The 56,369-nt window shown below is 35.2% G+C and overlaps 2 protein-coding genes across 2 annotated transcripts; one reads left to right on the forward strand and one right to left on the reverse strand.

The window, feature by feature from the left end:
- Positions 1-20,304: 20,304 nt before the first annotated feature.
- LOC149083084 (protein jagunal-like) lies at positions 20,305-23,869 on the reverse strand. The gene is made up of 2 exons (XM_089236220.1): positions 23,706-23,869; positions 20,305-21,122 (listed from the first exon to the last, which is right to left on the reverse strand). The coding sequence occupies exons 1-2, from the start codon at positions 23,792-23,794 to the stop codon at positions 20,636-20,638; spliced, it is 576 nt and encodes a 191-aa protein (XP_089092346.1). The 5' UTR covers positions 23,795-23,869; the 3' UTR covers positions 20,305-20,635.
- A 434-nt stretch (positions 23,870-24,303) lies between these two features.
- On the forward strand, positions 24,304-53,033 carry ABCB7 (ATP binding cassette subfamily B member 7). The gene is made up of 15 exons (XM_089236219.1): positions 24,304-24,510; positions 25,867-25,926; positions 26,624-26,830; positions 31,094-31,226; positions 34,156-34,342; positions 34,575-34,656; positions 38,666-38,754; positions 39,923-40,010; positions 42,132-42,306; positions 43,746-43,903; positions 44,252-44,415; positions 46,612-46,741; positions 48,501-48,672; positions 50,284-50,387; positions 50,561-53,033. The coding sequence occupies exons 1-15, from the start codon at positions 24,331-24,333 to the stop codon at positions 50,816-50,818; spliced, it is 2,187 nt and encodes a 728-aa protein (XP_089092345.1). The 5' UTR covers positions 24,304-24,330; the 3' UTR covers positions 50,819-53,033.
- Positions 53,034-56,369: the final 3,336 nt, after the last annotated feature.

Here is a 56,369-nt window from a genome sequence, read left to right on the forward strand (position 1 = left end):
CACGTGAAAACTCCATTGTAATAGAAACTTGTATTTCATGGAAGAACAAGAGGAAAAAAAGCAATATTCCCTGTCAATACATCAATATTCTCAATATGATAACATCGAAACACGTCGGTGAATTTCGTGACGTATGACACCCACAACACTGTGGCGCCGTCGTCTGGTCATTCATTTTCTTGTGAAATACTTTACCCATAAGGTTGAAAAGAAAACATTGCCCTTATACTGATAACACGTTTTGATAGGCTTCTATCATACCCTTTTGTCCCTCGAGATGAAAGCCATTTTTGCGTGAGATCTTGTTATAAGAATTGATTGACACATATATATCATTATTTTCCGTAATGTAACCCAATTTTGAATATGTGAGCACATGTAAAATGTGCAACAAATGTGTTTTTATGATCGTAAACACCCTATGAGATATTTTTTCTTATCCCTTCTCTCTTCTTTATTATTTCTCCTATTACTTTGATATAGTTATGTTACAGTAAATGTTATAAATCGGTAATTATGCACAACTTTCTGATCGTCTCGGTGAATTTGATCGACTTCGCAACATTTATTACTTTTATCAGATTATGCATCCCAAATGAAGTTGGTAAATTTGACAAAAGAATCGTACGGCCGCTTTGCCGTCGTATCGTCATAGTGACGGACTCGCATCGCGAGGATCAGGGTTCGAATCCCACCGACGCCGACGCAAGGAAATCGGAGGCGCGAATACGAGCCGATCTTTCCGATAAAAAGTCTCACATCACCACAGAGAGCAACAGGCCTACAACGGTGAAAAATATTCAATCATTACACTTCACTCACAGTTTGAAAAACAGATGGCATTACACTAAACATTCAGGCACACCACTAGATACGCACTCAGAGTGTTAGGTGCACGTGTACTTGGTAGTAAATTGTTTATGGCGATAGTCTGGAGTTGCACTCGGTTTGAAAAAAAAAAAAACAGCAAGAAAATCATACGGAAATATATATTATAAGGCATAAATATAACTGTTCGAAGTTGGTTTCGCACTGTAACAAGTTATGACACGAACGATTTTTCAAAAATTAAAACGTAAATAAAGATAACAAAGCAATTTCGTCACTACTACAACAAAAACCACACATGTACCTCGTTCATATTCCTCTGTGGAATTTCTAACGAATTGGTGCATGTTGGAATGTGTGTGTATGTGTGTAGTGAACCTGACGTGAAGTTTGTTTCTGTGTAATGCTTGTTATGCGTAATGTTTCCATCTGCCATGAATTTTTCTAACAATGAGTGAAGTGTAATGGTGCAATGATTAAATAATTATAGTATTGTAGGCATGTTGGTGAGACTTTTTTAACGGGGAAATCGGCTCTCATTCGTGCCTCGAAGTTGACAATCACAGAAAACAAACTTCAGCAGATCACCACTGGGGCGGTTGTAGCTTCATCACCGCAAGTAGTCAACTGAATGGTTCTGAAGAGCTTCCTGACACTATTGCAAGGTATCGCAAAGGATTTCGGACACTTTCTCTTATGTTTGAAATACTGTATTTCAGTTTCCGTTAGTTTTTAGTTTTTTTTTTCCAAAATTTTTTCTTTGAGCATATTCATTGTAAAAAAAATTGCGCATGCGTCTTATTCAAAGAATCACGTGAAATTTATCTCAGAGCATGGAGCAGAAATTTCGTGAAATCAACATTTTAGCATGATGGTAAAAAAGAATAATAATAAATATAGGTTTTTCGTTCTTCCGGTACCCTGTTGTCTTGAAGCCTAATTTAATAAATATAAAAAAAATCCATAGATTACGGTATCTCATGTTGTGCGGGGAAAACACGAGAAAATGCATAAATAATGATTACGCGTGCGAAATCCATAATCTCTTGCAGTGTTTTTACTGTAAGAGAAAATATAATATGAGCGCGTTATATGAAATTATATCTCACGAATGTTCGACTTCGAAATGCCCCCGCCCTGGTAACCGGAGAAGAAGGTGAACTTGAAATTTGCTCCCCCATGATGTCTCGTGTTTTGAAGAAAGCAACAACAACAACATCAAATCACGATAATTCAGATCATCTCGGCAAAGAGGAAGAACACATCGCGTTGTTCATCTCTTTTGTTCTTTTTATTTTCCTCAACTCGCGTGTTTTGACTCGAGAGCTGTCTGGAATCGTCAAAAACGAATGAGCATGAAGTCTGGCCCTAAACTCCGTGCCCTATCTTGCTCGGTTCTTGATAGGATTGAAGATATTATTACGACCTCCGTGTAGCAACGAAAGTACCTGTAACAGGTATTTAGGAGGAGAAAACAAAAAAAAATTACGTTTATCCTCTCCAATTTATGATAAATATAGTTGAATTAGTGCCGTCACAGTGTGTTATTTGTTGCACTCGGAACAAAGACGTTATTGAAAATACACAGGTCACTTTGGTAATTTTTGGTCGAATCTACAATTTTGTTTTAATTCAAGGATACCATTACATAATTCGCAAATATTTTTATAACCAGAATTTCTGTTATATTCCAACAGCATTCGCACACCTGTTATAGAAAATTTCAAGAAAAAAACGTAGTTTTTCGCAAAAAATTTATAACTTAGATTCAAATTTAGTAAAATTTTACGTTATTGTTAATCGTTGATCGAAGTGCCGAAACTGTGGACGGTACAAAATTTGTATAGTTGAACAAATATTTTTCATAATATAATATTTAATTAGCGACTTAAATAAACAATAAAAATACTTTTTCTCTGAGTGTAATAAATTTCCTAAAAAATAGGAAAACTATCTATGCGATACTTTTATACAAAATTTCATGAAAAAGTTTCAGGCGCGCGCGCGTTTCAAGTTCTGAGAAATAACTAAATAAGTTATAATAAAATTCTGATAATAACTTAATATAAATATATAACTTCAATTTTACAAAAGTTACTCATTCTTTATTCCAATTTGAAAAATAGATGCAGCGCTTAAAACTTATACCAATTCGCATATTCAAATATACAGGAAATTGCATTACACATTCAAAAATCTGCTACTGAATCACACATGCACCTCGAAAGACTCCTCTGGGCATTTATGACGAATTGCTGCATGCAGGAGCGTGCTATGTGTGTGTTCCTAACGTTGTCAAAGTTATGCTTGTTTTTCGTGTTATACTGGTGCTGCCATCTGGCTTCCATACTTTCAAGTGAAAATGACAAATGTCTGGAAGGTTCAAAAATACTGTAAAATTATGGAAAAAATATTCATACAGTACAAAACTTTCCTAAGTACAATCAATTAAATTGGAATTCTTCAAAGGGATTTTTTCCGAGGTGACTAGTCGAAAATTTACAATCTGAAATTTAAGTTTTCGTGGTCGTCCCCCCCCCCCCCCCGCCGCTTTTTCCTCGAGCATATTCGAAGTGAAAATTTGTGCATGAAACGGATTTGATGAGAAATCCGTAAATATTGAGTCGGACTCGCTTATAATCAACCCGGATATTACAAATTTCACTCATAACAAAAAGTTGTTCATTTCCAGTTAATTTAATATTGCGTTATTGCGTATGTATGGTTATCAAGTCGGTACGGATGCAATGAAATTCGCGTATAATGAATATTTTCGCTGTTCCCCTCCCCCCCCCCCAACTTTGTTTTAAAGCTAGTCGGTCCAGCTGTATTGTCTACGAAAAAACGTTTTTTGTAGATGAATTTTTTTATGCAAATGCACATCCACTTTTTTGAACAATTGTTATAGCTCTTTTCTCTAGTTATGCTTGTGAACCTACAATCCCAGCATCACGGATATAAAAAAAATGAAGAATATTTGTACAATAGACAATATGGCAAACACGATCGATACAAGATCTAAAAATGTTTTAAGGTATCCGACTACTCTTTTTCAGTACTTTTCTATAAAATTGTAGTAGAGAGGACTCTAATATCATTTTCTGAAAATGGTAAAACAATAATAAGTTCTGGGCTACCTATGACATTTTATATTTAAAAGTCGTTTTTATGCATTATTTTAAGCAAAATTCATGCAATGTTCTATAGCAAAAAATTCTATGAATAAAATGTTTTGTTATTTTCACAGTGCATTCAGCTGGTGATGAAGAACGTTATCAACCAAACTTTAGAGGATTTTATGGTATGCTCATAAGTTACAACCAGATTTGTTGATGTACGTGTGAATTTTTTGAAATTTCATTTTACGTATCGCGTGTGTAAAACACTTTAATGAGACAAATATATGTGACAAACCAGATAATGGTACAATACAGATTTTTGGTTCATCACTTTAACAGTATACGTCAGAATATAATATAAGTTCGAGTAAAATGTCAAAAATAGTATTACAGTAGAATACGGACTATCCGGCCTAATGTGGCGGAAAAGCGGGTCGGATAACAGAAAAGTGGTGGATAGGCTAGAGTTCTATAAATTATCACTTCCTACTTCCACCATTTTAATACCAAAACCGCTCCTTTTCATATTTTGTGACCTCTTGGTACAGGTCAGTACTTTATACATAAATGTATATATAATGTAAATGTTTGTTATGTACAGTACTGTACGTTTTAAAAATTTATTACAGAAAAAGGAAGTTCAAGAATGCAAACATTGTTACGAAAATTACGTAAATAGGTCTTATTTATCATTTATGGTGTCATTTTTCGCCTGTAGATAGTCATTTTCTTATGTCAAAATGAAAATTAATGCATTCTTCTGTAAATATTGTCAAACTGGCAACAAATTAAGCGAAGTTTGGAGACAGCTCTGATGATTTCGTGACGTCATGGCGCCAAGAGACTAGGCCAGATTATAGCCACTGTAAATACGCGCCTTATCAAGGCGCCTTAGGCCGGATAGTCACGAGTCGGATAGACGAGATTCTACTGTATTTATAAAAAAATCGCGTTTTAATTTTCTCAGATTACTTGATGTGAAAACGCAACACTAAAGTGGCTGTAACTCCGGTTCTAAGCGTCATATAAGCAAAACAAGTCCTGTTTCGGAATCACAAGAAATGAGGCTTTCGTCAGAAATGAAAATAAAAACCAATCTATATGTATTTTTTTTAATTACGTTTTAAACGTGGTCGGATACCTTAAGCAAGATCAGATTTACCAATAAGGCTAGAAAAACTGATTTTGAAACGTTCAGTTGGAATTTAAAGTTAGCGATACTTCAATGGTATCTCTGTGGCATCGATTACCATTGAAGAGAAGCGACACAGATTAAATTAAATTTTTAAAAAAATCCTTATCACCATTTTTAATGCTGTCTTTTTTTGTCTTTTCCTTTTTTTTTATTTACAGTCTATCGTATCGGAAAGAATCATTGATTTTTATTTAAGATTTGATTCGTGACCTTCTTTAAGATATGTTGACCGGACATTTGATGGCCAAAAAAAACCCGTTCCCAAGAACATCATTTGCTGACCATTGACGAGATCTATAATTACTCTTCTTCAAGCTGGTACTTTTATTACTAGAAGAATATATGTTACCCGTGAAGAGATTACAGACTTTTAACATATTCTCGGAATTTCTAATTTCTTCCTGCCGGCTGATTTGCATGTTTGGAAAGACACACATATTTTTATTATTATTATTACTAAAAACTCTCGATTCATGAGAAAAATCATCTTGAGAATCGAACCTATAATCTAATGTTTTATACCGGTTGCATGACCTCATGGAAGTGAGGAAAGGGTTGGTAGATATCCATCCACCCGTCACTGTAGAGAAGAAGAAAAAATAAACTTCATTTCGTTATATATGTTATCCGTCTGATAATAGCCAACGGGACGAGTGTTGCAAAGCGCACCAGGAAACAGGTTAAAATAAGAGAGAGCTGCACCCAATTCGACGAATTTGGAGAGTAGATAGCGTTGGAACGTTTTGGAAAAATATGACTGCTGTATATGGTTCGGAAATAGGGAAACGATCGAGAATTTCACTGGGTGTGTATATATATGGAGGGGGCAAGGCGAATAAAAATGAGACCGTTGACTCTTATCAAAGTTACAGCAACGATCACAGAAACAGCACCACATAAAAATTTTCCTTTCCCAAAGTCCATCAAATCTCAGCATGGGATCGTAAACATTTACAGCGCCGCAGCGCCTCCTAGCGACACCGTACCTGTCAAATTTATTTCCGAAGAAAACTGACAAGGCTGTTAAAAATTCATCTTTACGAGAATGACAACAACAACGGAGTGATTTTTAAAGCGAAATGTAAGAAGAGAGAGGTGGTGGTGGAAAACATTCCTCAATAAAAGATAAATATGATGGTTGTGTTGTTGGTGCTGCTGCTCACAGAGAGAGGAATCTGTGGAAAAATTCATTTTTATGTCAAATGTTGTTCGCCGTCGAGAAATACCGCGGTTTACAATCGTTCTTTCCAGACCTCTAATATTTTCGTGTTTATAGACTTCGGTAGTTGTTTGGGAAATTCCACAGAAGATGAAGATGTCGAGGTGTAGAATACAGTGGAGCCAGCTCCTTGTGTGAGCCGTGTAGTTATTTTGAAAACATAGTCAGTGTACCAAAATGAGGCTGAATAGTTTCACATCGTGCATTTCGTGTCTGTAGTTTTTGGATTCGCGTCAAAAACAGTATTTTTCGGCTTTTCCGTGGCTTAGTTTGTCCGGGTCGTAAGATATCGTACTGGTTCGAACCCCACTAGCGGCATAGCAGTGGTCGGCTGAAGTTGATTTTACGTCGTTCCTAACATCGAAGAGTGATTGAAAGCCGATCCCCTCATTAAAATGTCTCGCGGTTGGCCGGAGTCGTGCTCAGTATAAAAAAAAGGAAAGTATGCCGTAATGTGTTTTGGAGACTATATCTTCAGAAAGACATGGACTTGGTCGAAGGGGTGCAACGAAGAGCTACGTGCACTCTTGTTTCTACAGGACTGGCTGAAGTTGGTTTCCTGTGGCAGGGCCGTCTCAAGACCATCATGGGCCCCCAGGCCAAGTGATTTTTGCGAGGTCCTACCTATTAAATTCTTGAAAAATTCAACCAGATCTTATTTTGAGAGGGCCCCTTCTTCGCTTGATGCCCCCGGGGCCGTGCCCGGGTGGGCCCATGCGTTAAGACGGCACTGTCCCGTGGTTCACAAATTTGAGGTGCCAGTGCGAGCCATTATCCCTGTTGAAAAATCTCGCCAAAGAGAGCAACAAACCAACAACGATACAAATAATCAATCCTTACGCTTCACTCATAATTTTAAAACTAGATGGCAGCACATTCAACAGGATTCAGTGGTTCAGTGGTATAAAATGAAAATTCAAGCACCTATCATCTTCACTTCAACATATGGAAGACAGATAGCCGCACCAGCAAGAACGTGAATACAACTCCGATCACATAAATACGTTAGGGCAGGTCCAGTTTCTCGCATGGGCCAACTTGCCTAGGGCTCACAAATTTTCAGGAATCATTCGGACGCCAAAACTAGCATCGTCTTTCGATATCTTTATTTTTTACCAAAATGTAAACAAATGTTTTTCACTTTGGGTGGGTGGAGTGCACGCACCCTCCATGCCCCTCTACCTGGCGTACGTCTCAGCCTCAAAGAATGTTATGCATAAAGGGCATGAATGAATGAATGAATGAATGAATGAATGAATGAATGTTATGCATAAAGGGCTGGTGGGTGCATAAAGGGCCTGAATGAATGAATGAATGAATGAATGAATGAATGAATGAATGAATGAATGAATGTTATGCATAAAGGGCTGGTGGGTGCATAAAGGGCCTGAATGAATGAATGAATGAATGAATGAATGTTATGCATAAAGGGCTGGTGGGTGCATAAAGGGCCTCAAAATTCATGTTTTTCCCCAGTGTCCTGCGTTAGAGCAGCGTTTCTTAACCTTTTTTTGCCTGTGGCCCCCTTTGAAGCATATTTTTTTTCTCGTGGCTCCCCTGTCTTACCCAGAGTCTTCGACCCTCATCAGGAAGCACCTTTAAACGTATTGAATAGATTTTTTTCAGTGAATTTATACCGAATGAAAATTTTGCAAATAAGGTTGGCCTCCAGACCACTGGCCTAGAATTTATTGAGCTCCCCGCTAATCGGAGTTCTATTTAGGACCGTCTCAACATCATGGGCCCCCCCCCCCAGGAAAAGTGATGCTATGGTAGTCCCATACTTAGCCAGAAATAAACAGCCTACATATTTCCTACTTATTTTCAAAATTTATTATAATATACAAAATATCATGAGGGGGTGGGGTCACTTATGGACATGAGACCCCGGGCATGACCTCTCACAAGAGTGGGACTGACAGAGCTGCAGCCCGGGGCCTGATATGGGTTTTCATCATTTTTTGTTTTTTCACTCAAAATTTTATATGGGGGTTTCTGTGAAAAACTAGTTCCCTAACTTCTGTCCTAGGGAACCTGCTGTAAAATGTAGGAGGTGAGGCCCGGGTAGATCCATGTCCTAAGACGGCCCTGGTTTTATGTTGGATTCTGTAAGTGTATAGTCACTAAAATATAAAAGCTTTATTACTTCACACCTTAATTTTTCTTCTCAGCTCTCTGCAGCCCTCCAAACCACCTATCATGGCCCCTTTCTCCATTTTCTTCCGTGGCCCCCTTGAAGTATCCCGGTACCACTAGGGGGCCATATGGCTCCCGGGTGAGAACCACTGCGTTAGAGTATATACATACACCCGGAACACACATTTTGGCATGTATCGATGCGTTGGAAATTCCTCAGAATAATGTATACGAGGTACATGAACAGTTAAGTACTAGTAGCACTAAAATTTACGCACAACCGTAGATACGCACTCAGAGTGTTAGGTACGCATGCAACACTTCCGGCACAGCTCATTCGGTAGTGAATTGCCCATGGCGATAGACTGGAGTTGTGGTCGGTAGGAAAGAATGAAAAAATAGAGGGGGGGGGGGGCTACGAAGAATCCTCGATAAGGAGCCTCACTCAAGGATCTGAGTTCCGCGGTCGCTGCAACAATTCAGTAGATTCAAGTTAAATATTTGTTCACATCCGGAGGAAGAAAGAGAAATGCATTACATTGACTTTGCGTGTGTGAATCCCATTTCCGAATCGAAAATGTCACATCACTCAACTCTGTACCGGGTATGTACAGTGAAAACATGACACGAGTGAGTAAAGAAAAACCAACGGTCGAGGAATAAAGAAAAGAACGAATTTCACGCCAAAAAAAGTAGCAAATGTTTCGACAAACAGCGATCTTTTCATTGACAGTGACCTCCCGACGGAAAATATATTCTCCTTTCTTTCTTGTCATTTTGATCCAACAGAGACGAGACGCAAACGTATACCGCATGTGGAGAAGACATACATTTTCTGTATATGTATACATTTATGCGGTATGTACAAGTGACTTCTGCCCCCCCCCCCTCCATGATAATTTTTTTTTTAACCTATAGCGACGGTAACAAACTACCACCTGGAACTTTCCAAAAGTCCCAGCACGACACCACTTCCATCAGAAATTTTCCATGATATTACCGAAGCCACATGTGAAGAATGCAAAATATACAGAATACATGGTGAGAAGATAGTTCTTTTTCTTTTTACTTCGCTGAGGTCCCTATTTCTCCTCATTTGAAGACACTCCTTCTTATTATGTCTTTTCTTTTCTTCGAAGTAAAATACGGAAAAAAAAAACTCATGAAAATAAAGGACCTATTTGTCTCACAGGCTTCCGTAAAAATTTATTCCCTGTGTGTTTCTTTGGGTAATACTCTAACCCCTGAAAAGAGTCTCAGTCGTTACTGTCTCTTCATAAGTATTTATAGACAAGTACAGCACTGTGTATTTATGTATAAAAATATTTTATTATTATTATTATTATTATTATTGGCTCCAGCTGCCGTGACAGGTTGGGCAAGTTGTAATTTGAAGTTTAAGAAGTGGGCTACCAAATTTATGGGACCTGCAATCGCTATGGGGTCGACCGAAAATGCGTAACGTGCCACGGGAAAATGTGCTTATATCACTCGTGTGTGTATGTGATTCATTTTATGTTTTACCTTTTTATTTTCATGCTTATATCCTTGAAGTGGTTTGTTTTTCCCTTTAGAATGATTCGTTGAGGGTTGTGCGAGTCTCAGCACGTGTTAAGTTCACACGATGAGAATGGAAACAAAAGATTTGGGACCAATCTGTATTCATAACCATGTAGCAAAAGCAATATGACGAGGCCGTTTTCTTTTTATTTCTTCTTTTTTTGGGAAGTAACAATGATGATATTCATCATTTTTTCTCACTCAAACATTACTTGAAACCCAACTTATATATTACTGTATAATATTGTTATGCTTAAAAAGACATCCATCACTAGTGCAGATTATTGACTTCATCTTATTATCTGTAGTTTTTCTTTTTATCAGAGAGATTGAAATAAAAATTATTATTTTCAAAATAATGCTTAAAAAAATAATTTTTGTACTACCTATAATGGTTCACCTCTATCAAAACGAATATAGGCTACGTATTAAACTTTTTTTTTTTAATAAAATGAATATAAATTGGTGCTATTAGCGTATTTTCGATCGATGCAATACATCAAAACCTCAATTTGATTAATTAGAGTAGATTTTTTGTTTAGTTGCAATGGACAATTAAGGGCAGAATACAGGACATCCCATAATTTCGTAAATTGTTTAAAAATTCATAAAAAATTGAAGGAATAGGTACATCCGGTTGCAAGTCATTCTCACGAAAGGGATTTATTATTTTTATTTTTTTATTTATTTTTCTTTACAGGAAAAAATTTTTTATTCAAATTTTTGTCGATAGAGAGTGCTGCACCATGGGGGTGGGGGGGGGGGGGGCCGTGGGGTTGGATTGACCCCAACGTCAAAGGCGGAGCCGACTGATCTAATTTATATGCGTATGTATGAACTGACATCGTTATCATCTTGCCCTCCCCCCAACAATCATCATCGTCGTCGCCCCCAGACTTTCAAGTCTATCACCGCCTGTGTGCTGCACTAAAGCAAATCACTAGATATATACAGAGATCAGAGTCCTATAAAATGCGGGGTGTACAATTAATAGCTCATATCTGAATTTTTCTGTTACTGTCGCTTACATTAGGTTTTAATGGTGGATAAAGTACTATTGGTGAAGTTGTTATAGCTCAGCCATGAATCGCCGGCTCAAGCTTTAAAAACGTTTCAGACACAGAAACGATTGAAGAAAGGGATTTATGTCCAATCACTCTCTTGCTGGACATTCGTGTTGCGCCCTCTGTCGACAGAAATTTAAACTTTTCTTTTTCTATACCAAAAAATTATAGTTTTGTTCTTTTATAGCAGTATTTTGTATGGAAATGACACTATCGTGTATTTCAGGGACGGAACTAGAGGGGGGGCAATTGCCCCGGGCGACAAAAATACGTCGTCCCTTCACAAAAATACTAGTTACACGCGCGCGCGCGTTTCACTGACTTTCTAACATACCAAGAAAATCGGAAAAAGAGATTGGCATAATGGCTTTGTGTGTGTCGACCATGTACTGTATTTGCCGTGTATATTCAAATATACACCTGTTCGTGAGTACTAGAGTGGCTGTAGTTATGCATCACATTTGTGAAAAATTTACATCATGTACCGCTATCAATTTTATTTCCATATCTACCGAATTTCTATTCATCTCTATGTTTTGGGATAGTATATTAAGCCACAAAGAGACGACAAATTCGAAACACTCAAATAATAACCACAAACTTTTCAATTCAAGAATTTCAAACACGGCATTACAAGCAGCAGATCTAACGCGGCTCATTACTTACATGCGGATTATTCCCACAACGGATACATCATTTCGAGTAGTATAATATGTCAGCCATTTCCCCTGACTGTACAGCGGATGTGTCAATGAGAACAGAGATTTTCCAAAACATCTGTCCCCTGCTGTCTAATTAGAGATACTGGGCAAGCAGGGAATAGTGACGACTACCGCTAATTGGTTACGATATAGTATCGACCAGGGCTAACATTCGAAATCAAAGCCACAAACGTAAAGCCGTCAAGTCAAGAGAACGATAACAAGTACCTACGCGACATCATCACATTATTTAAGAAATTCGAACTGATGGGAACTCTGCGAACTGAAGAACGGGCTTGAAAAAGTGCAATTGACCTAAGTTATTTATAAAACAATTTAAAAACTAGGTCATTTTATTAGGAATTCATACTGGTAGGCCACAAATGGAAATTTAGAAATTTGGAAATTTTAAAATTTCTTGCCGCACAATCAATCGCCTTATGCCGAGAAATAGGTGACACCCTAAAGTGCTATGATATAGTTTCTAGAAGTATATAAAATTTTGTTCGCAAGATATTTCACGGCACACGCTACGGAAATCACTGCTCCAAAGCATTGTCGAACATTTATGCTCGTGGCACCCTTGGGAAATGAGACTGGTAGGTATCTTAGATATCTCTCGCTGCACCTCTGCCCAAGAGACCGACAAACAATCTCATTGCATCCAAGGGCACCGTACACTATTTGCAATCCACTGCTATTAGTTTTTTATTTAGTATTCATCCGAGAACCCTCTTGGTCAAACACCAAAAGTACCAAGAACCCAGTGGTCTGTTCGTCTCAGGGGGTTAATATGCACATGAAGTTATTTCATAAAATTTGTAAAGTGTTATGGAAATTAATCACCGATGGAAAAAACCATACCCCCCCCCCCCAATACCCAGTTTTTCTCTTCACAAGTGAGCCAAGCACGACTCCACACGCCCCCTAAGCTAGATTTTTCACGAGCCGGTAAGTGAATGTGGAAAAACAAAAAATGACAATAATCGTCCCGAGCGAATTTTTGCAGACAACAAGAACACGAAACAAGCACAATTCTGACATCATGAATGCGTTAAGGTCACGTAATAAATATGTTTCTTTATCACAAAAAAATGAGTAACTTTGCCTGGTTTTAATTTACACAAAAATTGCCACGTTTTTAAGACAAATAAATCACACTGGTCGAATGGTCGACGCGTTTCGGCTCTTCAATGGAGAGGTATCTACTTCATCCCATGCAAGAATTGTGAAAATGGATATATTGGCCAAACTAGAAGAAATCTAAATATTCGAGTTCTCGAACACCGAAAGCATGTTGAGAAGGGACGGACGGATAATTCGGCTATTGCCCAACACTGCTGGCAACATTCACATCATTTTGATTTTGACAAAGCATTTGTTTTTAAAAAAGCAACACACAATTCGGAATTGAATTTTCTCGAGGGATACTTCATCAGAACATGCCAGAATTTCCTCGTTAATGATGGAAGAAACACACCACCTATTTCGTCAGCTTGGACAGGCTTTATTAACCTCAGTCGTGAAAAAACTTTCAACACTTTACAACAGATGGCTCCCCAATTCGCATCCAAAGACCACTCGGACGCAGCAAATACAAAGGCGAACTCTTCGGACGACCAGACGTAAACATCACTCTTCATTCGTGTGAGTTCTGACCACGAGGTCCTGATGACGGCTCTCCATTGAAGAGCCGAAACGCGTCGACCATTCGACCAGTGTGATTTATTTGTCTTAAAAACGTGGCAATTTTTGTGTAAAATAAAAAATAAAAAAATATGTTTCTGCCAAAGTCCGAAATGCGGCCGATTCGCGAAGTGACCGAGAGGTTTGGCTGAAGTCCGATTTGCAGAAGTTATTCGGTTTTGGCTGGCCAATTCGCAAAGTGGACGGAGATCACTAGTTAAAGTTGAATGTGCTGATGTAAGACGATCCCATATAGGTACCGAATTCATTCTTTCTTTAATCGCTAACGTGCGATATATATCTATATACAGTATAGTAGCTGTAGTGGATTAGCTCCACGTAACGGGAGAAGAAAAAAATTTGAGGGGGGAAAAACTATTTACAGGCCCGGATTACACTATAAAAGTTTTATGAAAGTTCTTTCGCGTAAAGCTTGAAAAATTCAACCAATAAGCTTATTGATTACTTTCGCTCGAATATTATCGATACGCTTATTAGTTGTTGTATTTTCCAAGTTTTGTATCTTTCATCAAACTTCTATAGTGTTGTCCTAGCCTCAGACATATCGATTTCTGCCACATTTTGAAGAAGAATATGATTGCCGCATCGTGACTGCGGTTTGATGGGTTGCCATTGCTAACGTGAACATAATTACTGTATCACGAAAAAATACGCCAACTTGAAGATGATTCCGAATCATATCTTTTGTCATCGTACTTTAGCCAAGGATCTCCGGCCACTTCATGAACTGGCTGGCCCAATTCCCGAATTGTCCAATGTCGGGCTTTGGCAGTAACACACACAACATTTCGTTAGAAATTCTGTAGAGGAATGTGTTCTAGGTGCACGTGAGATTGGGTAATATTTTCTCATATTGACAATCCTAATATACCATATTTGTCCCGATAAAATATGGCCGCCATATGTATAATGCAGCAGTATATCAAAAAGCAAACCTGGTCGTTACATGCCATGCTTTGAAATTCTTCTGCGATATTTTCTGGCTATGTCTGAGGAAAGAATCAAAGACTAGAAAAAATCGATTTTTATATGATAAGTTTTAAACGGTAGCGAGAAACGACCGGTCATTCACGGAACGTGTCTATATCCGGCCATTACGTGACGGTAGAAACGGAAGCACATTTAAAAACCCCTCTTATTATATACCGGACTTGCCGAAGCTCGTAATAGTCACAATGACGTCATCTCATCCGGTAAAATCTCTCCAAACGATGTCACTTCCGGATTTTTCCTCTGCGTTAACTTCCGAACCGACATCTAATATCAAACTCGAGTACTGTACTTATAATGTATTTTTTTTTTTTTTTTTTTTTCCTGTGCAGCCCTCCAAGAAGACTGGCTGGTTGGATGTCTATCTCTCGGACAGAAAGGATAAGTAGGTAGCAGCAAAGACTTTTCCAAACAAATCAAAAATTCAGTTGCTCTCGTGGTATTTCTCTTGGGAAATACTCCCGTTAAAAACCTATTAAATGCCCTGCATCGAAATCTGGAATTCATATATACAGTGAACGTTTCCTTGATGCGATCGTTTTCAGATGACGGGTATCTTCTTCTTCTTCAATCCAGTCCAGCAGTGAAAAAAGAACGTGTGTTGCTTTTTATTCTACTAGTTTTTTCATTTCCACTAGACCACGGGGGGGTGCGCAACCTCCTGCCCGCCAAGTGGTCCTATCAACACCTTCTAGAGCAAGAAGGTATGCTCTAGAGTCTAGAAGGTATTGGGGTCCTATCCGGCCAGCGAAAGATGTTCCGGTGAAAAGTATGAACACACTCACACACGCACAACACCATAAATACCTGCTCTGACCATATTTCTTCATAAAAAAATACGGGAAACGGGGAGAAATCGGGATCTATACGAGATATTATCAATTATCGCCGAAAAAGTGATCTAATGCGGGCTTCTCAAACTGCGTGCTGCCAACCCTTATCAGGGGCGCCGCTGAGCGCCGGTCCAACAAAGGTTTTTCCCATGAGATTCTTTGTTAAGCTGCTCTGGGGAGCAGCGGATAAGCGATTATTGAGGATAAGAAGGGGATGCGCGGGTGGAAAAAGTTTGAGAACTCCTCGTCTCATGCACGTAAAGATGCCAATTGCAATCAAAAAACTGTCAAATTCCAGTAATGGTGCCAATTACAGCCAAAAAATTTCAAATTTTCGGGGAAAACTCTCAGAAACCAGTAAAATGTTGCAGATTACAGCCAAAGCAAACTGTCAAATACAAGGGAAGTTGCCATTTTCAGCCAGAAACTGTCAAATTCAAGTAAAGTTACCAACTACAGTCAGAAAATTGTCAAAGGCAAGTAAAATAAACAACTATCGCTAAATATGCTAAAACATGGCGGGAAATAGAGGGCTATGTGAGATGAATATATTTATGACTATAATTTAATTATGATATAGAATCATAATTATCATAAAATGTAATTATAAGTTATGAAAATAACGTTATTCTGATTTCAGTAAAGAGGGACTTTTGTGAAAACGTCGGGACGGCCAAAATTACAAGATTGTCTCGCAAAATACAGGTCATATACGGTCACTCACTATAAATATCTCGTCCGCTAGCAGGACACCGCATATCTGGCCCGTGGCCTGTAAAAGTTGTGCGCCCTTGCACTAGAGCAGTGGTTCTCAACCGGGGGCCATATGGTCCCTTAGTGGTACTGGGATACTTCAAGGGGTTCACGGAAGAAAATGGAGAAAGGGACCATGACAGGGGGTTTGTGGGACTGCAGAAGGCTGAGAAGAAAAATTAAGGTGTGAAGAAATGAAGCTTTTATATTAGTGACTATACACTTACAGAATCCAACAAAACCAATCATAAAACCAGGGCCGTTTTAGGGCGTGGACCCAATCGGGCCTCACCGCCTACATTTTGCAGCAGGTTCACTGGGATAGGATTTTTCACAGGCCCCGGCTAGATTTTTGACAGACCCCTCCTCTATATTAAATTAGTGTGAAAAACAAAAAATTATGAAAACCATATCAGGCCCCGGGCTACAGCTCTGTCAGTTCCAGTGTTGTGAGGGATCATGCCCGGGGGGGGGGGGGGTCTCATGTCCATAAGTGACCCCCACCTCATGATATTTTGTATAGTACAATAAATTTTAAAAATAAACAGGAAATATGTAGGCTGTTTATTTCCAGCTAAGTATGGGACTACAATAGCATGACTTTGCCTAGGGGGGCTCATGATGTTGAGACGGCCCTGAATAGAACTCGGCTTAGCGGGGAGCTCAATAAATTCTAGGTCAGTGGTCTGGAGGCCAATATTATTTGCAAAATTTTCGTTCATTATAAATTCACTGAAAAAACAATTCAATACGTATAAAGGATCTTGCTTCTAGATGAGGGTCGAAGACTCTGGGTAAGACAGGGGAGCCACGAGAAATAAATATGGTTCAAAGGGGGCCACGGGCAAAAAAAGGTCAAGAAACACTGCACTAGAGAGTTACTTGCTTGGCCATATCTTTCGGAAATTTTATAGAAAATTCGTCTCTTTCCCCACAAGCCGACCAAAAAGTGAAAAAAGTACAATATTTCCTTAAAAAATTTTAAGTATCGAAAGAAAAATTTGTGTCCCCTCCAAGGGTCGATCCTGCGTACGAACCTGATTAAGAGATGAGGCCCCCTTCTATTTCGCGCTGGGGCAAAGCTTCCTAGAATTAGTATCTAGGAGGCTTTGGCTGAGGCTTATGTTGAGATAGCAGTAGGGACACACTTTCTTTTTTCCTTTTTTTTTTATAAATATTCAGATATTTGTTTTGAGTTCCGTAGAGCATCGTCATTATCATCAAGGGTTGCGCGGAACAGCCTTTTTACCATCAAGAGTTCCGCGAGAAACCAAAGCTTTAAGAAGCTCTTCAATTAATACAGATTTCCGAGAAACTATGTTTTGGAAACCCTCTGTATATTATTTTCAAAACAGATGTTGAATGAGGACATACTGCTGCCATCTGTGAGTAAAAAGCTGAAACTACTCGTAGAGTAATTTTAGGATTAATATGAATACACAGCTTTAAAGTAGAGAATAATTAATAAAGGTTCGTTTTATACAATTATTTTTCCACAATTTCACCGTTGGATCGAATGTATACTTTTAAATTTTTCAACGAATAAAAAGGATACGAAATTCCTCATTTTCAAATAAGACATAAATGGATTGTGCCACAGTTATTTGGAGCATAACCGTCACCATGTCAAATTTCACCACCGCATTGTCTTGTATAGCCTCAGCCAAACAATATTGAATGCAAATAAACAAATTAATCAATTCTTTCCAACCCTAATATATTTTACTAACGGAGAGAGCCACACAGACCCAGCCCCGATCAAATGCAATGAAAAGGCAGCGCATAAAACTGTTACAATTGACGCTGCTTATTATTGGAATCATAACGGATAATGTTATTAATAATGCGGATAATAATATGGATTTAATAATGCGGATAATTTTATCATTCGGGTATTGTTATCTCTCTCGCAAAGAACGGAACAACATGGGAAAAATTCGTTTGCAGTTATTGTGACTTCGGATAGTGTTTTATCAATTTTTTTTCGTCGAAAGGTTTTTTTTTTAATTTTGCGCATTCTGCAGCAGTTATTTTTTCCCCGTAAATTGTCATTATCAGACTGCAAAACTATGTAGGAGGCTAGAAAGTGTTCTTTCGTCCCTCCCTTGGTTGATAAACATTTCCTTACTTAATAATTAAAAGAATTTTAAGCTTAGAATTTTAAGAAATGGAAAACGATTGCACATTTTGCAACCAGTTGCGTGGGAACGAACAACCGAGAGTTGTCCTGTTTTTCCAATAGTCGTTTATCATGCGTCCCGTTTGACCGGACGGGATGTACGGTCACCATACTTGCAAACGGGACTTTTCGGATGTACAGTCAAACCTCGTTAGTTCGTCACCCGGTTAACACGTCACTCCACTTACCGAGTCACTTTTTGAAACTCCCAATTTTCCTCAGGCAGGAATTGGCACAGCTATGACTTACTCCGTTTAACGAGTCACTCCGCTTACTAAGTCATATTTTTGCTCTCCCAAGAGTGACTCATTAACGAGGTTTGACTGTACTTATAATTAGACCGGTGAATACGGGAAACTACTGGTCCACAGACATCATGGGTGGTCCGTTTCCGTTAAACAAAAAAATATCTTCTGAATAACAATAATTCATTTTCCTAAATATACTGTCATTCAGAAGAATGATATAACAACAAGGGGTGCAAAAAGCCATAAAAAAGAATCAGAGCTCTAGCCAAAATTTATAGTGTGTTGATTTTGTGGCTTTATCGATAAACAAGTTTGGAGTTTTAAAGAGGCATTCTTTTTAAATTGCATTTTCAGAAAACATTTTGCAAAAGATAATTGCTACTAAGAAAGTATAATATACTGAATAGTTTTTTGCTAAGATTCAAACAGCAACATTGATTACGAAATAATTGAAACAAAATATCTTAATACATAAATAAAAGGTATGAAACTGACTGGGTAAAGTTTTCGCTACTGGTCCCGCGGACCACCACAATTTTTTTCTCGGTGGTTCGATTGTTTAATCATTGACACCAATGATTTCGAACGCTGGTATGTATAATTATAGCTCAGATTTTGCACACATGAAAACTTTCCGTTTGAAAAACGAATGAAAACTGTTAAAATGTCATATTATTTCTTCTATTTATATTAACATTTAATACCAGGGAGTGTTGTGGAAAATTATCACCCGGAAAAACAAGTTCACGATTATATCATCAAATGTGAACTTACAAAATTTATCTAAAGGTCATCATTCATTACTTATCCTCTTCAATTTACCAAATTTTGATGTGATCATCGTTGTGTACAAATTTGATCTATGAATAAATGCTACATGCATCCACCTTTTGGGAATACCTTGAAATCTGTAAAAGATGTAAGGTGGGATGTACCTAGTCAGCACTTTCTGCTACTAGGGGGAGTATTCGTTTCACAAAACTGGGTCCTTTAATGTTTAAGGCAGAGAAAATGATAAAGACTCATTTACCCTGTGTAGAGTTTTGAGAGATTCCAAGAAAGTGGGGGAAGAAGGATTTCTCAAGGTAAATAACTGACATCAAAACGAGAGGTGGTGTCCCATCTGCCCAACCACCATACCTACAGATAAAAAATTATGCATTTTCCCACCTCCTACATAGATAACAAGGGGATAAGATATATGTGGTCTTACCTATAGGGTAATAGGGTTGGGTTACTGACATGCTCCTTTTGTAAACACTTATGAATAGGGTGAAGAGATTTAAAAAAATGCCTCTCTCATAGGCGGAGATAGACTTGGAAGTCTGGGGGGGGGGGCCACGATGATGATGATGTCAATTCTTATATACATATAATACATTAGATCAGTCGACTCCACCTTTGACGCTGGGGAGGGGGCGCCCCCCCCCCGTATCTCCACCCATGGCCACTCTCTTAGTCTTCTCTCCCTCTCTCTAATTTTATGTATAATTAATTCTTAAAGAAAGGGTAAGAAAAACATGCTTTTTGAGAATTTCCGTTTTCATTATAGCAAATTTGTTCTGATTTTCATTCATGAATAACTTGCTATAAGCAAAAATATATTTTTTGTATCTTTAATATTAGTTCTTTGACAATCACTTGCGAATTACTTGTAATAGTGGGATTCTCATAAGTTGTACTTGTTATAACAAACTTCTACTGTACTTTATGTAGATTTAGCAACTTAAAACTTCAGTGAATATGTCTGTTTCAAGGAGTTTAAACATATATGCAACAGTGAAAAAACAATTTATTTGAAAATTTCTCCAGACTAATTGCACATCCATTCAAATGACTGTAAAATGACGATCTTTACTAGGTTCTGAGAATAATTTCCATACACAAACAATTTTACAATGTGCGCCCTTCACAACAATAGACTAAAAGCTAGGGAAACAGTTTCTGGTACTGATGTGGCACTGCACATAGAATTTGACACAACACGACTCAGAAATTCTTCTGTAAAAAACAACTATAAAAATATCCAAACAGCTAATCATACAATAAATAATTTAGTACATTAAAAATGAAATGGGAATGTGATAAGAATTGGAACAAGTATCAATTGGATTTCTTCCCTATTTTTGGCAACCAAGCTTCGATCAATTTCACAGCAAAGATGATGGATAGCATGTGAACTTGAAATGCAATTCCGATGAAACCATACCATATGACCGCCACGGGAACACCTCTGAACATTTTGATATGTGCATCAGTTCCTGACTGCATGTAAGTTAATAAATCATCGAGGTAATGTAGTGCGGCTGCAATGATTGGGAATAAGCCAAAAAAGAAGATGCCCCAAGCCGAGATCTTCATGGTTGACACTTTGTTCCTGGCAATGCCCGTGTACGAGAAAATAGCAAACACAGTGCTGATCAACCAGATCCATTCCCACAGCAAAGCTTTCGGGAAAATATTCTTATATGGTTTGCTCACAGAAAGACCAGATATTTCCATAATTTCAGTAGATAGCTTTGTGATCATGAAGAGGAAAAGCATGAAATGCAAAAAGATGGCGAATTTCATTCGAGCTTTGTACGTGGAGCTGAAAGGAAAAAAAGACAAAATTTGATTTATTCAAATGTCGCTTTTATATTCAAACAATTTTTTTATCATATGTGCATAACGCAGTGGAACCTTGATAACTCAACATCACAAGGAGATAGAAAACGTGTCGACTTAAGCAGATGTCAAGTTAGCAAAGTTTTATGTACAATTGTAAATACACTGAAGATCAAGAAAAAATATTGTTGCAGAGGAATTATTGTTGTAAATAGAGAGGCAGTGGTGTCTCAAATAAGATACCATAGATACCATCTACAGGATGTTCTGTTAATGGACCAACAAACTCAGAGGGTTGTTAGTAGACATCAAGAGGAACAAAAATTGCAATGGAACTTGGTATTGCAAACCACGTTGAGAGGGTGAAAATCGCAAAATGCATCTAGATTTCGACGTCATGCTGAAACGACAAAAAGTACAATAATAACTACAAAAAGATTTATTTGATTATTATTACCATAAAATAGATGCATATCAGAGTATTCCTCATTCATGTAGTCAGCCATCACGATACTCATTGAAACAGACAACTAACTGCTACATGTGCTTACTACCTCAATAATGCTAATTTACGTCGTCCGCAGCATGTGATCCTATCCCAGCACATGTGTTTTGTGATGCTGCTTATGTCAGATATGGTGAGTGAACCCACAAACGCATTCAGTGATCAACTGACATCCACCTTTTGTTTCCACTGGACACGGAGCCTGCATGTGTTTTTTGCGATTTTCACCCTCTCAATGCAGCTTGCGACACAGTGCTCCATTGCAATTTCCGCTCCTCCCGATACCCACCCACAATCCTCCAAGTTTGTCGGTCCATTAACAGAACATCCTGTATAGCCATGTATCATACTGTCATTTTAAAAAAATAGATGTGGCATCTACCTCACATCAGCATATCAAACATTAGCTAGAGATCTTTTGCCACTTCGCAAATCAACCAGCCACAGCCCGAATTATTTCTGCAAATCAGACTTTGGTCAAACCTCTCAACCGATTCATAAAGTGGCTACACTACGGGCTTTGGCAGTAACATAAATATTTCCAAACAAGACTTGAAAAAATATGTTTGTAGAGAGATTCGTCATTATATCTCAAGTATCATTGTAGCAAGCTTTCCCTGTATACAACAGGGTGTATGGTATTTTATGGGCGAACTATTGATCCCCTAGAGCAGCGGTTGTCAACCTGTTTTGACTCACTGAGCCCGTTTTAGTATATAATTTCTATGGCGGAGCCCCATAGGCCTCTTTTCTATATACAGTTGAACTCGATTATAACAACTTCAGTTGTAACAACAACTCAGTTATAACATCATTAATTGCTGGTTCTGCCCAATTTACACAGAGAATGTTAACAGACCTTGTATCCATGGGCGGAGATACAGGGGGTCCAACGTCAAAGGTGAAGTTGAATGATCTAATGTATAAATGCATATATGAATTGACATCATCATCATCGTGCCCCCCAGAAAAAATGACCATGCTCCCCCAGACTTCCAAGTCTATCTCTGCCTATGCTTGTATCTTGCATATAACATCAATTGAAACGCAGCAGCCTCGGATATAGTGGCACATTTTTTGTTGTTATTCTACATTATTTACCACAATTAAGGTATTATTAAGTATTCTGTTAATAAGAATTATAAGCATTATCGGTCATAAATGTTTGTGAAGTTTGAATTACTTCTAATGTTGAAGCAGTGAAATGCCTGTATAATGATACTCAAGGGACTAGAGAAATGTATCCATATAGGGAATATCTTGAAGGGAATATACAGGGTGATTCAAAACTCAACGTGCAAACCCTCGGGGGAGGCAGAAAACACAAAAACAAAACAGAATCAATCATGAATATATGACCGGAAACCCCCGTCATACATTCCTATGTGATTCTGTTTTGTTTTTGTGTTTTCAGCCTCCCCTAAAAGTCTGTACATTGAGTTTTGAATGACCCTGAGTAATATTGTTTGAGGGGATATATCCACACTGATACTTAACCATACATGCACCTCATACATATTCCTCTGCGTAATTTCTACCAAATTGGTGCATGCCGGAATGTGTGTAGCCCTTAACGTACTCATGCTGTCAGAGCTATGCTTGTTTTGTGTTCTTGCTGGTGCTGTCATCTAATTTCCATATTTTGAAAAGAAAATGGCGCACCCTTGAATTTTCATGTCATGAAAATATCATGTTGAAGATCAGTCTGCTCTCTACGGAGGGAGAGGCTATTTCGGTACATTATCACAAATAAAAGTGCATCATGACCAGACAGAAATGTCGTTACACAAGCGATTATCATTGTAAGGGGGGTATCGTTGTATAAGGTTTTCACTGTATATGTTTCAACATAGAAATGCCTACATGGGAATCAATCATTGATGAATGTTTTTAAGCAGTGAATTATTAACAATTACTAATTGGTAATTAATTCAAAGTTGTTCAAATTTAATCACATATAATTATTGTAGTGCAATAAAGAAATATAAGCTCAATGGGATCAATCAATGTGAGATGAGAGTAAAAGTTTTCTAACATATTTCATCGTATACACGCACACACCTAATTTGATAGTGCGACGCAACTTTCTCCCTGTGGCTAAAATCACTTCCATCGCTTCCTTCGGCACGTGAACCAACCCTAGACGCCATCGGTGATCTAAAATCAAACAAATTTCAAAATCACTCGAAAAAACAGCTTCGCCAAGGAAAACGTCAACAAACATGTGGAAATGGTGTTGCCAGAAATACAGCTATAACTAAAGCTCAGTGGCCAGAAAAGAACTAATGATTATTATGATGACCATATATTTGTTTTTTTTCGGGACAAAATTATTATTTTCGGTTTCATAGAATTTGACTAACTCGTCGTTTTAAGTAAAAATTACCATTTCAGCAAGTATGCTAAAAAATCAAACTTCAACATTTTTAATCGTCAGTTGTGAATCAATGAAATGTCCTATTTTTTTTCAAATTTTTTTGGACACACATCAACCAGTATTTTACGAAAAAAAATTTAATGCACATGAAATTTATTTATAATTATAATAATTTGAGAATAAAATTGATCCAAAAGCTCGTTATTTCATGAAAAAAAATCTATACACATTTTTGAAAATGTCACCTTCATTCTTCTCCTGCTCCGTGAAACTTTGTACTGAATCCGAACTGAAGACCGAATGTAAACAATGATGGCCTCAACATTAAGCTCTCGTAAAGCACCGAAATTATTTTACTCCAACTCATTTTACGTCAAATCATTTTATAGTCAGAGTAAGCGGAAGCTCTGCGCTTTGCCAAATAAGAGCTTCGTTGTCACACCGAAGACTTTTCTTGTCACAAAATACTGGAGTGTCAACGTGTTACAAGTGAGTTACAATGTCCTTTAAAAGAATTAAATATATTTTTTTCTGAATTTTAATATTGAGGTCATTCAAAAATTATAATTCTTCAAACAAATATATTTTGTTTTGCAATATAACCATCTTGAAGGACATTTTATTCTTCATCAGTACGCTGAGCCAGCAGCTTGTAAATACTACCACACACACATAGCCTATATAAGATAATATGGGATGGACGCAAAAGAAATAGTAACTTTAAAAATTTCAATTAGGTGCACCTAATTAATTTATTTTAAAAATAAATTAATTAGGTGCAAAACAATGTAAAGTTTGAAGTGTGTGTTTCCATTTCGGAGTTGGTCTTACATTTGAAAAAGCCTCGCTGCAGAGAGCAGGCAGACCTTCAACGTGATACTTGCATAACATGAAAATTCAAGCATTTATCATCCTCAGCTCAAAATACCTAAGCCAAATAACAGCATGAGGGAGAACACAAAACAAGCGCAGCACTGACAACACACAGAGGTGTATATGTAGTTTTGCCGCCAAGTTTAGTTTCATTGACTCAAATTTGCAGCCATGCAGAATAATCCTCTTCGCTCCTGCCCCCAGCAAATGCATCTTTGTCTCTAGGTCACTCACTCGCCCACACACTGTTTTGGTCACTTACATGCTCACACACACTAGTTTGGACACATGCGTGCATACGTTCTAGGTCGTTCACTGAATTGGTCTCACTCTGTACCATGCTGCAAAACTTCCTGGGTCACTATTTTGGTTGTAGTTTTTTGGTTGTAGGTTGGGGGTTCCTATTTTTTTGTGAAAGTTTTCCTTTTGTTAAAATGCTCATTAATTTTGTGGAAAGCAAAATAGTATAATTAATCAATCGTAAAAGTCATGGTTTCATTAATTTTTATTTTGGCAAGGATCCATTTTTTTTGGAATCAGAATTTTGGTGAAATTTTGGCTTTGAAAAATCTGATTAGGGTTGCTGTAGCTGTAATTCTCAAAAAATTATAGTAGTATGAAAAGTAGCCAAATTTGGCCCAGAATTCGCCAAGGACCCTAATTGCAGAAATTTTGCTAATAGCTACCTTATTTTGCTAAGTTTTCCCTGAAACGCAAATGTGTATCCTTATTGAAACACATGTTAAAAATTATTTTAGGAAAATAACTTCCTTAGATGGATAGAGTAAACATTCAGACACATTGATGGTCAATTCATTGGCTTCTCTTCAGGAACTATTGATTGAAATTAAAAGATGTTTTGTTTCACAACTGGGGTACCAATTTCAATTTACCATAAAAATCTGTTTGAATGTTTTTTTTTTCTCTATGAGAAAAATAATGTTAATTTTATTTGCCGTCTTTTTTTTTCAGATAAGGCACGTATGCAACAAAACCAGTCCAGTTCGCATTAAGGGTTCGCTTTTCAGTAAGGTATATTTCACTTTTATTTTGTTATTAAGCATATCTTCATTGTATAAACCCAGGGGTACATTACCTCCCGCCCGCAAATCAAATACATCCCGCAAAAGTTGTTCCAGTGGAATATTATCAATACACTCAACACAATAAACTCTAAGGCTGACCATATTTCCTTCATAAAAATGGTGGAAATTGGGATCATACAGAATATTGGCAGTTATCACAAAAAAAATCTTCAAATACAAATTTAATCTTCAAATACTTACATACAAATTTTGGCCAAGTACAGCCAAAAAGTAGTCAGGCAGAACTGGACAAATTCTAGGCGCCAGGTCCACCCGGCAAATAAAACATTGGTATTTAACGCTTAAAATTTTCGGTATCTCCATTCGAGTTTGCATCTGTATCGAGGTGCCGATTCGTCACCTTGACAGCAACCAACCCTACATAAGGTAAGAGTGAGATCACCTCTCAACATTACATTTTTTCTTGAATCTCGGTAAATTGCTTCATTTGTTGTACTCCGACTCCACCCAGAGACTGAACTGAACAGTTGTGCACCTGTGGTGTAAACAATTATTTGCATATTTTTATGTTGCTCACGCTCTGTACAGTTCTGCATATTGTTACATTAAGAACTATAAATGTGGATGTATTTTAAATAACTAACCAATTAAAATCATCTTTGTTTACATTTTCTTTGTGTCAGATCAAGTATTGGCAAAAACATCCAGCTGCAAGGCCGTGTTTTCACCCTGGAGCATCGGGTGCTCTCGTTCCTCAAATTGGAGTTCCAGTACAAGAAATAAGTGGATGGATGATTGTGAAGAAGATGCTCGGCTATGTCTGGCCTAAAGAAAAACCTGCCATAAGGAGAAGAGTTGTGATATCTCTAGGCTTGTTGATTGGAGCAAAAGTATGAATTGTATATCTAATGTACTGCTATGTGGAAAATTAGGAATGTAAGTGTTTTAACCCTCTCAGCAGCAATGACAATATATCGCGCTTCACTTGATGTCTGTTTTTCAGCACATACGAGATATCTCACCTTTTTAAAAGCCTCTTATTTTGGCATTGCTGAGCCTAGAGATCTCTGTAAAGCAAGCATTTTTCACATACATTTTTTTTATTCCGCAAACCTATCAGATCAACTGTGAGTGGGTCGAGTTAGGTTTTGTTCAAAAGTTTGATGAGAAAAGGGGAGAGACTGTGTTTTTTCCCTTTGCTGTGGGGTAGCATAGGAATACGTGTTCAGTATAAATAATAGAAAAAATTAGAGTATTTCTCTACATCTGTTGCTTTTTTTTTATTATTCTCAGAGTTGGGGGAGACCCAACTATCACCTGCACAAAATCCGAAAAAAATATTCTTGAAAAAAAGGTGCAACATTTTACAGAGGGTTTAGTGATCTCCACTTTGGCAGCTGTAATGCAGAGCAGTGAAGTTTTAAAAACCATGAAAAGAGTTCATCGTAAATGTTTTGTGACAAAAACCATGGAGATGGGGGTGGGCCATCAAAGTGTTTTAGACCCCTGCCTGTGGGTGCTTGGCTTGAGCTTTGTGTTGGGGGGTTTTTGATCTTGAAATTTTGCGAGTGTCCCCCCTCCCATGTTACAACACTGGGTGCTGAAGCACCACCTTTGTACAGTCTACGCTTGACATAAAGACTCCTTTTGTCCCATCGAAAGTGGATTTTATTTTGGGTAGGTCGCTATGCAGAAAGCAAAACATGTATGATAGTCATTCTATGAAAACATTTTGTTACCAGTCATTGTAATGAAATGGTCCCTATAGTATAATGTAGGGTCATTATAATGAGCATCGACGTACCAGTACCTCCAATGCCACTATCAATGTGTTTGTAAGTAAAGTCTGTTCTTAATCTGACAAAATAAATGTTTGTCCAATTATGTAAGATTTTCTGAATACACGACATTGGGACAATAAATAATCCAGTGGGGTCAACTGTTTAATTTCATTTGTCAGACAAAATGGAATCAACGTGCTTAGAATATGCAAGCTATTTACTATTGATTGCCTGCTAGCAGCTGATGTGGATGGTGTATCAGTGCAAGATTTATTGTGTGGATTTGAATGATAGCCTGAGCATAAAACTGTTTAACCCTAAAATGCTGATTCTACATCTCAGAGATGTAGTTAGTGATACAGGTAACATGTGCGGCTTTTACTTTAGTTAGTATTCTTAGGTTAATCACTCATTTTGGAGCTTAATTAAATTTTTTTATAAAGGCATTTTATATTTAAGCACGAAATCCTATTTCTCATTCTAAATAACTATCAGAAGCTTAAAATGATTAAAGATATATTATTTGAGTCTGTAGTGATTTTGACTGCCTTTGCTACTTGCGAAAATTCTTATTTCATTGTGCCAATATGTTAACATACCTGTAAGTTCTATGAACTGGTTATCTTAGAGGTATGATTTGAATTTAAAAAATGTACAAAATGAGTTCAAAAATCAATTTGTGCCAGTTTTGAGGATGAAACCTCCATAGCTCGACACCCCCAAAAACATCAATGAGCATGTCAACTTAAGTGACATGTCAGTCAAGCACAACATCACTCAGCAAATATATGTCAAGTTAGCTAGGTTTCATTCATTTTATTTCTCCCTCGCAATTTTTGAAAATCATTTATGCCATGTACGTGCAGTTATAAATAGTTGAGCAATTCCTTTCCATCATCTATAAATTAATAAAAATTATCTGTAATTTTCTACGAAAAGTTTCAGAATAATCCTGAATTATGGTAAAAAAAAAAAAGCATAAGTGTATCGAAATATCAGTTATTTGCAAAAAAAACAATGCAATTGCTGAAAATTAGGAAAACTTTAATTTTTTTTAATTTAGAAATTTTGATACAAAAAAAGACCATTTTATAGCTTATTTAACCATCTCTCACTCAAAAATTTCTGATGTCACCCGCTATTATCTGTGACTTTCGTAGTCCACGTGTCAAGTTTCCAGGCTCCAAAAAATAGAAAATGACCCTACCCCCTAATGTATGAGGAAGTATTTTTGACAAAAAACAATAAAATGGGGAATTGGTAAAATATTTGAGAGAAATGTTGAGAAAATTTATTAACTGCCTAATCCATGAGAAATTTTGAAAAAAATTATTTGTTGTAGCACATCCAGAGCCGGATCTAGACATTTTTCGAATTTAAGTAAATAATATTTTGGCTCCCCCCCCCCCCCCACCTCAATGATAATAAGCTTGTAGGAAATTTTAATGGGCAAATATTCTTAAAAGAATCATAATGATTACAATTTTTTCAATATCCATAGGTTCTCCAAGAATCAAGAATATCAATGGTTGATGGGGTAAAACTATAACTATCAATGAATATAGAAGTTCTAATTTTAATAATTATGTGAGAAATTTTTATTATATATATAAATACACACTACTAACAAGTTAGGTTTCCTGACTGTCATCCGCTGAATTTAAGGGTAATTAATAAGGTGAATGCATATCAAATAAGTAAGGTTTATCAAAAATTTTATTTCCACAATTACAACTGAAACATAAGTCAAAACTCCTTGTTTCTGTTGTTATTGCAGCATTCATTTGCCACTAATATTGAAAGAATGAACAGTATTCTACCTCTTTCTGTGCAGTTCACCTTATTTGGCACCAAATGGACTATTATATTGCCATCACCAATTCGCTAAGATTTGCCTTGTCCTTATTGCTGTATTGTATAGTAATATTTTTTCCGAAAATATTCATCTTTGAAACAAAACCTAAAAAATCTCCCCCCAATCAGTTGACACCGCCCCCCCCCCTCTCCCTGCAACCACATAGTTTGCAGGATTCAAGATCCGAGACCCTGAGCACATCACAAATCTTTGTCGACTTAAGCAGGATTTAGTTATTTTGTGTGTTGAGTTAAAGAGATTTTGTTTCTTCCCATTAATTTTAGTATTATGACAACCATGAGAATAATAATTGTTGAGTTACCGAGGAAGTCAAGTTATCTGCATATTGAGTTCAGGTTCCACTGTACAATGTGTCACAAAATAGAAAATCTAAATTTTTATACAGTCTTCCTGTCCTCTAACTTCCAAATGGAAAGGTGTTGTCCTGTCTCTTTTGAAGTCAACAAAAAGGATTCCATATTTCTATATGAAATGTTTGTTACCGAGAAATTTGAATTCAAAAACAAAGAAAAGTTGGAGGGTTGCCTGTGTTTTCTGTTTTTCTTTCCTAACTTTTCTCCGAATTTTCAATTCAAATACCTGTGCAAATATTGCACTTAGAAACGTGGAATCCTTTTTTTTTACCTCAGAAGATATGGGGTTACAACTTTATAATTAGAAGTTAGAGGACAGAGGGACTGTATGCCCGAGTGGTGCAGTGGTAAAGATGCTCGTCTTCCACTATGAAGGTTACCGTCAAGGTCCATGGGTTCGAATCCGGGCATAGAACATTAGAAGCAAGTTCTTTACCTACCGAGCCTAGGGCGACCACCGATGGATGGAGCCTTCATTTCCCACCCAACTCCACTGGTTGGAAATTGCCGTATGGCAATATATGATCGGAGTTGGTGTGCGGTGTAGTAGTAGTAGAGGGACTGTATAAAACTTTAGATTGTTTTATTTTGTGACTCTTTCAAATTGAGCACAACTCAGGTCTATCATCATCTGTGGGCGATTTATTACCCACTGAGTTGTGCCGGAAGTGTAACTGTGTGTACCTAACAGTCGGAGTGCGTATATAACCGTCATAATCGGATGTATGATTTCTCAGCCACCTCGTTGGGCATTTTGCCTGTTGTGGTGTTGTATTTATATTGTGTTTGATTTTTCAGTGCTGCTACCTATATTCCAGAAGTGAAGTGAGTGATGTGTTACGATTGAATTATATTTGTACTGTTTGTAGTTCTGTTGCTCTCTGTGGGGAGACTGTTTCAAGGGGAGATTGGCTCGCATTTGCGTCTTGAAGTTGGGAACCCCAGAAAACCAACTTCAGATTTTGTGACACACTGTATTTCCACTCTCAAAACTGCCACAAGGTGATTTTTGAATGCATTTTGAGCATTTTTAAAATGGAAATTATACCTCTATGACGAGCGGTTCATGAAACAAAGGCTTCATTGGCATTTAAAGAACACCCTGTAAATACAGCATTGAATTATGTCAACTTTTTTTTCCAGCTTTTAAATATCCAAGTGCCCTTTATCTTTAAATATGCAGTGGATTATCTGAATCAACATGCAGGAAGCCTATTGAATTTGAACAGTGCTGCTGCTACCATCGCAACAATGGCAACAACCATCATTATCGGATGTAAGATTTTTTTATTTCTCACTAGTGAAGGTATGAAAGTTAAAATTATAAAAAAGGGGGAAGGTTAATTAATAAATTACTTAACTCGTTATTTATAGAATTCAAATTCAATTATTTCATAAAATTAGTGTTTTGTAATTATTTTTTCATGTGTTTTGTTATACTTGTTTACCATTGTGCATAATATTACATTAACACTTAAACTATTAAAAGAATTTTCAACTATCTAGAACGATGAAAAACTCATTTTGGCTGCATTTTTGACTGCAATGGGGAAAAAAATCAATATAAATTATTTTTCTTTACAGAAACTTTTTAAAATAGTATCTACTCAGTCTTTATAACTTATTTTGCAATGAACCCTTATTTTTTTTAATTTTTGATGAAATGGCTTCTTATGACAAAGACTTTGTTTTTTGTTACTGAATGAATGAACACCAGAATTTTGCCACTGGACTTACCCTGTTGCCGAGATCTCTTCCAGCCCAGCTTCGTATCAGAGTCCGGAACATTTGTTTTGTTACTACTTGTATAAAAAAGTGTTAGACTATGATTTTTTTAACTTTTGCAATTCATAGCTTCGTCACTTCACAGTTCACTGACAAGATTTGAAGTTGAGAAATTTATGGAATGATGTATGTGCAGAATGGAAAAACTGTGTGTAACCGCAAAATCCTTGAGCAATGTAAATAAGACAGATTTTCCATGCCGATATCTCATTCTACCCTGAACAAATTAATTTTGTTGACACAATCAATGACACTCATTAGTAGAGCATAATTAAAATTTCATAATTTCTGGCAAAAACCTATTGTCCTGTCATAAAATTTTGTTTGTGCTAAGCACTCAAGACCTAAATTTTCTTTGCTTATCAACTTTAGAATTAATGGCACTCCTTATGAATATAATGGTAAATAATATCTCTCCTTATCATTCGACAGGATTCATAGGTTGGGATATTTCGGGTTCTGGGGCCTCTTTGTAGTGAATGATATTGGCCTTGTCCATGGGTAAAATTGTGAAAAGGGAAAATTCTTTTAGTCATGCAGCATTGTACAAGCGAATGTATGGAGGTAAAAGTGCAAAGATCTATAGAAGCGCTAAAGGAATCATATACAAGGCGACGAGCTACTTCAAAAGTCCACCTTTGAATGGTACAGTATAGGTACTGGAGGAAAAAGCAAGCACCATGATAGAACATCATTCTGTTCCCTCAATATAGTGGTACCTCGACTAACGAACGTCCCGGCTTAAGAATTTTTCCTCTAATGAAGATTTTTTCATGAGTTTTTGGTCTCTGCTAACGAATACAAATTCAACTAACAAACATTTTCATTGATATGTATGGACAGCTAACATAAAGCAGCCACATCATGAGCCGAATTTTAGTGCCAATCCTCATCATAATTACTGTCACTTTAGCCCGATTAACTCATGCCTGCACCTTGGACTTTTTTTTCCAAGTGTACCCTCAATTCTTTTTCTGAGAATTTTTCATATCATAGAATGAAGGATTTAGCTAAAAGAAATGCAAGACTCTTAGCATCAAACTGAACAGTCTAGACATTCTAGAAGCCTATCTTTTTCATTTGTATGCATCAGACACAGAAATGAGCTGACTAAAACGTAAAACGCAAGTGGATTGGGACACCTACGAACTGGACTGGGTTGTGCCAACAACAGACTTTAGTTGACTAAGCTGGTTGTGTACATTAGTGTAAAATAAAAAGAGGTTCAATATCTCTCATCTTCCTGTAGATTGTCATTTATGCAATTTTGAAGTTGTTCATTTTAGCTTTGAGTCAGTTTTTGTCTTTTTTTATAGAGCTACTTGGTGTTATAAAAAACTTATCTCCAAATTTCGGGCAGTACCTGGAAAGAATTAAACGATTTTCCATAGAAACCAAAGGGAAATCATATTTCAGCTTATGATTGGATTCTGGAACGAATCATCTTCGTTAGTCGAGGCATCACTGTATTAATGTTCATATAAGAAGATTGTCCATTTCAGCATGGTTTGCAATCATGTTACTTAAATATCCTTATAGCAGTCAAAATGACCACTACCCGCCATTCTTGGTAAAACTTTATTTTTTCCGCTAAACCAAGAAACCTAGAACATTTATATTTTAAGAATTTAAGAACCTTAACAAGATGAGAAAAGTCGCGGCATTTCAACAGCCTGAGATAAATCGATTGAGTGTAATCTCATGTCAAAGTAGCTTTGTGGTCAAAATGGCAGCTTCCGCCATTCTAGTGTTAAACTTTATCTAATCAAACCTAGGAAAAAGAAAATTTTGAAGTTAGCATCTGGAAATGTTGTAGAACTGTAATTTGACTTTAAACTAGATCGTTAACTATATCTCTCCGTGAACCAGCATTAGAAACTCGTATTTCATTCATTTATGAATGGGTGCACAAACTTTTTTTTCTCGTGAAACATATGGGCTAAATTAGTTTTCTGTGATCAGACAGTAAAAACACAAAATTAATTTGAATATGTTTAATTTACACTTAGGTACTTCATAGTTATCATTGCACCAAAACAAAACAACTATTGCATTATATAATTTTATTCCTTATACATATTACATTTAGCCATGCATCTGGACGCATATTTCAACATGTATTTCTTTAATCACTTCACGGACTAGATAATATTCGGTCTCTCTCATCTAACTGGATTTTTTGTGAGTTTAATGAATCTCAGTCCCAGTTAGAGTGAATAAAATACAACATATATATGTATAATTTGCTCTTTTGAAAGTTTGACAATGTAAGTAATCATTTTCACAGGTTGATACAAGTCCAAACCCTGGTATATGAACACATACCTGACCTCTAACTACCATATTGAAAGAAAAGTTAAGCATCATAATGATCTTTTCTCAAGTCGTGTATTTGTAAGTTTATTTGTTTTTTTTTACAGATGGATGTGCTAGAACAGGGGCGTCTTTATTCAACGAGCTTAGAAATGCAGTTTTTGCCAAAGTTGCCCATGATTCCATAAGGAGGGTTGCAAAAAGTGTTTTTCTGCATTTGCATAATTTAGATCTTAGCTTCCATTTATCTAGACAGACTGGAGCATTATCCAAAGCCATTGACAGAGGTTCCAGGTAAGATAACATTTGATATGCCGTGTGGTTTTTAGCTGTTCAGATCAAGCTGAATTATAAATTGATAGGGTTCAGATGAGTAAGGTTCTTGTGTGTGTTTATATATCTACACCAATGAAGTAGCTAAATATTTTGTTTTTGTGAAATTTCATTACGTATTTAAAAACTTTTTTTACTAAATTTTGTAATTAACATGCTGGAAAATATATAAATTACCACAATTTATTTAAAGGGGTATCAACTTTGTTCTGTCAGCTTTGGTGTTCAATGTTGTTCCTACTGCATTTGAAGTAGCTCTAGTTAGCAGCATTCTGGTGAGTTTTGCTTTTGTTTTTATCTTTGATGAGGAATGATAATTTAACAAAAAAAAAAGTTGAACTATACATAATTCTATATAAAAAAAATTGCTGGTGGAATGAATTTTTATTTATTAAATTACATCCTGATAGATAAGCTGAGAGTTCATGGAAAAACAAACATTTTGTTTTTCACTAGTTCTTCATTATGTGGATTTAGAGAAAATAAGTTTTTTTATGAGCATACTGAACTATAGATAAAACTTTGTATAGGGTGTGATAGCCCAAGTGGTTAAGCAGACAGCAAACAGAACAAAGTTAATGCCTAGAGTATCAAAAGATGTATAGAGGTGTCGTGAGTTTGATACTCTGTTCATCCTAGTCAGAAACTCTCCTGACATGGGGATACAGCAGAAATGACGACATGACTGCAGAAAAAGATTGCTACTGCAGGGAGAGGGGTTACTGCCCCACTGAGGGATTAGCATACCTACCACTTGGTTAGTATAAGAAAAAAATTCTGCCATTCAGAATGTGCAATTAATTGTAGGTCCTGGTCTAATTAGCCCTCATATGCAGACAGTGACTGGGGCAACAAAAATTATCAGTGATCAATTTCTTGGTATACATATTTAAATTTTGAAAACATATTTCTAAAAACATCAGTGTTTTATAGAAATGTTTCCTGATTGTCATTTTTTTGTGAAAATGCCAAATTTCCAAACCTTCTGAACAAAAACAATTTTCATTTTGCTTTAATTCACAAATTTTTTTAACCATTTATATGCATTTTTTTATTTTATTTTTTAATATAAAATTTTATTTAATTGATCCTCTATGTCCAACATAAATGTTTATTGTAATTTGATGTGAGTGTATAACAAGTGTGTGAAAGACTATTTTTTTTTTTAACTTTCCAAAGGCTTTTCATTTAAAACACTATTTGCCGCTGTGGTGGTCGAGTGGTTATAGTGCCGGACTCGTGATGCGAGGATCCGGGTTCGAACCCCACAGTGGTGGTTGGCTGAAGTTGGTTTTCTGTGGTTCCCAACTTCAAGGCGCAAATGCGAGCCGATCTCCCCGTTAAAAAGTCTCGCCACAGAGAGCAACAGTCCTACAACGGTAAATCATTCAACCATAACACTTCACTCATAGTTTGTATAACTGGGGGCAGATGACAGCAGTACACATAACAAGCATTACACAGAAACAAACTTTACGTCAGGTTGCACTACACGTACATGCACATTCCCGCATGTACCGATTCGTTGGGGGGTTCAGCGGGCGGGGGGGGGGGTGCATGTGTGGTGTAGCAGTAGTAGGTAGGGGCTCGGGGGGGATCCATGATGTTCTTAAGTCAGCCACCTCGTTGGGCAATTTGCCTGTTGTGGCGTTGTATTTGTATTTGTATTTGTATTATGTAACTTTATGAATTTCATAATCCTTTGGTTTCAATCTAATCTACTATTTTATATTGTCTTATCAAAATTCTATTGGTAAGAGCTCATGTTATGTGAAAAAGTTTTACTTTAATGGAATATTTTCAATTTCCTATGCTTTTCTTTTCCTAACTTTTATTTAAAATACTAAGGCTAAAATTTCAGGTAAGACTTCATATTTCTTTTCTCGACAACTTCAAATTTTTATCATTGCAGTTTTTTTCCTGTGTAGTCACTGATAGTATAATTGCATATAATTAAATATTTCCATCATAGTTCTGAACTTTATAGGATTTTGTTTACCATTGGATGTTTCTAATAATTTTTGACTATTTATTCAAAAAAAATTTCATCACATTTTGTTAAAACTGTATATGAAATTACTCGTAAGTTGAAAAGGAAATTTATCAATGTATATTCAATATTCTGACTCTAAAAATGTTTGAATTCTTTTTCCTCTTGTAAAAAATAATACTAGTTGATATTCGTATATCCTAATTTGATCTCGGAAAAAGGTATTTATATATATGTATTTTTTTAAATTTTAAATGTATGCAAGACAAGTATACTTATTTATGCTACAATAAATCTGTGATTATGCATAATTGCATATATATATATATAGATAGATAGATATATAGATATAGATACAGAAATGCTTACACTTTTCGAACAATGCATGGGGTTCCCCCGATGACGACCCACTGCATAGGTTCTATTTCACACTCATAAAATTCAATTTTTTTCCTTTTTCTTAAAATAATTCATTTCTTGTGTGTATATATATATATTGGTAAATATTTCACTATATTTACCATTTTTGTGATGGGTTAGTGACTGTGCATAATTACCCAAGCGTCATTAGTAAGTTTAATAAATACTAAAAAAATTATCACTTTTACAAGTGATTATACATTTTCCAAGGGTAGCTAATAAATTTTATAAATACTTGAAATTTATTACCTGTGATTATACATAATACCCTAATAGGATATGATCATAAAAATCATAAATAAGAATGTTATATCAAAGTTTGATTGCAGAATTCATCAAATAGGAGTTATTTTGGGGATGTTCGGAAAAAATTTGTTAAATCAGAGTTCTCATTATACCAAATTCAAACTGTGGCTTACAAGTGTGGTCATCTAAATAATAAATCTTATCATGGATAATTTTATCTTATTTACCAATTTAAAAATTTAGGCTTAATAATTGAGGCAAATGTGGTGAATTTAGTACTATTTACCATGTTTATACCAATGACTTTTGGGTATTATTGCCTGTAAAAGAAGATATAGTGTATTTTCTGAAATTTACCATGATGGTTTAAATTATACATGATCGCTGAATTTATAAATCACTTTTACTGCATGTAAAATGTACAGCAGGAACTCACAAATTTGGACAGATCCATAATCCTGACACTTCTGTTTAAGTGTTTTTTTTTTTTTCAACAGGAGACTTTTGATATTTTTTCTTTACCCAAATTCTGTTTCAGTCTTTTCTAATACATAGACTTTTTATTCCTTTTTTATACCACTTATTGTGAGTGGCCACTGTTTTCAGGCTTCTAGAAAATAATGCTGGAAGCTGTGGATCTCAATGAATGTGATTAGTCAGAAAGCCAGCTTTGATTCCGAACATGTCGAAAATGTCAAGTTATCTGGCAGGTGTAAGCCAACAGAGACATGCTTTATGCATACATGAGAAAGTTTGACTTTTGGAAAACCCAAAAACAGAACATATTATGCTGAGAACATGGAATCTGAAAATCTACCTTTTGCTATCTTTAGAGAAAAATATTTTTCTGATCCAAGCAAAAATGAGACCACAAAAAATGTTAAAAAAATTAGTATTTTTTTTCCCTTATGGATAACTGGTAACAGTATGCAAGTTAGAAACTATGGTTTTAATTGAATTGCCTGTTACTTATGCGCATATGTAATGCACATAAGTAACTTTATTAAATTTTCTCAAAGGAAAATATGAATCAAAGGACTCAAAGGTGCATATTAATGCTTTAAATATTAAAACTTGTAGAAACAAACAATTTATTGAAACTAGTTGATCCCTAATCCAGAATCACCCGAGTCCTGAAAAGTCCAGATTTAAGAGGTCCTACTGTATATCATACAAGCAGTGATTTTCAAAACCTCTTCAACATTCTTTTATTTTTTCTGATTTATTAATACTATTTATATCAAGATAAAGATTTATATTGATAGAAAATAAAATAATCATAACTATCATAGCAGTGAACATCTTAATTTCATACTCTTCACTTGATAGGTTTTAAATTTATAACTCAAAAATTTTGGGAGCTAGGTTTGGCAATTGACTTAAGTAACACCAGTTTGTAGCAATAACGTAATTTACATATTTGTGAAATAAAAGAAAATTGCCCCCTTAAGTGCCCAAAATACTCTGCCAGAATAGGATTGAGAAAAAAAAAAAGCTATCTCATTTGATTTCTTGGCTTGATTTGTTATTAATTTGATTTACCAAATCATGGTGGGTGGTTGTTTTTGTTTTTTCATGTTAATATAAATTTCTTTTCTGTCTTTAATTTTTAATTCACATACTTTTAGTATTACAAATGTGGTGGACAGTTTGCTGCTGTTACTTTAGGGTGCATAGGGACATATGCTGCATTCACTCTTTCTGTGACACAATGGCGGTAAGTTCAAAACTGCATAGTTAACACTTGTAAAATTTTAAAGACGTGTGATTTAATTCCATTTGTAATGGAGCATAGGGGTGGATCTCTGGAAAAATGGAAATTTTTAATTTTTTTTTTTAAATTTAAAATTTACATTTCCAATGGCTTTTTCATAAATTTTCAGTAACCATGAACTTTTTGAATTTATATATACATCATTAATATATATGTGTGTGTGTGTGCGTGCGTGTGTATATATATATATATATTTTCCAAATTTAGTCATTTGGCTTTTATCAAATTTCAGCTGAATGTTTAATGGTGACATTTCTAGTTTTTTTTTCTCTAAAAAAATTAAGCATAGTGGATGTGAAATATTCTAATACTATGAAGGATGAAATTTCTTCAGAATTATAATTTTTTGACCAATTTTGACATATATTTTTCATTACTCAGCAAGGAAAATTGAGAAAAAAATTACATTTATAGATATCTAGTGTGCAAGTGAACTGTTTGCAACTGCTATTCACCCACTCAGCCAAAAATATGTATAATTTGGTGATAAATGTTATCAATCATAATTCAAATTAATAGGTATATTTGTCCCAAAATTTTGTAGAACTTTTATGAAACTTTTGTTGGAAAAAAGTATTGAAATTAAAAATGATATATATATTTATTATTATTTTTTGAATAATAACGTGATCAGCACGTATTCCCAAGAGATCGTTACGATCTGTCCAGGGAATTTGTTAGTGTTAGTAGACATCCATGCTCGACCCGGGATTCGAACCCAGACCTGCAGAGTCAGAAGCTAGCTCCCTAACCACTGGACTGCCAGGCGGCTAATAAAAGGGCTGCTTTTTTAAATTCATTATTTATATTTTACCCTATGTATTCATTTTTAATGCACTATAACTGTCTACTTCTTTTTTACCGATTTTGCTATCTAAAAAGTTTGAGTAAAATAGTCTTGTTTGTTTATTGTATTAGAAGCAAGGAAACAAGTGCTTAATGCATTGCCTGTCAACATCAAACCATTCAACTTTTTAGCTTAATTGAAATTAATAAAACTGGAAAATTTGCTTTTAAAAATTCTCAATTGTTTCTTACAAATTAGTATATTTTGTGCATGCGCATTGAGAACTGATAACTTATATTGACGCATTGCATGCATTTATTTAAGGACACATTTTCGTGTTGAAATGAACAAAGCAGAAAATGAAGCTGGAAACAAAGCTGTTGATTCCTTGATAAATTATGAAACTGTCAAGGTTAGTATCATTTTCATATCTGCTGAATGTAACTAAACCATCTCTAGATGGCCTCTCTGAGCTTTCATGTCCGTCTTCATGTAATTAATGGACAATGTGAATAAAATTTGCTGCAAAGTTTCTAATGCTAATTACTGCAGGTCAGATTTAAACTTATCATGAAAAAAATGTGGCCAGATAAATAATTCCATCATTGACTTTTATATGTTTTAGAGCAGTGTTTCCCAAAGTGTTAGTCGCAACCCCCCTGAGGGAAGTTGTGAGAGATTCTCAAAAATAAAAACGTCCAAGCAAGAAATTTTTATTTTTTGCAGTGTAAACAAAAACAATTCACAACTAAAAAATTTCCTTACTCAGCTAAGCTACTTACAATGTAATACAATCTAATTTTATCAAATTCTATTTATACAATAATCAGTATATCAAGCTAGTACTCACACAGGATGACTCGGAATCATCCAATTTCAGAATTATATATTTTTTATTAATTAAAAGCACAGAATGTGTTGTAAGTCATATGTGAATATAAAAGGAGAAATGTGTATAAATTTTTATTAACAATATTTTTAATGGTCAAGTAAAGAATCATTTTGAAATTAGATGATTCTTTCTGAATCACTGTGTATATTCAAATCAAGGAACATGCTTCACTTCCAACTCACAAAAAGAACACTAACTGCATAAAAAAAAAAATTGTATTATACTATTAACAAGTATTAAATATAACAGAGAAACAGGCATCCCTAAAAGTGCTTTCGAGATAGCACATTTGCTAGTAAATAATCTGGGATCATCGATTACAGACCTGCCAACTCTCCCGATTTATCATCCTTCCTCCCACTCTACAGATTTGTTAAAATTTCTCCGGATTTTGGCCGAAAATTAGATTTTACGCGAGCGTTCACGTTGTCGTAGTGTCAATGATTACTGTCGTCGTTAGGGAAAACACCCATAAATGACAGCCGTAGTCATTTCTATCGAGCAGCCGTAAATAAAAGTGTCTGTGACTGCATTTAAGCAACTGGCAAAGACGCGACTTCGTTTTTGTATCATTTGTCGGCAATAATTTATCAGGGGCATGACCTTGGTTGCCGAAATTCCTGTATAATCGTTATTGTATTCCATTAACAGCCGTGCGGTTTTTTCACGTTTTTTCGTCCGCAGCTTTGTAATTTGAGTTTTTTTAAATCTTTTCTTCGGATTAAACATCTTCGGAAAGAAAATATAAAACTTTAAGCTATATACAGCTAAATATAAAGCTTTTAAGAATTCATATACCCAAGATTATCAATCACTGATAGCATCCACGAAAGGAAACACTTATACTTTATGAACATTATGTAGATGTGATTTCTCTATTCTGCATGGAAAGACTGGCAGGCAATTAAATTCTCCTCAGGGACAATGCACAACCTGCCTTTGGGGGGGGGGGGGAAGAATGTAACTTTTTCTTAATTTATTTATTTTTTTAAAAATTCGAATTTTTTTTTATATGAACTTTTTTTGATCGAGTCTATGAGTGTCAGGGGGTGGCCCCCTGACACTGTATACCCCCCCCCCTCGGGAGAATCTCCAGATTTCTGGATTTCAAAAGTTGGCACGTCTGCGATTGTCTAGAAAACCAGGACATATGGTCATCGTATGTACAGGGTCACAAATAAATTTCTTGTCAGAAGGGGGATCACGCTCCGAAAATTTTGGGAACCACTGTTCTAGAACGTGTAAAAAACATTTTAGACAATATATCAGTTTTACACTGTTAATTTTGCAATTCCAAATTTTTCATATGATTAATGTGGCCAATGTACGTAAAATGAGTATTAAAGATGATATAACAGTGTTCCCAGTTACCAGAAAGTTGAGGAAATGAAAAATAGTCAGAGAAATGTAAAATAATTGACAAAAATCTGGGAAAATTATGTGATATGAAAAGCTGAAAACTTGTAAAATATTTGGAAAGTTAAGGTTTTTGGAATTATATTTCTTTTTATTCACAGGTGTTTTTGTCAGGGCAATCAATTATCTTGCATAGTCAAGCAAATTTTGCTGGGAATCTTGTTTAAGAATTGTGATGCAACTATTTCTTTTTAATGATTTCAATTATTAATCCTTACCTTTCAGTACTTCAACAATGAATTGTATGAAGCAGATCAGTATGAAAAAGTACTGGCTAAATTCGAAAATGCTTCTTTAAAAACTACTACCAGTCTGGCTATGTTGAATTTTGGTCAAAATGCAATATTTAGTGGCTCCCTGGCAGTAATAATGATCTTGGCAAGTGATGCTATTCTTCATGGTACAGTATTAAAACTTTAAAATCTGATTTTTTTCCTCATACTTACATTCCAAATTCTCCATCGATTTAGTTTTTCTGATTTTTGAAAGCTAATAAAGCTTGGTAATATTTTTAGCAAGAATCTCTCAATAATTTCTTTATTATTGTTATTATAGTTAAAATGCATCAAAATAAAGTGTTTAAAAAAATGGTTTTTTAAAATTCATAGAACATCCTTTTACCCCGGTCATGTTTCTTGTTCATCACATAACACATGTTCATTACATATCTAACTTTCATTATTTTAAAAATTGTAGAATTTGTTTTGAAATTTAAAAAAAATAATATAGTTGAACTTCATTTTTTACATACAATAGAAACTCTCCTGACTAAAATAAAAGAAGCTGAACCCATGAATTTTAGATATGAGTGAATACAGTCAAAACTCATTTGATATGAGATCATGGATAATACAAACATTTCCAAACCACATTTTATTTACTACTTGGTTGTGTTAAAAATTTCATATATTTTATGTGCAATCAAGCAAGATATTTGATTAATATTTTTTCTGACTTTGTGTAAGTTCATTTTGTGCATTAAAAAGGTTGTAAATTTAACATGTCATAAAAATAATTTAAACAAGTGGATGTTTACAAAAAGCTTTCTTTCAATAGTATATGTAATAAATACATGCTTGTACTTTTTTTTAAGTTCCTTTAGCCCTTTAATTGTCAAGCATTGGAATTTTTTTGGAATACTATTACATGACAAAAAAAAATATTGCCAATATTTAAAAAAATACGGGATGTTGTGCACTTCAGAGGAAGAAGTTCAACTGTATCCCTGTTGAACCACAAGAAGACTTAACTAAGTAATCTTAAAACTAATAATGGGCTAATAAACATTACATATCTTTGAATTATTGTCTGGGGGCTTTCATGGCTGGTATTTAATGACTTGCAAGTGGTTTCTGAGCTATTAAGCCATGGCCCAGAATATTTCCTTCTTAATGTTCTGCCCACATCTGTAGCAGGTATCTTCTGAAGTTAAACGGACGTAGGTCTCCGTGACAAGCGAGAAAGGCTTCTGTGTATTCGTAGCGTATCATTACAAATATTTGCTTGTTTTTATTTATACAATTTCACATGGATCTGAGAAAATTAGCTCGCAACTTATTTGTACTACTACTTTGGTCTCTGAACTCATGTACTTCTTCTACCCTCGTGTGCATCTTTAATGTGCGCATGTTAAAATTTTTTGTGTTGGTCTAGATATTGGATGTTTTGCTGTATTTATGAGACAGCAAAACCTCATCTAACCTACTATTAACCCTACCTTATCTAAGATTCATAGATAAGTCAGGTTTAGCAAAATTAGAAATGGAAGTCAAAAAACAAAAACCATTACTTTCTACATCATAAAACCAAATGAACTCTTTGGTTCTGATCAATTTGTAGGTACCATGACTGTAGGTGATTTGGTTATGGTGAATGGCCTGTTGTTTCAGCTGTCACTTCCCCTGAACTTTCTGGGCTCGGTTTACAGAGAGGTTAGACAGTCATTGATTGACATGCAGACAATGTTTAGTCTTCTATCTCTTGACCCAAGTATTCAGGTAAAAGTTATTTTTCTTTCTTTTTTTTAGATCAATTTAAATATTTTTTCACTCATTCTGGTTTATTATATAAACAGTTATATATGAGAATAGCAATATGTTCAGTGGTTTCTGTGAGATCAAATCTTCATCAAATAAATATACAAAATCAACTTTGCATTCATTTGATCTTGAGTTCATAGGAAGAAGAATTTGTAGTTATGTTGTATCTTATGAACAGTTGAGTATTCAGTGTTTTGAGTATTGATATTTGAGGCAAAATTCTAACTTTGCTTGACTAAGTGGCTTAATGAATGCAGCTCCAATCAAAACTTATGTTATTTTCACTTAGTTTTTTTCTTTCATCAGAAAAATTCAAAGGCTCCAATTATGCATATTTCTCCAAAAGAAGCCGAAGTCGTTTTTGAAAATGTTTCATTCAATTATGTGAAAGGACAGCCAATATTATCTAATTTGAGCTTCACAGCATCTGCAGGCAAAAAAATTGCTATTGTTGGTGGTAGCGGCTCTGGGTATGTATATTAAAAACCATTTTAAGTCCTAGGACTTGTATATATTATATTTCTGAAATGTTATTGTTATGAATAGAAATACTTTTTCTTTGCATGTTCTAACTTCCTGTAGATCTTAAGATAGGCAGGGCCATAACCAGAAATTTATTTCAGCAAGTGGGACCAAACTGATAATAAAGTAAACCCACGATGTGATTCTACATACAGGGTGATTCTTTAATTCCCCTTGCTGCATTTTACTGGCAACCATTAATCCTAGAAGCATACTTCCAATTAGGAGAAAGTATCTAAATAATGTGTAGAACTCAAATATATTGCATTCATGTTGTAAAGGGTTCAATATTTATCAAAATATAAAAATTAACTTTTTGTGTGTACACTGGGTCTTCAAAAACCCAATTAGAAAGTTGTTGCCTTGTCTCTCCTGAAGCCAACAAAAAAATTTCACATTTATAAGTGCTATATTTGCAGATATATTGGAATTCAAAAATCGGAGAACTGTTGAGGAAGGACAGATTGGAAATATGCCTTTAGGATCAATGGTTTGCCATTAAAATGCAGCAAGGGGAATTATGGAATCACCCTTTGTATAAGTAATTTTCTCACATTTCTGGGATGGAACATCTCCATATACCCTCCTGCTGGGGTGAATAGCCTATATTTGCCTACAAGTATGAAGGCTCATTGCTTTAGATTCCTTTCTGGTATAATTTTTATGCATGTGACTTTTCAGAAAAATAACTTTGGGAAGCAAAAAATGAGAATTACTACCGGTTAGGAAGAATTTTACATACATAGTTATGTGCTGGAATAAAAATTAACAAACCAAATACATTTGTGGATTTACATGTCAATTTCCACAATTGTTGGAAATCGAACACTGTTTGACGAACACAGACTGAATAAATGTAAAAAAACAAATAACTAATAGGTCATATATAGAATTTCTGGTTTTGGTTAGGATTGAAAGTCTACATTAAATTTTTTTTCTGAATTTTAATAAGGTATCAATGGCTATTATTTTTGTTTGTAATGAAACTACCATCAAAACCGCAATTCTTTTTTTATGCTGGACTACGGATTTTTATGCTCTAAAAACTTCTAAAAATGCTCCGTAAAAAATTTTATGCTTTTACAAAACTAAATATGCCTTTATAGAACGAAAAATATGTCCAAAAAAATTTTTCATTCCTATCTCAAATAACATTAGTTTTAGAAAAATAATATAATAATGAGAAGTGTTGATGCAATTTTAACTATTTTGAACCATTACTCATTGTATGAACAAAAATTCTTTATTTTACTAACCAATCTCATCGAGCCAAAATTTCCCTCGAAAGTTTCCCTTTTTTAGTTTTTCCCCCACAAATTCAGAATTAATGTGCTGCCATCTACAGCTAAAAATACTTAGCCAAGTACTGCATTTAGCTTTAGAAAAGCATTGGACAAAATTTAAAAAAAAAAAGTTATTTTTATTTGATTAAAACTCTCAAAATTCCCCACAAATTCTAAAAGCCCCCCCCCCCCCCCATTTACCAATTTTTCCAATGAGTTACCATTACCAATTGAGATGATTAGTCTATTTACAGCCGCACACCAGTGTAAGTGGAGTGTTTTTGTATACTTGCCCTTCACCGGCAAATTTATGCTATTTTATTATGTTATTTTTATGCTGATTGGTTGAGAGACCTGAATTTCAGGATTTTTACCAATTGGCAACAACGTTTAATTTTTAGTGCATGAAAATCCTTGCCCTAAGAGCTCTTGTCAGAGACAGGAACCGAAAAAACAATCTGAAGCAGGATGGGAATAGCGAGGAAAAAATTTACTTCTCATAGAAAATTGTGAAATATGCCTTAAAATTTTGAAAACATGCTCTATCACATAAAAATAGCAAAATATGCAAAAAAAAAAATTGCAAAGACAAATCTGATCCCTAATAATGACTAGCATAAAAGAAATATTTTTTCTCCTTAAAAAAGCTATTCTTTAATTCTGGTTAATATAGTTGTGTGGCATATACCTGTAACTAATATTCATAAAAGTTTCTAAAACACTGGTTAGATTTTCCTAATTTTCCATTGAATGTAGACTGAAGTGTAAAGATTTAATTGTATCTTTGAATTTTCTAGTTATTGTGCACCTTTTTTCAGATGTGAGTGCTGTAAAATGCTTTATGTGTTTGCCGCCCCTTAGAAAATCCACCATAGTGAGATTGCTGTATCGTTTCTTTGAACCTCAAGAAGGAAGGATATTCATTGCTGGGAAAGACATTAGAGAGTTTGAAATAAACAGTCTAAGAAAAGCTATTGCAGTTGTTCCCCAGGTGAGCATTGCTTTTCGTTTGCATTCCTAGCAGATTAAGTGAAAGATTCCAATTGAAAGTTTTCCAACAATCTAAAGTTAACCTCATCCATTTATTTTTTTTAGGTTTGTGGCTCAATTAAGAATCGAAATTTTCAGTTTTTTGTATTGCGATGTATTGCTTACACCTGGTTTAAAAATAATATCAAGCAGTACAATACAGGGTGGATAAAAAATCCTGGACACATTTTAGAAATTAATGGCAAATCAAAAAATTGACATAAAAAGGTGCAATTCACACTGAAATACTTATTGCCTAGAGTTTTTTTTTTGTTTTTTTTTGATAAATTGAAAAAAAATTTCAATTTCACTTACAGGTGAGTGAACGAAAACTGTACATTGACTATAAACAAAAAATTAAACACTGTCAGTACATAACTAATTGTTATGACGATTTGCTTTACATAAAACTACCATGTCTCAATATTCCTTTCAGCCATTTAGATGTAGCCTGAGCTAAAAAGGGTACTTGTATTGAAATGTGATAGTAATTTTATGCAATGCACAAATTGTCGAACATTAATTACGCACTGTTTGTGTTGCATTTTATGTGTTTCAAGTTTTTTGTTTTAGAGCACCACCTGTGAATGAAATTTAAACTTTTTTTTAATTTATCAAAAAAGAAAAACTCTAGGCCAACACATATTTTAGTGCAAACTTCCCCTTTTTGTCATTTGATTGATTTTTAAAGTGTGTCTAGGGCTTCTCGTCCATCCTTTATTTCACTGGTTATTAACCAGGGGTGCAAGGAAGCATAGTTGGGGGGTGCAAGATCCAAAAAATTTTAACATTTTGATTGATTATTCAGGAGATTGAAATGATGAGAAAAATCAAATTAACAAAAATCAAAAATTTTCTAATTTTTTTTTTAAATATAAATCATACCAACATTTTGGCACCTTATTTTTTGGCTTTCACTCTCAGAAATTGTGTCATGTGAAATTCAAATCTTAGTTTTAAGGGATTTGGAAAAAAAACAATGATTATCTCTTGGGCCTGGATTATACCATAAAATTTTGATTAAAGTTCTTTTATAAAACTTAGTTGCGTTTTTCAAGTTTTATCAAACTTTTATAGTGTAATATTGGCCTTAGTGAAACAAAATCCATTTCTTTGTCATTGTAGTTCTATGAACTCAGGTAATTTGATGAATGTGATGATTTTATTGGAAGGCGAGCAAAAGCATGTATTAGAAAGGAATTTCAAAAGTGATTTAGAACATTTCTGGCATGTTCAGTTGGGATCCTTTTTAAAACAATGAAGACAGCTTAGCAAACACTTCTACTATTTGCTACTATTCACCTTTATAGTTTTCATCACATTTGGTCATGTAACCAAAAAAAAAAGATTACTCAAGTTTAAGTGATGATAATTGGTTGACTCTTTCAAAACAAACTCGAATTTCAAAATATTATAAAAAATCAACAAAAAATTAGTTGTTTGAAAACCCATGTGTAATTTTAATTTTGTTGCTTACTGGTCGGTACCTTTGATATTTTTTTGTCAAAAAATTAATTTTGCAATTAAATTTTAAGTTTAGAATTTTATAGCAAGTAATTAATGGATAATTACAAAAATAAATTTTCTAAAAAATAAACTAATCATCCAGGGGAGGGTGTAGGAAGATATATTGAATTGCATCGTGGGTGCAGGATGGAAAAAGGGTTAAACCACTGCTTTATTTTCTGGCTAATTTTTTTTTTGGCACAATTATTTTGCAGGATGCTGTGCTCTTTCATAATACTATCCTGTACAATATACATTATGGAAACTTTGCTGAATCTGACGATAAGGTGTTTGAAGCAGCTAAAATGGCAGAGATCCATGATAGCATTCTCAAGTGGCCTTTCCAGTATAACACTCAAGTAGGGGAAAGAGGTCTCAAGCTATCAGGTGAGCAGTGTGTTTTACAAAAGTTTCCTTTGCAGAAATGGATTTCTTTCTATTTTATTTATTTTTTGGAACTTAAGTTGAACTTATATGAATATCGCAACACAGAATTTTGTGATTTTCACTTATGTGTATGTTCAGTTCCCTGTCATTCAAATTCTAATGCAGACGTTGTTTTTTGTTGTCATTTATCTTTGTCAAATTTTTGGCTCAAAATGACATGGTGAAATAAATAATGTTAACGTTAGAAGGATCACACGGGTCATTTTAACTGTTTTTTTATCTTCTCACTTGATTTTCATGATGTACCAGATTGTTTAGAATGTTGAAATTTCACTACTTTTCCTAAAAATGCTTATGCTGTCTATCATAATTTTTTTGTAACCTATCACCGGTCAGTTTGACTGATAATATTATAGGCACTTTCATAGCCATGTGAAGCAAATTTTTTGTTGAATTGTGGCATAAAATTTCTACTAATATATTAATGCTCACTTCGGCTAGTTGAAAGCATTCTTAATAATAGACAAATTACAAAATAAAAATACTAATATGGCTAAAAATGTATTGATGGAAATTATTGAATCTTATATAAAAGCTAGCAGATCTTTGAGCACAGGTGATGATTGTGTTTCTTCATCAGTACTTGCTGAAATACTGAAGCAGAATAATAATACATTGGTAGATATAATAAGAGATTGAAAAGAAATTTTACTTGAAGCTCAATGGGTACCCCCTTTATATTAAGCGCATCTGATGTATTCACACATAAAGACATTACATTTTGTGTTTTATGGGTAAGAAAACTGAAAATATTTTTCTACTATGTTCAATGCATTGAAATATATATTTTGAAAGTAAGACAAAATTTCCAACATTGTCAAGTTTTACGATGAAGCAAAGTATAGTGTTGATCAGATGGCTCGAAAGAACTCAGTGCGCATATCATTAATTTGTCAGTGTGCATTTTCCACAACATTCGGCGTGGCCGCAAGAAATATTTGGTCGATTTGGAGAAAAAATAAAACTTGGAAAGTTAATTTTCTTCTCGTAGAAATCAGCAAAAAAGCTTAGAGACCCTTGTTCAGAAATCAGGATTTTGCTAACAACAAGAGCTACTGCACCAGGAGAAAGACAGCACTGCCAGGTCTTGCTATGCAATAGCAAAACAAGTGATACATTTTCAATGGCGAAAATGTGTTCCTAATGTAGCAAAGGCATTGAGAAAAATGTAAAAAGTGTGATGCGCAAATACAATTGCAATTATAATGTTTAGAATGAAAATATTTTTTTTATTAGTTAAGTGGTTAAAAATGAAATATAATTATTACTTGTATCTGCATTTAAACATAAAAAACTTATGAAATTCAAAATTTTATAGTGAAAGTCAAACTCCAGTCTTTTTGACCGGTATTGGTTCTTCTAGGTTGAACGAAATATCAGTTCCTTCTAATGTTAAGAAAGCTAAATAACTTAAGATTTTTATTCTAAGTTGAATTTTTAAAATATATGCTAGAAAATTATGAAATATGGTATTACATATACCATACTTAAAAAATGTGTGTTTCAAATATAGTATATGACGTCTAATCAACCTATATATTGATATTTTAGGAGGTGAAAAGCAGAGAGTTGCCATTGCAAGAGCTGTCATGAAAAACTCTCCTATTTTAATTTTTGATGAAGCCACTTCCTCTTTGGATTCTATAACAGAAGATGTTAGTTTTATGTTTGTTCATAATCATAGTCAATCATGTGTTCATGGAATGATTCTGATTTTAAGTATCACACATTATTCTTTAGATACAATGATTGAAAGTGTTTGATGATAATTTTGCCAAATTTTATAGATTTTAGTCATTGCTAATTACATGATTTTCTTTTACTATAGAGAATACTTGCTGCTTTACGTCGAGCTTCAAAAGGACGTACATCAATTTGCATTGCGCATAGGTTGTCTACTGTCATGGATGCTGATGAAATTTTAGTGTTAGACAAAGGTCAAGTAGCAGAGCGTGGTACACATATGAGTCTACTGTCCAATCCATTGAGCATATACACCCAGTTATGGCAAAAACAGCACCAACTGCATTCACCATCATTTGAATCAAGCCAAAATAAAGAACATGAAAAAAGTGAAAAATCCTGAAAAGCCATAAAATAGCCATTTAGTAGTAAATAAGCTTTCCATTTTCTTCAATATGTGGAATGGGGGAAAAAAATGTGGCTGTTTTGTGATATGTTAAACAAGGGTTGGTTTTCTAATAGTGGTAACTATTTCTACATGGTTCTAGATTTTACCAGCCTTTGATGGTCACCAGCATAAAATGTGTCATCATTGATGTGACAGATGCCACTTGTGCTACCTAATCTGTTGATATATAAAGAGCAGTCTCAAGTAAATTTCACTAAGTGGTTCCTTCATCTTAGGCCTAAGCTTAAAGTATTTATTTGTACAGTTTCCAAAATCTTTTTATATGTTGGACTGATAGACTTAAATCTGGAGAAAATAGGGTATGACAGGTCACTTACCAACTCCAAGAAATATGCAAATAAGCAGTAGCCTGTGCTGTATTTGCCAAAGTATTCTTGGACATCTTTCAGTGAACCATCTTGCCAGCTTATGTAAGGTGATGTAGAGTTCCCTAAAAATAGCTTGGAGTCCTTGGTGACACTGTTGTGCTGTACAGCCTCTTGGGGCACAAGTGGTGCAGTGGTAAGACATTCGTATACTACTGTGAAGGTGATTGTCAGAACTGCAGGTTCGATCCCAGGGGACGGCATCGAAAAGTTTTTCCCCTATTGGACCTGAAGCACCAATAGATGGTGCCTCCACCCAAAGCAATGATGAAAGTATAGCATGACTGGAGAAAAAGATTTCCAATTCGACTAGATCAGTAGTAAATTGTCATATGGCAATAGGTTTGAAGTTGGTGATCAGTGGAAAGGAAAAATGTGTGTTCAACTTCTTTCATATAAATTTATTATCCCGATGTATGAAGGAGGAATTAGAGCCAGAGTGTTTTAAGTGAATTTTAAACAATTTTGACTTATTGTTGAAAGAAAAACAACAAAATCTCAGCTTCAATAGACTCCAGTTTGAAAACTCTCCACCAGACTGTAAAATTATAAAGTTTTTAACATGGGACTCTGTGACAACAATTCTTGTAAAACCTTCCCTTTTTCTGAAAATGAAGATTATTGGCTCGCACCACTCTGACTTTAACCCCCACCCCCATGCTGCTGCTATTTTTAAAATATTGTGGTTGTACTAAATTAGACTGTTTGCTCTTGGACAGGATAGGTAACATCTGGTGTGAATAATATTGTCTGGCTCCTTAAATCAGTGTTGTCACTATTGAAAAACCAACCTTCGTAGATTGATATTCATATGAATGAACTCATGTAAAAAAAAGGTAATTTTTCTTCTGAAAAAATTTGTAAAATTATAGGGTTTTTTTGTTTTTTTTTACAGATCCGCAGCCTTTATTTTACAAAAATACAAACTTTTGTGATAATGCATCTTGGATTTTAATATTTTATAGCTCCAAATTGAAATGAAATTTTAAATTGTTGAAATTGTGTATTTATAAGAAATGCATTAATCGACTAAAATAACCAAGTGTAATCATCATTGTACAGTAAATTTTAAAAAAGATTAATTTTATAAAAATGATATTTAATAAAAAACATATGGTTAAGTAATAATAACCATTGTCTTTTTAACCTGAAAAAAAAAAAAAATCAGCACCTTTTGATATTATAGAACAGCGTTTCTCAACCTATGGGGCCCCTGTACCAAATGTGGTCTGCATTCAGATTGGATAATTTAATTTTAACTGAATGAAATATTCGATTGTTTTAAGTGATATTAATATCCATATGGTTTCAAATAAAAATTATATATTCATATTTAGATTCACCATAATTCATCAAGGAAAATGCAGGAAATTCTGATCGTAAATCAGAGATATTGTAGTCAAAAGCAATTTATGGCAAATGCACTAATTAATGCTAAAATGGGTGAAGGGTGATTGAAATAAAGTGCTGCTATAAATTACAGTAAGCAAAAATGTATTTGGCAAAAACATTCAAAAGACAGGATGATCATATTTCATTGAGAAGAATAAAGAGAACTGGACTTTCTTACATTAGGTAAAATGTGGGACATCACTATTTGCCATCAAAAACATTGGCATGAGTCTTCGAAATTACCAATTGCAGTTAAAATCACTGAAAAATTCAGGAAAAACTTTGAACCTGACAAATATGTGAGAAGAATATTTGCATTATTAGCTATAATAATCATAATAAGTATGAAAACTGTTTATTCATGATTTTAAATATTACAGATTCAAATAATCATCGTTGAAAAAATGGGAAAAAAATTTTTAAAAATTAGGAGTGACCCAAAAAAATATAGGGATGTCCCGTAATATGGGACACAACAGGTCTGTCAAATTGCTTCATACTTTGGTCTTTGGGTTCAGAAAGGTTGAGAAATAGTGTTATAGTCACTATAAAACCATTAAAAATGTAGTCAAACTTTGATGTTTCAAAGTATTTCTGGAAACTAGATATTACTTAGAGTTCTAAAATTTTAATTTGTACAAAATATATTTCTCAGAAAATTAAAAATACTTTGAGATTGTAGTTATCAATTTTTGATATCTACAAAATTGGCTTTCAGTGTCTGTATCCATTTTTTCCCACTTGTTTAAATCACTGCTTTTTCCTTTTTTGAAATGCTCTTGTATTGTTACACCATTAATTTATTTCATTAATGTTGCGTTATTTTGTTTTTCCGAAGTAGATTCAGTTCATCACTATTGTTACAATTGTTTTAAATAAATATATATACTGTCTATAGAGTCTATATCATGTTCATAATGTCTATAGAGATCACTATGATTTTATATGTGATGTTGAATGAGGATTGTTGATTTTCGAGTCTTTTTTTTTTTTACTGTAAATTTTTTATTACCAAAAATTGATTTGAATAAATTGTTAGATACTGTTTTAAAGTGCTGTATTTAGTTGTTTCTGGAATTTTATTGGTAAGAGGGTTTTTTACAATAGCTGGAAAGGAAGAGAATAGCATCTGAAAAAGCAGCATAAGGTTGTTTCAGTCTAGTATACATGAATTCTTAACCTTTCGTGTTCCACTGACCCTTTGTTCCTGTAAGACGAGCACTTAAGTGGCGTGGTGGTAAGATGCTTGTCTGCCACTGTGAAGATTGCTGTCAGGTTCAAATCTGAGGAAAGATATAATTAAGATATTTTCCTTAATTTAGCTTGAGACAACCACAAATAGACAGCGCCTTCATTCCAACCCTTCTCATTAATCACTGTAAATTGCGATATGGCCAGAGTTGGTGTTTGGTGCAGTAATAAGACGAGCACCAGGGATCGCCCTCTGCTGCCTCTTCTCCCTCATAAGATGAATGCCATAGATATATTTACAGAGTAATACTCGGCAATATAATAAAGCAAAAGCCAATTTCTTTTCAAAGATAATGCTGAGTTGAACCGGGGGAAGATAAGTTTTTCTGTGTCCACCGGGAATCAAAAGGGAGGTCCTCTTGCCAATCCAGGTAAGTGCAATACACCACAGAGACATAACCATTTTTCCTTATTACATGCACAGTAGTGTTACACCCCAAGTAGAGAGACGCCTTCCTTAACTCAGCAATAGCACCCTCCGGGGCCAACAGCAGAGAGGAAATGGCTGTAGTAGTGTCTGTGTGACATATTGGTTAGTGTGTTTGTCCCGATTGCAAAAAGACCAGGGTTCAATTCCCAGCAGGGAAAATATTCCCCATCCCCCAAAATTCGCCTCTGCACTAATATGTAGGAAGTCTCTGATGTGCTGTGGGAATAACATCTCAGCAAGTTGATTGCTTTCTCATCCAAGCTCATGGACCCCCCCCCCCCCCCACTGAAACATCTCTAAGGACCCTTGATTAAGAACTCTGTTATATTGTATCAAAACTTAATTGGCTCTTTTTAATATGTAGCTATCACTACAACACGCTCGAATTTCAGCTTATTTATAGAAATGCTAATCCATCTAACTTGCTACTTTCACTTCCAATTATGCCGTGAAACATTGCAGCTTCATAACATGCACAGCTCACACATTCAAAAATACCTTAGAGCAGTGATTCTCAACTTGGGGGGGGGGGGGCACACATATGGCTTCCTTATGGTGCTGGGATATTCTACGGGAGGGGGCTGTTAAAAATCAGATGAATGAAGAGCCACAAGTGGTGAAGGCTCGGAGCTGTGAAGAAGTCAAGTGAAATAAGGTGGAAAAAATTCGACTTTTTTTTCTTTCAAAATCTAGAAGAGCTATCCATAAATCCAAAGCCCTCATGACCCGGAGCCTCACAGTAAAATTTGGTATGTACTATGATTTTTGAGTAAATATGTAAGCTCTCTTACCTATAAGTTTGGAATCCCATAACTCTGTCCCTCATCTCTTTGCCCGGGGACTCGTGATGTCGAGAGAACCTCCAAGAAGGAACTGCACTCTAGCCCAGGGTAGGAGCTGACCCAGCATACATTGGAGTGGCGACATGGGCGGATATATACTTGGAAGTCTTGGCTTTCACCCTCCCCCCCCCCCCCACCTCAGTATCTCTATCTGAGTAGCGATTTATTGTGTAGGTTCGTTTTCATTGGATCGTAACGTATTTTACACAGATATAATTGGACTCTGGAGAAGGAGTGATTCCCTCCCTTTTATGCTTTTATGGAACCGTGTCTGGTCCAGGTTTCCAGTAATTGATCTTATGAAATTTTCTGTTAACTATAAATTTAGTACTACTTCAATTCAATAAGTAGAAAGTGTCTCACTCCTGGGTGAGGGTAGAAGGGACGGAGGCCACGAGAAGAAAATGTTATACGAAAAGGGCCATGGACTAAAGAAGGTTGAGAAACACTGCTTTAGGGAACGCATTAGCGCACAATACTTCCAAGATATATACGTAGTAAAATAACACTATAATCTTGGCTCAAGGCAAGGGGGGGGGGCTAGAAACCCAAAACCCCCTTTGCGTACGCCAATGGTCGCACTAATCTACACCTTTTCCAACCGAGAACGAATCGGGCTACATCATCTGTTGACAACATCAATTCTTGACCCCGTATAGGGGCTCTTCAGATCGAAGCCGACTGGTATAAATATCCAAACGCACCCTGGTATAAAATCCCAGAATCATTGGCGCACGCAAGGGGGGGGGGGTTTCTAACCCCCCAATAGCCAGCAATAATAAAACTGCATTATACTGCATGATACACATGGTATATATATATAAGTAGCTCAGTTAAGTAGGCATTTTGTTGTTTTGAAATTTTTTTATTTACGTTGTAAAAAATTAAAATAAATTATTTAGGAGAATATCTTTCGCGATCCCCACACTCCAGTTCATTCGGAAGACCTCCCAGGAAGTCGCGACCCACACTTTGGGTACTACTGTTCTAACGAATGTAATTTATGGTCAGTTACTTTCTGTGGCAAGATTTTTTTCTAAGGAAAGTCCATCTCAGATTTGCTTCTCGAAGTAAGGCACAGAAAAACAACTTCAGCAAACCATCACTGCGCGGCCCGTGGGGATCGAACCAGGAACCTCGCGATGAGGAAACCTCACTTCGCAAAATTATAGTTTCAGCTTTTTGATTAATATAAATACGTGCGT

Source organism: Pholcus phalangioides, unplaced genomic scaffold, assembly GCF_987345545.1.
Source record: "Pholcus phalangioides strain wild (caught in Gottingen) unplaced genomic scaffold, Ppha-v1.0 ptg000009l_1, whole genome shotgun sequence".
Classification (NCBI taxonomy): domain Eukaryota; kingdom Metazoa; phylum Arthropoda; class Arachnida; order Araneae; family Pholcidae; genus Pholcus; species Pholcus phalangioides.

What these genes read in the sequence shown, in the direction of transcription:
- LOC149083084 (XM_089236220.1), bottom strand. Translation starts at nt 23,794, where the DNA reads ATGGCGTCTAGGGTTGGTTCACGTGCCGAAGGAAGCGATGGAAGTGAT. An exon ending in GCGTCGCACTATCAAATTAG is followed by an intron (nt 21,123 to 23,705) that starts GTGTGTGCGTGT and finishes TTTTCCTTTCAG; the next exon opens with CTCCACGTACAAAGCTCGAA.
- ABCB7 (XM_089236219.1), top strand. Translation starts at nt 24,331, where the DNA reads ATGATGGCCTCAACATTAAGCTCTCGTAAAGCACCGAAATTATTTTAC. An exon ending in TAAATTATGAAACTGTCAAG is followed by an intron (nt 40,011 to 42,131) that starts GTTAGTATCATT and finishes CTTACCTTTCAG; the next exon opens with TACTTCAACAATGAATTGTA. An exon ending in AAGAGGTCTCAAGCTATCAG is followed by an intron (nt 48,673 to 50,283) that starts GTGAGCAGTGTG and finishes TTGATATTTTAG; the next exon opens with GAGGTGAAAAGCAGAGAGTT.